The sequence below is a fragment of the Notamacropus eugenii genome, chromosome 4, assembly GCF_028372415.1.
Source record: "Notamacropus eugenii isolate mMacEug1 chromosome 4, mMacEug1.pri_v2, whole genome shotgun sequence".
Taxonomy (NCBI): Eukaryota; Metazoa; Chordata; class Mammalia; order Diprotodontia; family Macropodidae; genus Notamacropus; species Notamacropus eugenii.
The window spans coordinates 242524029-242596117 of NC_092875.1; positions in this window are offsets into that span (position 1 = coordinate 242524029).

Here is a 72089-nt window from a genome sequence, read left to right on the forward strand (position 1 = left end):
GCTATAATCTTTTTGGTAATATCTTATTTTAAATTTTTGCACATTTATTAATTAGGGAAATTGGTCTATAATTGTCCTTTTCAGTTTTGGCTCTTCCAGGTTTAGGTATCAGCATCATATTTATACCATGAAAAGAATTTAGTAGGACTCCTTCACCAGCTTTCCCAAATATTTTATATATTATTGGAATTAATTGATCTTTAAATCTTTGAAAGAATTCATTTGTAAGTACATCTGGCCATGGAGATTTTTTCCTAGGCAGTTCACAGATGTTTTGTTCAATTTCTTTTTCAGAGATGGGATTGTTTAAGTACTTTACTTTCTCTTCTATTAATCTGGACAACGCACACACACATATGTATACACACACACACACATATATATGTATATATATAAATTTAATTATTTTATTTTCTTTCAGTGTTCTACAATCACTATCATGTATCTTAGATTTTTATTCCTCCCTCCCCTTCCTTCTGTTCTCGCTCCCCACTCACTCGCTGAGATGGTATAAAATCTTACATAGGTTCTATACATACGTTCCTATTAAATACATTTTCACTTTAGTCATGTTGCATAGAAGAATTAAAATGAATAGGAGAAACCATAAAACCAAACAAAACAAAATATACAAAAGAAAATGGTCTGCTTCATTCTGTAATCCAATTCCATAGTTCTTTCTCTGGATGTGGAAGACATTTTGCTTCAAGAGTCCACTGGAAATTTTTTAAGTCCTTGCACTCTAATGTAGCACTAAGTTTACCCGAAAAATTTCTCACACAGTGTGGTTGTTGCTGTGTACAAAGTTCTCCAGCTTCTGCTAGTTTCACTGAGCAACAGTTCATATATGTCTTTCCAGGTCTCTCTAAAGTCTTCCTGTTCATCATTTCTTACAAGCACAATAGTATTCTATTACATTCATATGCCACAGCCTGTTCAGTCACTCCACAATTGATGGGCATCCCCTTAATTTCCAGTGCTTGGCCACCACAAAGAGAGCTGCTATAAATATTTTTGTACATGTGAGAACCTTTCCCATTTCTATGATCTCTTTGGAATTCAGTCCCAGAACGATATTGCTGGGTTAAAGAGGACGCATATTTTTGTACCCCTTTCAGCATAGTTCCAAACAGCTCTCCCAAATGGCTGGGTCAGCTCACAGTTCCAACAATGAATTAGTGTTCCAACTCTCCCACATCTTCTCCAACATTTATCATCTTCCTCTTTTGTCCTGTTGGCCAATCTGATAGGTGTGTCATCATAGCTCAGAGTGGTATTGATTTACATCTCTCTAATCAATAGTGATTTAGAGCATTTTTTCAGATGGTTATAGATAGCTTTAATATCTCCCTGTGAAACCTGCCTGTCCGTATCCTTTCACCCTTTATCAGTTGGGGAATCACTTGTATTATTTTACATTTGACTCAGTTCTCTGTATAGTTTAGAAGGGGCCTTTATCACAGACAGTAGATGCAAAAATTCTTTCCCAGTTTTCTGCTTCCCTCCTAATCTTGGTAGCATTGGATTTGTTTGTGTAATAACTTTTCAATTAAATGTAATCAAAATTATCCATTTTGCACTTCATAATATTCCCTATCTCTTGTTTGATCAAAAATTTCTCCATTCTCCATAAATCTGACAATTACATTATTCTTTTCTCCTCTAATTTGTTTATAGGATCAATCTTTATACTTAAATCATGCATCCATTTGGACTTTATTCTTGTGTAAAGTGTCAAGCATTGGTCTATGTCCAGTTTCTGCCACATTGTTATCCAGTTTTCCACACAAGTTTTCTTGAACAATGAGTTCTTATTCCAGAAGCTGGGAGGGGTCTTTGGGTTTATCAAACAGTAAATTGCTTTATTCATTAACTATTGTGTCTTGAGTACCTAACCTATTCCACTGGTCTACCCCTCTGTTTCTTATCCAGTACCAAGTGGTTTTGATGATTGCTGCTTTATAATAATTTGAGATCTTGTAGGGCTAGGCTACCTTTCCTAGCATTTCTTTTCATTAGTTCCCTTGATATTCTGGACCATTTGTTCTTCCAGATGAATTTTTATATACTTTTTTCTAGTTTGAGAAAATAATTATCTGGTAGTTTGATTGGTATGGCATTGAATAAATAAATTAATTTAGGTAGAATTATCATTTTTATCATATCAGCTCGGGTACCCACAAGGAACTGATGCATTTCCACTTACTTAAATCTGACTTTGTGTGAAAAGTGTTTTGTAATTGTGTTTACATAGTCCCTGAGTACGTTTTGGCAGGTAGACTCCCAGATATTTCATAGTGTCCTCCATAGCTTTAAATGGTATTTCTCTTTATGTCTCTTGCTGTTGGGCTTTGTTAGAAACAGATTGAAATGGAGATGATATACGTGGGTTTATTCTGTAAACTGCAACTTTGCCAAAGTTGTTTATTATTTCAAGTAGCTTTTTACTTGATTCTCTGGGATTCTCTAAGTATATCATCATATCATCTGCAAAGAGTGATAACTTAGTATCTTCTTTGCCTATCCTAATTCTTCCAATTTCTTTTTCTTCTCTTATTTCTACAGCTGACATTTCTAGAACCATGTTGAATAGCTATGGTGATAATGGACATCCTTGTTTCACCCCTTATCTTACTGGAAATGCATGTAGCTTATCCTCATTGCATATAAAGCTTCGTCATGGTTTTAGGTGGATACTGTTTATTATTTTATGGAAAGTTCCATTTATTCCTGTGTTTTGCAGGGTTTTCAATGGGAATGGGTATTGTAGTTTGTTAAAAGCTTTTTCTGCATCTTTTGAGATAATCATGTGTTTTCTCTTAGTTTTGTTGTTGATATGATCAATAATGCTAATAGTTTTCCTAATGCTGAATAGCCCTACATTCCTGGTATAAATCCTACCTGATCACATATTCTCTTGTATGCTTTTTGATAATATCTTATTTAAAATTTTTGCATCTACATTTATTAGAGAAATTGGTCTATAATTTTCTTTCTCGGTTTTGGTTCTTCTTGGTTTAGGTAGCAGAACCATATTTGTATCATAAAAAGAGTTTGGGAGGATTCTTTCTTCCCCAATTTTCCCAAATAGTCTATATAGTGTTGGAATTAACTGTTCTTTAAATGTTTGAAATAATTCACTTATAAATCCATCTGACACTGGATATTTTTTCCTGTGGAGTTCATTGATGAATTGTTCAATTTCTTTTTCTAAAATGGAGTTATTTAAGTATTCAATTTCCTCTTCTGTTAATGTGGACAATTTATATTTTTTTTAAAAAATCATCCATCTCATTTAGATTGTCAAATTTATGGGCACACAGTTGGGCAAAGTGATTTCTAGTTATTGTTTTAATTTTTGCCTCATTGGAGGCTAGTTTACCCTTTTAATTTTTGATGTTGGTAATTTGGTTTTCTTCTTTCTTTTTTTAATCAAATTGACCAAATGTTTATCAATTTTTTTTTCATAAAACCAACTCTTAGTTTAATTTATTAGTTCAATAGTTTTCTTAATTTCAATTTTATTAATCCTTCCTTTAATTTTCAGTATTTCTCTTTTGTTATTTAATTGAGGATTTTCAGTTTGTTCTTTTTCAAGCATTTTCAGCTGCATCGCCAATACATTGATGTCCTCTTTCTGTATTTTATTCATGTACACATTCAGAGATATAAAACTTTCCCTAAGAATTGCTCTTGCTGTATCACTGAAGTTTGGGTAGTTTATCTCATTATTGTCATTTTCTCAAATGAAATTATTGATTGTTTCTATGATTTCTTTTCTGATCCACTCATTAATTATGCTTAGATTATTTAGTTTAAAATTTATTTTTTCTGTTGCCCTTTATTACATATAATGTTTATTGCATCATGATCTGAAAAGGATGCATTGACTATCCCTCCCTTTTTTCACTAGACTGTGAGGTTTTTATGCCTGGTACATGGTAGATTTTTGTGTATGTGACATGTATCACTGAGAAAAGTATACTCCTTTCTTTCTCCTTTCAGTTTTCTCCAGAGGTCTACCATATTTACCTTTTGCAGAATTTCACCTCCTTAAGTTCCTTCTTATTTATTTTGTGCTTAGAATTATCAAGTTCAGAGAGGGGGAGGTTGAATTTCCCCACTAGCATAGTTTTGCTGTCTATTTTTTTCATGCAACTTCCTTAACTTCTCCTCTAAGAATTTCAATCCTATATCACTTGGTGCCTATATGTTTAATAATGATAGTATTTCATTTTTGTTGGTGCCTTAAAAGGCAGGATATAGTTTCCTTCCTTATCTCTTTTGATTAGATTTATTTCTATTTTTTCTTTGTCTGAAATTGGGATTACTACCCGTGCTTTTTTTTTGTATTAGCTGAAGCATAATATATTCTGCTCCTGTCTTTTACCTTTACCCTATGTATATACCCCTGTTTCAAATGTGTTTCTTGTAAAGAACATATTGTAGGGTTATGGTTTTTAATCCATTCTGCTATAGGCCTACATTTTATGGGAGAGTTCATCCCATTTACATTCAAAGTTATGATTACTATCCGCATCTTTCTCTACATCCTATTTCTCCCACCTTATTTATGCTTTTATTTTTCCTTTCCCCTCCTCAAGAGTTTACTTTTGACCACCCCATCCCTCAGGCTTCCCTCCCTTCTATCATCCCCCTCCTTTTTCCATTACTACTTCTTCCTTCCCTTCAAACTACCCCCTCCCTTTTTTCCCCTTTGCCCTCTTGATGCCTGTTAGACAAACTGGATTTCTATAGCTAAATGAGCATATTTTTTGCTCCTTCACCCAAATCAGATAAGCGTAAAGCTCAAACAATTCTCATCTCCCTCCCTTCTTTATATATATATATATATATATATATATATATATATATATATATATATATATATATATATATATGTATATATATATATATATTTATAAATATTATATGGAAAGAAACAAATAAATCAGAAACATTTGAGAGTGATAATATTAACTACTGAAATGCTTCATGAAATATTTTACTTCAGAAAAAGTAGCACCTGGGCTGAGCCTTAAAGCAAGCATAAGTTCTAAGAGGCAAGTGTGAGGAGGGCAAGAGTATATTCTAGGCATAAGGAACAACCTGTGCAAAGAGAGAGAGGTAGGAGCTAGAATACCAAGTTTGAGGAACTGCTCAAGATAATGAGAAACTATGAAAGATTCTTAAACAGGGTAGTGGAAGTAAAAGGCCCATGTTTGAATGATTGAATGAATGAAAAAAAACACATTTATTTAGGAAGTACTAGCTATATGCCAAGCACTGTGCTAAGTGCTAAGGATTAAAAATAGAAAAGCAAGGGAGTCCCTGCCCTCAAATAGCCTATAACAGTCTAAAAGTGGGAGATAACACAATTTTCACCTTCCATTTCTTAAGGAAGCATCTGTGAAATGGATAGAGTAGGGGTTCTGACCCTTTTTGTGTTATGGGCCCCTTTCACAGTCTGGTAAAGTTTATGAACTTCTCAGAATAGCATTAAAAATTCATAATCAAAAGAAATGATAAATTTCAATTAGAGGTTTATGAAAATAAAGATATATGCATTTTCCCATACAAGAACATAGAGACTTTGAAATCTAAACACATGGTCACAGGTTAAGAATTACTAGATTAGAATAAAAGATTATTTTAGCTTCTTTGAAGAGAATAAAGAGAAGAGAAAGTGAATAAAGGGTTTAGCAGACTACTGAACTAGTATGGCAAAAGTTAATGAGAGCCTGAATTAGGGTTGGCCATAAATGTGAGAGGTGCTCCATGAAGAAAGAACTGACAAGACTTGATACCTGACATTAGGTGGGGTAAATTCATAGCATAATTTGTGACTTCAGCTTTGTGCACTTGGGTTCCTGGAAGGATGATTATTCTTTCAACAGAGATAGAAAAATTGGGAGGAGGGACAGATTTTATTTTATTTTTTGATTAGGCAACATTCCAGGGGAAGATAAGAAGTTCTCCTTTGAATGTGTTGACTTTGAAATACCTGAAGAAAATGCGTGTAAATATGTCAAACAAAAAATTGATGATGTGAGCTTTGATCTCACTAGAAGGATTAGGGCTAACTATATTTTGGAATTGTCTGAATAGATATGATAATTGAGTCCACAGGAGCTGATAAAATTACCATGAGAGATTGTGTAGAGATACTAAAGATAAATTTAGAGACCTAAAACTCCATATTTTTATGCATCTCCATGTTTGTGGGTCTCTCAACAAGTACTTCTTTCATCTAGGAAAGCCAATACCTCATTAGCTTATAGTTCTTAACTCCCTGACAAAAGTCCCATCAATTGAAAATTCTTTTCAATAACAATACTTCCAATTCCCTTGGGTTATTATTCAGAGAAATTATGCATTATGGATACAATGCTCTTCAAAGTCTGTAGCTGGCCAGCTCAACAGGATACATTTTATTGCTAATAATGCCAAGATCATAGTTCCATTGACACATAAGCCAAGCTTTCCCATCTATGTCCAGTTGTCTCTAATATACCAAATCACAAAGGGGATTGAAAGTATGTGCATACACATTAGTCCAATTCTTTAAGGACTTGAAAAGTGCTAAAATTTGCTATTATGATGCTAGAAGCAAAATTAATAGAGCTTCTAGAAAAAATGAATGTAATGAGATAGTTTCATGTGCACAGGTTTTGAGGCAAATGATATGTTTAACACCAATCTGGGATTGGGAACACAACTCAAAGCACATGACTTGCTAATTGTGCATCAGTATATGTGAATTTTGACATAAATTTTGCAAATGCTAAGGAAAGGTTTTAAGAATTAAAATATGAATATTCAGGAACTTTCTATATAGTTTTAAAAAGGCAGCACAAACTTCACAGAAGAGCCAAATTTATTGCCAGTTCCCTTTGCCTGTCTACATGACATGTGAGATGAGCTGCCCTTTCTTTTATGTGTAGCTAGTCGCTTATAGCATAAAAGGCATGTAGCCCAGAATTTGTAGCTTTATCTTACACAACCACAGCTGCAGTTATATTTCAAAAAAGGAAACCTCTCTGATAGGTCCCTTGATTATTATGATATTTCACTATCTAGGTCTCAAGGTTTCATTTCTCTGTAATGACCAAGGGGCAAATGGTACCTTGGGACTATTGTTCTTTCTGATGAGAGTTCATGAAAAAAACTATAGTTCACTTCTCAAAGGAATGAGGCATCACTCTAGCTTATTTTTGCCTATATAAAATCTCAGTCTTTCAGAATTATCTGTAAAGCATAGACTGGAGAATGCAGGTATTTGACCGAAGACACAAATTAGTCAGTTACAAAAAAAAATATACAAATAAGTCCTTGCCAGAAGTCACAAGTTTAAAACTGGGGGGAATTAAGGGTCTTTGATTTTTGCTAACTGAGACTATTCTGTTTCTATACTCAATTTTTTTGTAACATAGATTTTTGCAATAATGTTAATGAAGGGAGAAGATTTTAATGACTGACAGGCATTTCTAAAATAACAGAACAGGTGAAGGTAAACTTATATGCATGAAAGAATTTAAAAAGTGGAAGAACTATAGAAAATTCAAGAGTTCCATTTTCTTGATGACATTATAAGAAGTATGGTGGTTACTGAGAATCATACTTCTTCTCTCTGTGGGAATGGGTCTGTATGAATTACTTTGCAAATCTGGCAATTAATATGTCTGGGCAAATCATTCTAGGTAATTGCACATTGTTTTCAAAAAATGTTGGATTTTTGAGGACCTAGGTTCAAATTCTGGCTTCACAACATACTATTTATGTTACCTTAGGTGAGACACTTAAGCTTTGTGGGCTTCATGCATAAAATGATGGGATATGGAGTAGATAATCAAAATATAACAGAAATTTGAATTTATAACTGTCCTATAAGTATGCTGAGGTCAACACAGACAAAAATTCATCACCTTATCACTATCTTTACCAAACTTTCCTGTTATAACACCACTACCACCAAAAACTACTACTGCTATCACTACCACTACCACAACTACTACAATTGCTACTACATCTAATATACCTTATAGCTATGTTCATTTCCAAAGAGGGTATTATTATCCCCTAAGGAGTGCTGAAACTCTTGGCGGGAGCAGGGGGGTGAGAACCTCTTGTGCAACCAGGGAGAATTGAATAAAAATACAGGAACAATAGTGGAAGCATAAGGAAAAGAAGAGAATTTTGGAAAAAAAAAACTGTTCATACATGCTTCATCTTTTGTATAACAGTTAAAATCCTAATGATTTCATTATTTTTCAATAAACACATAAAATGCAAATTATAACTGATCAGTGCTCAAGTTGACCAACAGGTCTTAAGAAGCAAGTGTCAACAGATGAGCATGTCAGGAAGTCCAGCACGCATTGGCAGGAATATGTGCATGTGATGACTTGTTTATAATGTGATACTACATGGTTACATGATACAACATTGTGTCATCAAAATTTTAATGCAGGAAAAATACAAATTTATAATAAATTATTAAATTTAGGATGAGTCATTTAAAAAATTGAAATGATTCCAATGTTTAAAAAAATTAACAGGCTAAAGAAAGTAGATTTCCAGGGGGCCACAGAGTAATTTTTTTGAAAGGGGGTAGCAGGCCAAATAAGTTTGGGAGTCTCCGCTCTAAGTAGAGCTTCAGGGTTTTATAATTCTGGCTCCTCTTTTGAAAGCCTAATTTAATTTCTTAATACCACATGTTCTTATAAAACTGTCACTACAAAATATTGGGGAATTCAGTGGTGAATCCAACATGGCAGAGAAAAAGCAGAGATTCCCGTGAGCTCTCCTAAATTCTGCAACAAACAATGTTACATAATACCTCAAAATTTATTCTGGAGTTGCAGAACCCACAAAAGAACAGATTGAAACAATTTTCCAGCCCAAGATAACTTAGGAGGTCAGCAAAAAATGTCTCTTGCAATCAGGTGAGAGTGGAGCACAGGCCAGAGCCCAGCAAATCAGCAACATGCTTTGGGGATAACTGAATTAACAGTGGTAGTAGTTTTTGGAACTTTCAGCTCATAAACAGTAAGGGCATAAGATAACTGGTCAGAAATAAAGATTATAGGAATCTCTTGTTGGCATTGGGTCCAAGATTCTTTTCCACTGCTCATACATAAATCCCCAGTTGTAGTCTTGGGTTACAGTCCCATGGAGAAAAGGAGCACTAGCACACTAGAGCTTGTGTCCACAGCAGATCAGGAACCTGGTCATAATTCCAGTATAGAGAAGAGTGCATGTGGTTACTCACAGAGCACAGACCAGAAGAGCAGTGACCACAACTTTCCTTAGAACATACCATCTTGGAAGAACTGAAAATTTACAAAGTCACACAGCTAGCTCTAATAGCAGCAGCAGGAAAGACCTGAAGCTTGTGACAGTAACTCCTTCCAATCTGGGAGCAGAGCCCCAATTACCATAGAGTCAGAAGTCAAGAAAGAGGCTCAGAGGGCAGCTACATGGTTCACTGAATAGAGAACTGGTCCTGGAGTGAGGAAGACTGGAATTCAACTCCAGCCTCTGACATTTGACCCTTACTAGCTGTGTGACCTTGGGCAAGTCACTTAACCTCATTTACCTTGCCATCCCCCTCCAACAAAAATAAAAAGAAATAGGCTCAAAAATGAGCAAACAGCAACAACCACAACAACAAGGGCTTCATCATTGGAAGTTACTAAGGTGATGAGGTCAAACTATTAACTCAGAAGAAGACAATAATGTTAAAACCATTACAGACAAAGCCTCCAAGAAAATGTGAATTGGTCTCAGGCACCAAAAGAATTCCTCAAAGAGCTCAAAAAGGATGTTAAAAAATAATAAAGGCAGAAGAAAAATTGGGAAGAGAAATGAGAGTGATGCAAAAATCCTTGAAAAAAAGAGTCAACAGCTTGACAAGAGAGGCACAAAAAATACTGAAGAAAATAACACTTAAAAAAACAGAATAGGCTAAAGGGTAAAAGAGGCACACAAAAAATCACTTGGGAGAAGAACTCCCTAAAAAACAGAATTGTCCACATGGAAAAGGAGGTAGAAAACTTCACTGAAGAAAATAATTCCTTTTCAAAGTTATTTTCTTCAGTGTACTTTTTTTCCATTTTATAAATTGCATTTTTAAAGGAATTGTTCAATTTCTCTTCTACCTCTCTTATTTGACTTTTAAAATTCTTCTTCAGCTCTTCCAAGAAGACTTTTTGGGCTTGACCAGTGTATCCCTTTGAGATTTCAGATATGGGTATACTGACCATGTTGTTCTCTCCTAAATTGATCTTTGATTTTGATCTTCCTGTCACCAAGATATTTCTCCATGGTCATTGCTTTTCTTCTTGCTCGTGTTATTTGTCTTTTTTTCTGGCTTTTAAATTTGATCTCTGTTTCTGGGACCCTGGGAGCATTGTCCCCAACTTATCATCGTGGGGGATAGGGACTTGGTCACTGGTTTTCTATGCTGGGACCTCAGCTGCTGGCAACTGAATGTAGTAGTGGTCTGGTAGTTTACTTAGTGCTGAGCTGGAGCAGATGGCGGTGGCTGATATGTGACTGGTGTTGGTGCTTTCCTGCTCCTCCACCCTGGGGCTCATGATTTCCCACTGGTTGGTGAGGTGGGGCTTCTGTTATCTTGCTGGGACACCTCCCATTCTGTACTGATCCCCTTCAGCCACAGCAAGAGGAAATTTTCCTGTTAATCACCCTAGCCTCCAGAGCTAAAAGACTGCTGAACCCCATCTTTCTGCTGGCTCCACTATTCCAGGATTTTTCCTGGGGCAATATTTTCTGGGTTTTTCAAGCCTATAAGGGAGCATGAGAGCAATTTACTGCTTACTCCACCATCTTGACTCCCAGAAGTTTAAAAGTTTGGAAATAATGCCTTAAAAATTAAAACGTAGGAAGTGGAGACTAAAGTCATTTTTAATGTTTATTTATTTATTTTTAGTTTTCAACATTCATTTCCACAAAATTTTGAGTTCCAAATTTTCTCCCCATCTCTCCTCTTCCCCCCCCCCAAACACTGTGCATTCTGATTACCTCTTTCCCCAATCTACACATCTTTCTATTATACCCCTCCCTTCCCTTATCCCTATCATCTCTCTTTTCTTGTACAGCAAGATAGATTGCTATATGCCATTACCTGTATTTTTTATTACTCAGTTGCATGCAAAAACAATTCTCAACATTTGTTCCTAAAACTTTGAGTTCCAACCTCTCCCTTCCTCCCTCCCCACCCATCCCTATAGAGGAGGCAGGGAATTCAATGTAGGCTATATACGTGTAGCTTTGCAAAAGACTTCCATAATAGTCAGGTTGTGTAAGACTAATTATATTTCCCTCCATCCTTTTCTACCCCCCATTTATTCTATTCTCTCTTTTGACCTTGTTCCACCCCAGAAGTGTTTACTTCTAATGACTCCTTCCTCCCATTTACCCTCCCTTCTATCATCCCCCCACCTCACTTATCTCCTTCACCCCGACTTTCCTGTAGTGTAAGTTGGATTTTCACACCAAATTGAGTGTGAATGTTATTCCCTCCTTAAGCCAAATGTGATGAAAGTAAGCTTCACTTTTTCCCTCTCACCTCCCCCCTTTTCTACCCCATTGAAAAAGCTTTTTCTTGCTTCTTTTATGAAAGATAATTTGCCCCATTTCATTTCTCTTTTTCCCCTCCCAATACATTCCTCTCTCACCCTTAATTTTTTTAGATGTCATTCCTTTCTATTCAACTCACCATGTGCCTTCTGTCATATGTGTGTGTATGTGTGTGTGCATGTATGTGTGTATATGTGTGTGTGTGTAATCCTTCCAACTACCCAAATACTGAGAAAAGTTTCAAGAGTTACAGATATTATCTTTCCGTGTAGGAATGTAAACAGTTCAAATTTAGTAAGTCCCTTACAACTTCTCTGAGCTGTTTACCTTTCCATTCTTTTCTTGATTCTTGTGTTTGAAAGTTAAATTTTCTATTCATCTCTGATCTTTTCATCAAGAATGCTTGAAAGACATCTATTTCATTGAATGACCATTTTCTCCTCTGAAGTATTATACTCAGTCTTGCAGGGTAGGTGATTCTTGATTTTAATCCTAGTTTCTTTGACTTCTGGAATATCATATTCCAAGGCTGTTGATCCATCAGTGTAGAAGCTGCTAGATCTTGTGTTATCCTGACTGTATTTCTATAGCACTTGAATTGTTTCTTTCTGGCTACTGGCAATATTTACTCCTTGACCTGAAAACTCTGGAATTGGGTTAAAATATTCCTAGGAGCTTTCCTTTTTAGGTTTCTTTCAGGAGGTGATCAGTGGATTCTTTCAATATTTGTTTTACCCTCTGGTTCTAGAATATCAGGGCAGTCTTCCTTGATAATTTTGTGAAAGATGATGTGTAGGTTCTTTTTTTGATCATGGCTGTGAGAGAGTCCCATAATTGTTAAATTGTCTCTCTTGGATCTATTTTCCAGATCAGTTGTTTTTCCAAGGAGATATTTTAAATTGTCTTCAATTTTTTCATTCTTTTGAATTTGTTTTATAATTTCTTGGTTTTTGATAAGGTCATTAGCTTCCATCTGCTCCATTCTATTTTTTAAAGAACTACTTTTTTCAGTTAACTTTTGAACTTCTTTTCCATTTTACTAATTCTGCTTTTTAAAGCATTCTTTTCATTGACTTTTTGGACTTCTTTTCCAATTTGAGTTAGTCTATTTTTAAAGGTATTATTTTCTTCAGCATTTTTTGGTTCTCCTTTAGCAAGCTCTTGAGTCACTTTTCATGATTTTCTTGCATCACTCTCATTTCTCTTCCCAAGTTTTCCTCCACCTCTTTTGCTTGATTTTTAAAATCCCTTTTAAGCTCTTTCATGGCCTGAGACCATTGCAAATGTTTTTGGAGGTTTTGGATGCGGAAACCTTGACTTTTAAGTCTTCATCTAACAGTATGCCTTGTTCTTCCTCATCTGAAAGGATGAGAGAAAATATCTGTTTGCTAAGAAAGTTTCCTTCTATAGTCTTATATTTTCCCCCTTTTATGCATTTTCCCAGCCAGTTACTTGACTTTTGAGTCTTTTGTCAAGAGGAGGGTATACTCTGGGGACCTGTAAGTTCTCAGTTCCTCCAAGGTGGCACAATCAAGGGAGAGGGGTTTGCTCCTGTCCTTGCCTGTGCTCTGGTCTGGGTACAACCACAAGCATTCTGTTCTGCCCAGGATCTACCAGTAGCGTTCCCTCTCCAGAGCCTCCACCAGTTCCACCATCAGCACTCCTCCTCACCCAACAGCTGCCACCCAGGACTAAAATTCATATCAGCTGCTTAATTCCCCCAGGGTCCTTAAGCTGAGGGCCCTATAAATGGACACTGTAGCTGCAGGTGCTTCTGCTGGCAGAGCAAGATCACATTCGTTTCTCACCCAGCTGAGAGAGCCTTTTCACTGGCCTTTGAAACGCTTTTTGGTGTTTGTGGGTTGACCAATCTGGGAACTGCAGCTGTTGCCAGGAATTTCACCTCCTGAGGTCTGCTCCAGTCCTGTCCCAGCCATTCCATGCAGCTAAGGCTGGGCTGCACCCTGCTCTGTGCCCAGTGTGATAGACCTTTCCTGTTGGCCTTCCAGGTTGTCTTGGGCTGTGGATCTCTTTCACTTTGTTGTTTTGTGGCTTTTGCTGCTCTAGAATTTTAAAGTAATTTTTTTCATTTATTTTATGGCCTGTTGGGGAGAGCTTCTACAGGTGTGTCCTTCTACTCTGCCATCTTGGCTTCACCCCCTCCAAGCTAAATGCTTTATTAGACATCAAGAAACAATGAAACAAAACAAAAGAATGAAAATCTAGAAGAAAATATGAAATATTTCATTGAAAAGACAACTGACCTGGAAAAAAATTAAGATTTATTGCACTACCTGAAAGTCACAATAAAAAAAAAATAAAGTATAGACATCACATTTGAAGATATTATCAAAGAAAACTGCCCGGATTTTCTGGAGCCAGAGGGTAAAGTCAAAATTGAAAGAATCTACTGATAGCCTCCTGGAAGAGATCCTAAAATGAAAACTCCCAGGACTCTTATAGCCAAATTCCAGTGTTCCCAACATAAGGAAATAATACTGCAAGCAAAAATATCTGGATAAAATCAGTTGAAAGAAAAATTCAAATGATGTGGAGCAATAAGATAACTCAGAATTATAAATTTCTACATTAAAAGTTGAAAATCTTAGAATATAATATTCTGGATGGCAAAGGAACTCAAATTACAACCAAGAATCACTGCCCCAGCAAAATGGAGTACAATCCTTCTGGGGGGAAATTGTGTATTTAATAACATAGAAGGTTTTCAACTATTTCTGATAAAAAGACCAAAGCTAAATAGAAAATGTGACTTTCAAATACAGGGATCAAGAAAAGCATAAAAAGATAAATAGTAAAGAAAAATCTTAAGGTATTCAATAAGGATAAACCATTTAAATTCCTACATGGGTTGATGTACTCATAACTCATAAGAACTTTTCAATTATTAAGGCAATTAGGAGTATACATAGACAGATGCCATAGATATGAGTTGAATTTGGTGAGATGATGTTGGAAAAAAATAAAATTAAGGGGTGAGACAAAAGAATGCATTAGGAGAAGGGGAAAGGGAGAGGTAAGATAGGGTAAATAATCTCACATAAAAATGTTCCAAAAGAGCTTTTATAGTGAAAGGGAGTAACTTGAGTCCTACTGTTGTTGGAATGGGCTCAGAAGTCATAATATACACATTGAATTGGATATAGAAATCTATATTACCTCAAAGGAAAGTAGAAGGAAAAGGAAATAAGAGAAGGAGGCAAAGGAGTTGGGACTACAATCAAAGATTAATTACCCAGCAAGGTTGAACACATTTTTTCAAGCAAAGAGATGAACATTCAATGAAATAAGGGACTTCCAGACCTTGCTGATGACAAAGTCAGAGCTCAATAGAAAATTTGATCTTCAAATGCAGGTCTCAAGAGAGGAATAAAAAGATAAACAGGGAAAAAAGTACTCGTTACACAATATGGGAAAACTGTTTACATCCCTATAAGGGATGATGATACTTGTTAATCTTGAGAATTGTGCTTATTATGAAATATAAAAGGGATACATATATAGATAGATAGATAGATAGATAGATAGATAGATAGATAGATAGATAGATAGATGATAGAGGATGTGGGTATAAATTAAAAATGTGATGATAACAAATGTGATTTAAAGGTGGGAAGGGATTGCAATGGGAGATGTGAAAAGGAGGAGGCAGAAAAAATAAATTCCATTCCAGGAAGAGGCAAAAAAATATATATTAGAATAGAGGGAAAGAGGGAAGAGAGATGAGCATTTTTTGAGAGGCGCTCTCATCTGATTGGATTCAAGGAGGGTACAACAAATTCAGTTAAGCATAGAAATATAATTATATCTATAGGCAGTAGGAGGGAAATGGGGAAAGAAAAGGGAGGGGAAGCTAAAGGAGAGGGAAGAAGTAATAAGTGAAAAGGGGATTAAAAGGAAGGGGGACTCAAAGAAGGGAGGGAAGACTGAGGGGAGGTGGTGGTCAAAAATTAAAACTCTTATGGAGGGGAAGAGAGAGCTAAAAGCATAAACAAGAGGAAAGGGGATGAAGAGAAAGACATAGATTGTACTCATAACTGTGAATGTAAATGGGATGAACTCCCTAGAAAACAGAAACAGAGAGAAGAATGAATTAAAAATTATAATCCAACAATATGTTACTTACAAAAAACATATTTGAAATGGGGAGATACACATAGGGTAAAGGTAAAACGTTGGAACAGAAAATATTGTGCTTCATCTGATGTAAAAAAAGAAGGGCTGCAATCCTAATTTCAGAAAAGCAAAAGCAGAAATAGAGCTAAACACAAGAGAAAAGGAAGGAAACAATATCCTACTAAAAAGCACCATAGACAACAAAGCAATTTCATTACTAAACATATATACCCTGAGTGGTATAGGATCCAAATTTTAGAGGAGAAGTTAAGGGAGTTTCAGGAAGAAATAGACAGCAAAACTATACTAGTGGGGTACCTGCCCCTCCCCCTCTCCAAACTTGATAAATCTATTCTCAAAATAAACAAGAAAGAAATTAAGAAGGTGAATATAACTCTGGATAAGGTAGATATGATAGATCTCTGGAGAAAATTGAATGGGGTTGGAAAGGAATATACTTTTTCTCAGTGATACATGGCACATATACAAAAATTGACCATATAGTAAGCCATAAAAATATCACAGTCCAGTGTAGAAAGAGAGATAGTCAATCCTCCTTCTTAGATTATAATGCAATAAAACTTACATGTCATCAAAGACCATGGAAGCATAAACCAAAAACTAATGGCACAATAAACAATCTAATCTTAAAGAATGAGTGGGTTACACAACAAATTATAGAAACAATCAACAAATTCATTCAAGAGAATGACAATAATGAGACAACGTACCAAAATTTATGGGATACTGCAAAAGCAATTATTAGGGGAAGTTATATATCTCTGAGTGCCTACATGAATAAAATAGAGAAAGAAGAGATCAATGAACTGGGAATGTAGCTAAAAAAGCTCAAAAAATCCTCAAATTGAAAATCCTCAAGTAAATACTAAATTAGAAATACTGAAAACCAAAAGAGAGATTAATAAAGTTGAAACTAAGAAAACTATTGAACAAAAAAATAAAACTAGGAGTTTGTTTTATGAAAAAAAAACAATAAAATTGATAAACCTCTGATCAATTTGATTTAAAAAAATGAAGAAAAACAAATTAACAATATCAAAAATGAAAAAAGGTGAAGTAACCTCCAAAGAGGAGGAAATTAAAATAATAATAAAAAATTACTTTGCCCAACTGTATGCCCATAAATTCGACAATCTAACTGAGATAGATGATTTTTTTAAAAGATATAAATTGCTCAAACTAATAGAAGAGAAAATTGTATACTTAAATAACCCCATCTCAGAAAAAGAAATTGAACAAGTCATTAATGAACTCCCTAGGTAAAACATCTTCATGGTCAGATGGATTCACAAGTGAATTCTATCAAACATTTAAAGAATAACTAATTCTAGTACTATATAGACTATTAGGGAAAATTGGAGAAGAAGGAGTCCTTCCAATTTTTTGTATGATACAAATATGGTTTTGACAACTAAACTAGGAAGAGCCAAAACAGAAAAAGAAAATTATTGACCAGTTTCTCTAGTGAATATATATGCAAAATTTTAAATAAGATTTTACAAAAAGAATGCAGAAATGTATCATAAGAGTGATACATTATGATCAGGTAGGATTTATACCAGGAATGCAGGGCTGGTTCAATATTAGGAAAACGATTAACATTATTTATCATATCAACAACAAAACTAACAGAAAACAAACAATAATCTCAATGGATCCCAAAAAAACTTTTGACAAAATGCAACACCCATTCCTATTGAAAACACTGGAGAACACAGGAATAAATGGAACTTTCCATAAAATAATAAGTAGCGTCTACCTAAAACCTTCAGCAAGCATTATATGCAATGGCCTTAAACTAGATGCTTTTCCAATAAGATCAGAGGTGAAACAAGTATGTCCATTATCACCACTGTTATCACCACCATATGGTACCAGAAATGTTAACTGTAGCAATAAGAGAAGAAAAAGAAATTGAGGGAATTAGAATAGGCGAAGAACAAACTATGTCATCACTCTTTGCATATGATATGATGATATACTGAGGGAATCCTGGAGAATCAAGCAAAAAACTACTAGAAATAATAAACAACTTTGGCAAAGTTTCAGGTTACAAAATAAACCCACACAAATCTTCCACATTTCTATATATTACTAACAAAGTCCAACAGCAAGAGATAGAAAGCGAAATCCCATTTAAAACTACAGTAGACACTATGATATATCTGGGAGTCTACATGCTAAAGTAAAGCCAGGGAATATATGAACACAATTACAAAACTCTTTTTGCACAAATAAAGTCAGACCTAAGTAAGTAGAAAACATCAGTCGCTCATGGGTAGGCCAAGCCAACATAATAAAAATGATAATTCTGCTTAAATTAATTTACTTACTTAATGCCATACCAATCAAACTATCAGATAATTATTTTGTAGAACTAGAAAAAATAACATCAAAATTCATATAAAAAAAATGGTCCAGAATATCAAGGGAATGAAAAGAAATGCCTAGCTCTGCCAGATCTCAAATTGTATTATAAACAGCAATAATCAAAACCACTCAGTACTGGTTAAGAAACAGAAGGGTAGACCAGTAGAATAGGTTAGGTACCCAAGACATAATAGTCAATGAATATAGTAAACTACTCTTTGATAAACCCAAGGACCCCAGCTTCTGGGATAAGAACTCAGTGTTCAACAAAAAATGCTGGGAAAACTGGATAGCAGTGTGGCAGAAACTATGCATAGACCAATACCTGACACCAAATACAAGAATTAAGGCTAAATGGATACATGATCTAAGTATGAAGATTATTAGTATACACAAATTAGTGGAGCAAGGAATAATGTATCAGATTTATGGAGAAGGAAAGAATTTTAGACTCAACAAGAGATAAAATATTATGAAGTACAAAATGGATAATTTTGATCACATTAAATTGAAAAGTTTTTGTACAAACAAACCCAATGCAACCAAGATTAGGAGGGAAGCAGAAAACTGGGAAAGAATTTTTTCAGCTAGTGTCTGTGATAAAGGCCTCATTTCTAAAATACATAGAGAGTCAAATGTATGAGAATACAAGTCTCTGCAATTGATAAATGGTCAAAGGATATGAACAGGCAATTTTCAGAGGAAGAAATCAAAGCTATCTATGGTCACATAAAAACTGCTCCAAATCAGTATCAATTAGAGAGATGCAAGTCAAAACAACTCTGAGACACCACATCACACGTATCAGATTGACTAACATGACAAAATAGGATGATGATAAATAGTGGAGAATATGTGGGAGAATTGGAACACTACTTCATTGTTGGTGGAGCTGTGAGCTGATCCAGCCATTCTGGAGAGCAATTTGGAACTATGCCCAAGGGCTACAAAAATGTGCATACCCTTTGACCCAGGAATACTGCTTCTAGGACTGTATCCCCAAGAGATCAGAAAAATGGGAAAGGGTCCCACACGTACAAAAATATTTATAGCAACACTCTGTGGTGGCCAAAAACTTGAAATCAAGGGGATGCCCATCAATTGGGGAATGGCTGAATAAATTGTGGTACATGAATGCAATAGGATGTTATTGTGCTATAAGAAATGATGAACAGAAACACTTCAGAGAGTCCTGGAAAGACTAAGAGGAACTGATGCTGATTGAAAGGAGCAGAAAGAGGAGAACTTTGTTCACTGTGTGCAGCAACACAGTGTGCTTGGGCTTTTTTCTGGAGACTTAGAACTTCATTGTAGTGGAAGGATTTAAAAAATTCCCAATGGTCTCTTAAGGCAAAATGTCTTCTACATCCAGAGAAAGAACTATGGCATTTGATCACAGAATGTAGCATTTATATTATGTTTTGGTTTGTTTCATGATTACTCCCATTCATTTTAATTCTTCCATGCAACATGACTAAGGTGAAAATATATTTAATAGAAAAGTATGTGTATAACCTATATAAAATTGTATACCATTTCAGGGAGGGAGGGAGGAGGGAGAGGAAAAGGGAGGGGAGGGAGGGGGAAAAATCTAAGTTATATGGAAATGATTGTGGAACACTGAAAAGAAATGAATTAAAAAAATAGAAGGAGGTGCTGATAGAAGGGATGATGAATGGGGGAGGTGGCAATCAACAGCAAATCACTGTTGAGGATGGACAGGGTGAAAGAGAGAGAGTAGGCTACAAAGAGCTGAAATGGGATGGAACGAAACACATAGTTATTAATCATGAAAAAACTTACAGCATGGTTCTCTGATAAATCCTCATTTCTCAAATATGTAGAGGATTGAGCCAAATTCAAAAAAATAAGAGGAATTCTCCAAATGACAAAGGGTCAGAAGAGATAAACGGAGATTTTGAGATGAAATAATCAAAGTTATCTGTACTCATATGAAAAAGTGCTCTAAATCACAATTCACTAGAGAAATGCAAATTAAAATAACTTTGAAGTACAACCTCATACCTTTCAGATTGGCTAATATGACAGAAAAGGAAAATGATAAATGTTGGAAGGGATATGGGAAAACTGAGACACTAATGCAGTGTAATGAAGTGGTATACTGATTCAACTACTCTGTAGTGAACAATTTGAAACTAGGCTCAAAGTTCTATAAAACCATTCATAACCTTTGTCCAGCAATAACATTTCTAGATCTGTATCCCAAAGAGATTTTTTTAAAATTTATTTTCGGTGTTCTACAATCACTACCATAGAACCTATATTTTTTTCTTTCCTTCCCTCTCCCCCACCTCCCCCGTCTCTCCCCAAGACAGCATACAATTTTATATAGGTTCTACACATTAGTCATGTTGTATAGAAGAATTAAAATGAATGGGAGAAATCATATAACAAACCAAAACGTAATACAAAAAAAAAATGATCTGCTACAATCTGTAATTGAATTCCATAGTTCTTTCTCTGGATGTGGAAGGCATTTTACCTTTTTAAAATCCTTCCACTGCAGTGAAGTTCTAAGTTTACCAGAAAAGATCCTCGCACACTGTGGTTGTTGATGTGTACAACGTTCTCCTGGTTCTGCTCCTTTTGATCAGCATCAGATCATATAAGTTGTTCCAGGCCTCTCTGAAGTCTTCCTGTTCATCATTTCCTATAGCACAATAGTATTCCATTACATTCATATACCATAATTTATTCAGCCATTCCCCAATTGATGGGCATCCCCTTAATTTCCAGTTTTGGGCCACCACAAAGAGTGCTGCTATAAATATTTTTGTACATGTGGGACCCTTCTCCATCTTTATGATCTCTTGGAAATGCAGTCCTAGAAGCAATATTGTTGAGTCAAAGGGTATGCACATTTTTGTAGCCCTTTGGGCATAATTCCAAATTGCTCTCCAGAATGGCTGGATCAGCTCACAGCTCTACCAACAATGAATTAGTGTTCCAGCTCTCCCACATCTTCTCCAGCATTTATCATCTTCCTGTTCTGTCATGTTAGCCAATGTGATAGGTATCTCAGAGTTGTTTTGATTTGCATCTCCCTAATCAATAGTGATTTAGAGCATTTTTTCATGACTATAGATATCTTTAATTTCTTTCTCTGAACAAAGAATTTTTAAAAAATAAAAGAATCTATATGTAGTTAACTATAGTAATTCTTTTAGTGGTGGCAGAGCATTGGAAATTTTGGGGATGCCCATCATTTGGGGAATGACTGGTTAACCTATGGTTATGATTTTAATAATGCTCTCAGAAAAAGTTGCAAATACTCATATGATGAGACACTAAATGAAATGAGCAGAATCAGATGAACATTGTACACAGTAATAGAAATATTTTACTATGAGCAACTATGAATGACAGCTATTCTCATCAGTTCAATGATTTGAGACAATTTTAAATGACTTTTAATGAAAAAATGTTTTCAGTCTTCTGAGAACTGATGGAAACAGAATGTTTATTGAAGCTTACTTTTAAATTTTTTCTTTATTTTCTCATCTTTTGTTTTTTATTTTATCCATGTTATGCAACATCTCTAATGGAGCAACATGTTTCTTCTTTATAGCTAATTTATTTGTTTCAGTTTTCAACTATCAATTCCCTAAGTTTTAAATTTTTCTCCCTCCTCTCTTCCCTTTCCCTCCCCAACACAGGTTGCATTTGTATATGGGTTCTACATATATATTCTTATTAAATACATGTTCACATTAGTCATGTTGCATAGAAGAATTTAAAATGAATGGGAGAAACCATGAAGAAAGAAAGACCAAAAAAAAAGAGGGAGGAAAAATAGCCTGCTGCATTCTGTATTCTGACACTATAATTTTTTCTCTGAATGTGATGGCATTTTGTGTCATGAGTCCTTTGGAAATGTTTTAGGCCTTTGAATTGCTCTGAAGGCCTAACTTTATCAGATACAGTCCTCACACACTGTGGCTTTTACTATGTGTAATGTTCTCCTGATTCTGCTCATTTCACTCAGCATCAGTTCATATAAGTCCTTCCAGGTTTTTTTGAAGTCCTCTTGCCCATCATTTCTCATAGACAATAGTATTTCATTACATTCATATACCACAATTTCTTTGACCATTCCCCAATTGATGGGCATTTCGTCAATTTCCAGTTTTTGACCACCACAAAAAGAGTTGCAATAAATACTTTTGTACATAGGAATCCTTTTCCCATTTTTATAATCTCTTTGAGATACAGCCCTAGAAACAGTATTGCTGGGTCAAAGGGAATGCACATTCTTGTAGTCCTATGGGGATACTTCCAAACTACTCTCCAGAATGGTCAGATCAGCTCACAACTCCACCCATAATGAATTAGTGTTCTGACTCTTCCACATCTCCAATATGTATCACCTTCCTGTTTTGTCATGTAAGCCAATCTGATAGGTGATGTAGTACCTCAGAGTTGTCTTGATTCTCATCTCTCTAACCAGCAATGATATACAGCATTTTTTCACATGACTATACATAGCCTTAACTTCTCTTCTGAAAGCTTCCTGTTCATCTTTTGACTATTTATCAATTGGGGAATGACTGGTATTCCTGTAAATTTGACTCAGTTCTCTATATATTTTAGAAATGAGGCCTTTATCACAGACACGAGTTATAAAGATTCTTTCCCAGTTTTCTGCTTTCCTCCTAATCTTGATTGGATTGGCTTTGTTTCTGCAAAAACTTCCTAATTTAATGTGATCAAAATTATTCATTTTGCATTTCATAATACTCTCTCTCTCTTGTTTGATCATAAATTCCTCCATTTCCCATAAATCTGACAAATATACTATTCTTTGCTCCCGTAATTTGTTTATAGTATCAGCTTTTACACCTAGATTGTGAACCCATTTGAACTTTATTCTGGTGTATATTATCACACATTGGTCTATGCCAAATTTCTACCATACTATTTTCCAGTTTTCCCAGGAGTTTTTCGAAGTGGTGAGCTTTTATCCCAGAAGCTGGGGTCCTTGAGTTTATCAAATGATAGACTGCTACAGTCCTTGACTACTGTGTCTTGTATATCTAATCTATTTCACTGATCTACCCCTCTATTTCTTAGCCACTAACAAGTGGTTTTTATGATTGCTGCTTATAATATAATTATGATCCAAACCTTTTGCTCTTCCAGATGAATTTTGATATTATTTTTTCAAACTCTAGAAAGCAATTTTATGGTGGTTTGTTTGGTATGGCACTGAATAACTAAATTAATTTAGGCAGAATTGTCATTTTCATTATTTTAGCTTGGCCTAACCATGAGCAACTGATATTTTTCCAGTTATTTAGATCTGAGTTTATTTGTGCAAAAAGTATTTGCAATTGTGTTCATATAGTCCCTGGTCTTGTTTCGGCAGGTAGACTACCAGATGTTTTATAGTGTCTACAGTAACTTTAAATAGGATTTTTCTTCTATCTCTTGCTGTTGGACTTTGTTAGTCATACATAGAAATTTGGATGATTTATGTGAGTTTATTTTGTATCCTGCAATTTTGTCAAAATTGTTTAATATTTCTAGTAGTTTTTTGACTTGATTTTCTAGGATTCTCTGAGTATATCATCATATCATCTGCAAAGAGAGATAGTTTCTTCTTTGCCTATTCTAATTCCTTCAATTTCTTTTTCCTCTCTTATTGTTAAAGCTAACATTTCTAGTACTATATTGAACGACAGTGGTGAGAGTGAACATCTTTGTTTCACCTCTGATCTTATTTGAAATGCATCTAGCTTTTCTCATTAGATTTAATGATTGCTGATTGTTTTAGGTAGATACTACTTATTATTTTGAGGAAGGCTCCATTTATTCCTATGCTGCAAGATGTTTTGCATGACTGCACATGTACAACCTATATCAAAATGCATGCCTTGGAAATGGGGAGAAAGTAGAGGAGGAAGGGAGAGAATTTGGAATTCAAAATTTTAAATAGAATGTTAAAAATTGTGTATATATGTAATTGGTTAAATGTTAAATAACTATAGTTTAAAATATTAGTGGATTAATGGCTAACTTCTGGATGAGTTTATTTTTTTCATAATTCTGACCAGTGCTGCTATTCCTTAATAACGCCTTAATTCTCTGTTATCATTGACACATACATTCTGATGATGCCTTATGAACTGAAATAAGACTGTAAAATTAAGTGCATTCTAGAAACAGGAAATGTCTTTAGATTGGTGGCTGGGGGATGAGGGTAGTGGGAAGCACTATTCAGGATCCTTTCTTTTGTACTTCTGATCTAAAATATTATAAAAAATGTATGACTGACCTTTCTGTACCAAATTGCATGGTTGTGCTTCTGCCCATGCTATTAATCAGAGCATCTCTCCTTCTTCAGGGAGCCTGTTAGAAAGAAAGAAAGGAGACCTTTGTAAGGTAAGGACTGATGAACAATGTGAAAGAAGAAATTTTTAATAGAAGCTTTATACCATATTGTCCCCATTTGTGTTCAATCTTGTTTCCCAATTTTCATTAAATTTAGGCATGGTGGAGCAGTAATGGTGATGGTGGTTGTTTTGGCATGTTTTTCAATACAGATACCAGTAAAATCATCAAGGTCAACAGAGAGGAAGACACAGAAAATGCAGTAAAAAAGAATGAACATTGAATGGATGCTTTTTGTTTTCTTTTGCAACCAGGGAAGCTTCTTAACAGCTATTCTGTTCTAATCATCCTCAGATGTTAGTGAAATATTTGAAGGAATGTTAATATACTGATTTACTATTCTTCATGAATAATAAACAGAATAACACTATTTGCACATCTTGACTTTGTAAATTGACTCAGGTAGTGAGTCAAGAAGCTTGTGACAACATCGGGTTTATTACATGAATTGAGGAAGAGAGAATAAAGGTTGCCTGTGGCTAACAAACCTATTAAATTTTGTTGATGCATGAAAGCATCGTTCAGTGTGTTCCAGCTTTTGGAACAGACACCTACAGTTGCACTCTACCTTATTTTTCTCTTTCATCTTTTTTTCCTTGTTCAAGTTATTTATATAAGTGTTCTTCATGCCATATATCACCTTTGGGCATGATTTAGCTATGCTATACTCTCTGAATTTAAATGCTGAACAATGGGACAAAGAAATAATTCACCTTGGGACTCTCCCTGTTTAGTTTTGAGATTTCATGAATCTATAATTTTAGGGAATGATTAATTTGAACACAAAGTAAAATTTGATCTGATTCATCCAGATACAGAGGTAACACGATGTAGTGAATACAGGGAGACCTGGGTTCAAGTACTGTCTCTGACACATGATAACTATCTGTCTCTAAAAGTGAGTTTTTTTAACCTTGCAGTTCCCCCAGGTAACACTTTAAGACAACTGTACAAATGAATTAATTATGACATTGTTACAGGGACTTTCTGTATTTTGAGGTAGTTCTCCATATCGATAAAACCACAGATATGGACTAGGGCCATATGTAATTAATTATATTATGCTTTGGGAGATTAAATTAGCTTGATTCTCAATTTCATCTTATTCTGTAGACAGAAGTCTGTTTTTTTTTTGTTCTGTTTTGTTTTTGTTATAAGTCTTAATGACTACACCAAAACACAAGGGAAAATCCGAGAACTGTGAAAATACTTGCTTCATGGTTTATAAAAGTTCTTTAATGAGAAAGATATTTTGATTGAAAGGGTTCTATAATTTTTTTTCCATTTTTTAGAGGAATATGTTTGTTTGTTTTCTTCCATTTGCAGGATATCTAAAGAGCAAATACAGTTGAATGTAGCAGGAAACAATAATTGACAAAGTTGTTAATTATGGTGTTGTTGGTGCTTCTATTCTCAAAGCTATTGGTTCAATAATCAGAGGCATTATTGTATGAAAATATTATTTGAGCAAAGTTGTGTTATGTTGAGGTGCAAACATAATTTTCATTGACTAATAATGTCCATTGAAATGGTCTTAGTGAAGGTAAAATATGTTATTTAAACACCAGAGAATTTATGGCTTCTGAGGTCTCTTACCAACCTGGATTTATGATCCTATAATCCTATAAGACTATGAGACTAGAGGTAAGATCTAAGCCACAGACAGATCAGTAAAAAATTGTGAATAATTTTAGATGTTTAAATCATCAGTTTCTGAAATAACCCCCAAATGTAAATGACAAAATCGTAGAACTGATCTGAAATTTTAAAAAATTATTTAGCTCAATTATTTTGTCAACTTTTTTTCATTTTATCTCCATATAGGTGCATCTGTATCAAGGGGTTGACTTTACATTATACTTAATAGTCATTTGGTATCCATTTTTACAATACAATGGCAATAATATTGAATGACATCATAATTCCAATTTTAAAGTGATGTCTGCCCATTTTGTATAATGGAACATCTATGATTCATTTATTAGCCATTAGTCTTTAGATACAAATGACAAAATATAAATTTCAATTAATGAAACAATTTACATGTTGTTACATGGTGATTTCCTTAAATTTTAGCTTTTTAAATAAAGATTAGAGGTTGGAAAAAGAGTAGTAATTATTAGTGAAATCACTAAACGTTATGTTGATTTAAAAAATGAACCAGACAAAAATGTAGATAGTGATCTATGGCCTAACATCTTCAAGGAATGAAACTGGCAAAAAATTCAGATTAGTGGATGTTAGCTCAATTACTTGAACTTACTACCTAGAAGGCTTATAATATATTAACTACTCAGCTTATTTTTTCAGAGAATATTTATGTGACAAATTTTTTTTTACTGCTTGAATTTATGTTTCTATTTTCCCTGTGTTATCTTTTCTGTCTTCTGTAATCCTACCCATCTTCCAAGACCCAGCTCCAATGTTACCTACTCCATAAAACTTTCCTTAACTTCTTTGTCCTCTCAGAACAATTTGCTACAGTTCCCTCATCATTTTCAGTTTTGATTTATAGTTTTTTGTGTACATATTTTATTCCTTCTCTTATTAGATAATTAGGTCCTCAAGGACAAGGTAAGACTTTTATTATCTTCATATCATTCTCAGATCCTTTAACTGAATTCAACAAAAATTTATTAAGTCACTATGATGTACTAGACATTACATTATGTTCTGGCATACAAAGACAAAGGAAATAGTTCCTGACTTCAAGATGCTTGCATTCTATAATCTGGATAGAGTATGTATACAAATAAGTATAGAATGTACAAATATCCAGATACTCAAGTGGTTCTGTTATCTCATTGATTTAGGAATTCTGTTTACAGATGTAAATCACATCCAATCTATGTTGGCTCATCCTCTGTAATCCTCATATATATCTTCCATGAAGTTCGTCACTGATGTTTTATTCAACAGAGTGGAGGCATTCATCTCTTTCTCCTGACATGTCATGGGTAACAGTGGATTACTCTTGTCATCCATATGTCATTTCTCACTCTTGCCACATGATGGGCTTCTTTTTCTTTCATAAAATTCTTTGATGACATCTTTTATTCCTCTCCTTCATAGTTTGTTGCAGATAATTTGTTGCAGCCTACTCACACTCAACATGATCCTTCCTAATGCTCTCTGTGTGATGTTCATCATTAATTCTGCAGAGGTAGTGTCACACCAGTTCTCACTGTTGTACAACAACACTGACAAAATGTTTCTATTGGAAAGATGGGTATTTGTTGTTATAGGAACCTTGGAGTTAGTAAAAGAACTTTGGAATTTTCTGAAAGCAATACAGCCCACATTCTTCCTTTTTCAACTCTGGGCCAAGCTCATTATCCACATTTATTGCCTATGTCAAACATATGTATCACTGGTTGAGAGTTATGAGATATCTATTAAAATGTAAATTGAAATTTATGCAAGAGATGTTCTTAATCCATTTGCTCTTTCCTGTTTAGATAGATGGACCACACTCTTTTGAGTGATTACACATTTCTTCCAGGAGGCTCTACAATATCTCGGGGCTTGAGTCAGTTGGGATCATTTCATCCATACACTAGAGCACATAAAGGACCTTACTATCCATAGGGAATGCTTTCTCATTCTGGTCTCTGGGCTAGATTTTTATCCATCACAAGGGTGAATATTTTTGATAAGTCTACTTCTCTCTGTTTTATGTCTCACTTTATATTCTCAGAAAGTCATTGAACAGGGTCATTTCCATTATTATAATATTCCAAAGAATCTTGAATGATCTTGATATTTAGATAGGAGTGACCTTATTGAAAAAGAACCTGTAAAGTAGCTTTTTTTTTTTTTTTACCAAGTCAAATGCCTTAATCAACAATAAGCAAAATGGGATTTTAAATTTTCTACATTTTCATTATGGTGTAGTCAGTACAAAGAAGACTAAAAAGGTTAAGAGCACTAACTTCTGGGGCAGGGTTTGGAGGTAAAATCAAAGAAAATTTCACAAAGATAGTGGCACCTTAGCTGAGGCTCAAAGTAAGACAAGAATTCTTGGAGGTGGAAATGACAAAGTAGTGAATTTTTGGCATGGGGAGCAGCTCATGCAAATTCAAAAAGTAAGAGATGTAGTGGTAAGTTTGAGGAACCATTAATAATATTACAGGACAGCTTGAGCTTCATTTTGGACATGCTGATTTGAGAAGTCTGTGGGACATCTCGGAGTTGTCTAGCAAGCAGTTGGTGATTCAGGGATATCATGCAGAGAACCTCTGCAGAATAGATTTGAGATCAGGAAAAAATGAGAGAGCTCATTCTTTCCTGGGAGAATCCTGTAAATAACTACAAAAATGATTTACTTGCTACTCTTGTGCTAGGTTCTACATGGACTACAAAAAGAAGAGTAACAAATATTCAAATTAGACTATTTTAGAAGCAGAAAGACATTGTAATTACCTTCATCCCTATTGCCTACTGAGTAGTATTTATGCTTCCTTACCTGGCATTCAAGGACGTGCATAATTTAATGTTATCCTAACTTTCCAGGTTTTATTTTCCTTATATTATTTCTTTCCATACAAGCTACATTTGGTTCAAACTGAACTATTTTCTGCCCTTCAGACACACTCTTCCATTCCACAATTCCATGCCTTCTCTAATATTTCCCCTCTCTCTATAATGCCTTCTGTTCACTTTTAGAATTCCTTCTAAGTCTTTAAAGCCCTACCTACATGCCCTCTCCACCCATGAAATCTATCTTGATGTACCCTGTTGGTAATTATTTTTCATACTGGACTTCAAAAAAGTTTGTTTTCAACTCTCTAATTCATCTATCATGTAGCATCATTTCATACCTCCTGAGAGATGGCAAACTCAGCAATATTTTAAAATATCACATTTTGGTACTTCAATGGCTGTGTGATCTCAGTGACATAAATGCTCCCTCTTTGGTGCATTCGGTCACCAATTCAAACCTCATTATTCTCTGTTTCTTATTAATGTCTCCCTGAAAATCCACCAGGGGGTCTTTACCTAATACTCTGGGAGTTATTGCTTTTGTTTCACTGTCTTGTTATTTTATTGATACAAAATGGAGCATGTGTGTTGTGTACTGGATCTCTCAGTCTTGCCACATGAATAGAACATCCTCTCTTCTAGTCACACATCTTTTGATTCAGATACTTTTTATTGTTTTCCTTAAATAATTCTTGTTTTCCTTAAATAATTCTTAAATAATGTGTTGCAGACTCATGGCCACCATGTGTCTCTATATGGCCATTAGGGTTTTGCATTTAGTAGACAATAAACTGTAGGCCCCTGCCCAAGCTCCACTTAAGGGCTGTTTTCTGGACCCTCCTGGCTTAAGAGTGATTATCAATAGTAACTATTGCTGATTCCCTCCCAATCTGATGTAGTTATTTTTCTTTGCCTCATTTAAGGGGCCATCCCCAACTACTTCTTAAGCAGGTCTATTCATTGAATGGGTGTCACCTCAGCCTAAATTAGTACCTGAATAGATCTTGGCCTAAAGGGACCAAGGGTTCTCATTGCATCCTGGGCCATCTCCAGTCATCCTGATGAATATCTGGTCACTGGATTCAGGTGGCTTTGGAGGAAAAGTGAGGCTGGTGACCTACTCAGTCCTCCCTCACTCAAAACAAAGTCAAGTGCAAGTCATGTCATCATTTCTCTGCAACATCTTCTTCTACAACAAAGGACAAACACAAAAAATAGTCATAGGTGAATAGTTAAAAAATGATTTCCCTACAAGATAGAAATGAACAAGCCATGGGAGGTCCAATCAATATCTGTTTATAATCTATTATTTATAATTTATTCTGCCAAGTTTCTATGTTTCAAAGAGAAGGAACAGGATGGTGCTAAACATTGTTAAAGGGCTAAATAGAAGAGGCAAATCCCTCCAACATCCACCAACTGTTGAATCCTCTATATTCTTAAATATATTGAGTTATCAAGACATATGTTTTCTTGGTTGCCTTAGACTACCTAAATAGCTAATCTCATAAAATTCCAATGCAGTTTTGCTCTGGAGAGATTTATAGATCTATCTATTGATCTGTCTATCAGATCAGTGTGCCTTTCTGTCTATCTCTCTAAATTGTAAAGAGATTAGATCTATATAAGTATATAGATGTTGATATCTCACCAGAGCCAAACCACATAGCATACACACACACACACACAAGCCAAACCACATAGCATACACACACACACACACACACACACACATTATCATCATCACAACATAGACTGGAGGAAATTTTTATATATATCATGAACATAGCAATTTTTTAATTTTTTTACATTCATTTCTAAAATTTTGAGTTCCAAATTTGTTCCCTTTTTCACACACTTCTCCAGCCCACTGAGAAGGCAAACAATATGACAAATGTGTGAAGTCATGCAAAACATTTCATATTAGCTATGTTGGAAAAAAACAAAAAAGTAAGAAAAATAAAGTGGGGAAAAAGTATGCTTCAATCTGCATTCAGAGTTCATCAGTTCTGTCTAGAAGAGGATAGCATTTTTCATCATGATTCTTTTGGAATTGTTTTGGATCAATCAACATAACAATCCAATAAAAATTAAATTACCAAAAATATGAACCCACAAGGAAATCATTAGTTCAACAATGATATCTGTCAATAATGGCATATAATAAAAATAGCAGCCTTAACAACAACCCATAATGTATAAATAATAAAATCATTCTTACAAAAAAGATGACAATGGATTATCATAGATACCCTATCTAAAGCCATCAGAGTCTGGCTAGATAATAAGGCATGTGAACTTCTTAGCTACTAGCAAAAGAGAAGCAGAAAAAAAGATAGGAAGAAGAGAGAGAACAACAGCAAGAGAGAAAAAGAGGGGAGGGGAAAAAGGGAAATCAAGGGCAAAGCCTGGCTTTTTAACTCCCTCATGGTTGCAAGTAGGGAAAGGATCCTGAGACCAACTCAAAAGCAACTATTCTTGTCCACAGCCAGAAAAGATCATAAAAAAAAAAACTTCCTTGCAAGAAGGCAGGCAAAAAGAGTCAGGAAAGAAGGTCAATACCAAAATTTTAGCAATAATAAAAATGGGTAGCATTTATCTAGTGCTTACTATATGTCAGGTACTTGTTAAGCACTTTTATGACAATTACCTGTTGGATATACACAACATTTATCTGAGGGAGTTATCTCCATTTTACAGATGAGGAAATTGAGACAAACAGAGGTTAATTAACTTGTCCAGGATCACACAACTAAGAAGTATCTGAGGCTTTGAATTCAATTTTTTTGTGACTGTAGGCCCAGTGCTCTATCCACTGCACCACATAGCTTCCCCTAGTTAGCCTTGTTCACTAAATTCTTAGTTTATCTTACCCTCTTAACGTTAATGTAATGCCTATCTACACTGAAGGATTTCCTTTGCTGAAAGGAGGGAAAGCTGACCCTCCATTTAGTGAACAGAGATACATCTTCCTCTGCAAGGTCCATAACATTGAGTCAAGCATGTCTTTCCCTACTTTTATGAAAAAAAAAAAGATATCTCTTCAATCCAGTGAGAATCTGACTGAATCCAAACTGAAGATCATTCTTGTATTGATAGGAGTTAGGTGGGAGAGAGGGAGGTTATTCAACTACTCCTTTTCAGTTCAAACAGCTAGACTGTCAAGAACTGGGTGAGTAAGGGTCAGGCTCTTCTATCTCATTCATTCCTATTCAAACAGCTTGAAGGTATCAATTGTCAACTATGATATTACAGAGGAAAATGAGGAATTGAGAACATCCTATAACAGTAGAAGGGTACACTGGTCAAATGGCAGGTTAAATTTTGTATAGATTTTTACAGCACTTGGTAGAGCATAAAGCTTATGCAAAATGTAGAATATTGTTGTTATTATTATCAGTTAAAGCTAGAAATCAAAACTCTACTATTCTATTAAAAGGTATATATATACATATACATATACATATGTGTGTTCATGTATGCACATACATATACATATGTATTCTAATGTATAAAATAATAAAATATAATATATTAAACATAGAAAAATTATACATTATATGTAATCTCTAGCTTAAGCAGATAATGACAATCATGTGTATATATATATATAATAGTCACAACAATTATTTTTTATAAAATGGAATCAGAAATTCAGAGAATTTCAGAATTAGAATGGACTTCAGGAAACATCTAGCTCATCTAATTAAATCTGCAACTGATCCTGGACATTCTTTACAATATACTTGACAAGTGGTCCTAAGGATCTGTGGTTGATGATTTCCATGAGGATTACTCACTATGTCTGTATATTCAGCCTGTTTCATTTTTGAACAGCTCTGGTTATTTGGATGGCCATTTGTTTACAGAAAGCCTAAATTTGCCTCTTTGCCACTTCTACTCAGTGATTTTCTACCTTAAGTCTTCCAAAGCAGATTGTGCTGTAGAAGGAGAATGGAGGGGGCATTTAAGCTAAATAAGGAGAAGTAAATAGAGAAGGCTTTGGACTTGTGATAAAGGACAGAGATTGAAACTGGGGATGCTAAGTTTGGGAGAACTTGAGGAAAGTTGAAAAAGAAAAAAGCTGAAGAAGAAAAACTAGAAGTGAAGGTCAAAATGGGCTTAGCTGAAAAGGGAAAAGATTTGAAGTCATTACCTGAAGAGAAGGACTTAAGAAGAATTGTACAAAATTGAAAACTCCTTTATCTCAATTTAGTCCAACAAGTATTTATTAAACACCTACTGAGATACAAGGTATTTTGGGAGGTGCTAGAAATACAAAGCCAAAAAGGAAACAGCCCATGTCCTCTTTGATATATGCCAGTAAAGGAGTAACGTAGAATGTAGAAGTCATATTTCTTTTTGCCACTTTATGTTACTGATACCAAACACAATTCTTTGCAACTAGTTAATATGTAATACATTTTTGTTCACTTGAATACAACTGAGTATCTGGGTCCTCACTACATGATGGAAGACTTCCTTAATGTGAAAGAGCTGTTTGCTTGCCTAGATTTCCCTCAATCTTTTGGATCACTTTGTCCTGCCACTGTGTGTCTAACTGACCTCTAGACCCTAGCTCTCACTTAGTCTGTTTCTCTTCAAATCAAGTACAAGTTATAACATATATGGTTCCCTAACTTCTAGTTTATAATTATTTTGGAGAATAGACTTAATATATGAAAAAGAGAACAAAAGAAGGCCTCATATAACCAAAGAACAAGTGTTGATCATGCTCAGTTTGTACAGTAGAATTTTAGAGGAGTTGATGTTTATCATTTGTTTTTGAAGAAGACAATGACATCACGGATGATGACTTGACTCCTTTGTGAATTGGATTTAAATGAGGCAGAGTTGCACAAAGCTATCAGTCTCATTCTCTCTTCCAGAGTCATCCAGTTCCAGTGGAAAGACAAATGTCAAGACAAGTGGCCATGATCCAGGATGATGTTGCCATCTTTGATGCCCGACTACACTGTAAACCCTCCACAGCAATTGCTTTATCATCTTCATGACCCATTGGAACAAACTGTTCCCATCTGCCCATTCTGTTGGGTGAAGTCTTCACATGCTTGAGAAGGACACCTCAGTAATTCACTAATAGGTTTGACATCCATTGATTACTCTCAACTCTCAACCTGATTTAGCCTATCTGCTGAGATGGTTCAGCAGGATGTGGCTGTGCTGCTTATATCATAGCTTTTTGCAGCCACAGGTGAAAGATGAGTGCCAGGGAGGCACAAAGGTAGATGGACAGCCCTGAAAAGGGCTCAGCAAACCCTTATACTAGAAGTATTAGCCCTCCTTGAACAACCCATAAGGAAGTATGGAATGGAGTAGTCTGGGAATGTTCATAGAAGTGTCAGTGCAGGAAGTGATGACAATCATATCTAATAGTACCACTTACAACATTATGTTATCCCAAGAAAGATTGTGCTAGATCCAGTATGGTATAAAAAGGGTTTCTAACTGCACACCCTAGAATAATTGGTAGTAATTGGACTTTGCCATTTATTATCAGGGGAATATGGGCTTCAATTTCTTCATTTATATAATAGAGAGGTTAAAAGAAATGATCTCTAGGATCTAATCTAGCTCTAAATCTGTCATTTTCCCTAGACATGCTCATGGAATCATTGCAAAGGCATGTACTTCCTTTGAAACAATGTTTATGATATTTTACCTACGTAGCTTTTCAGTGCAATTGAAAAAGATTGCTACTGGTAGTCAGGAGACCTACAATCTAGTCTTGGTTCTTCAGTCCTATGGTGCGAACTTGATCAAATTAATTAATCTACCTTTCTGAGTCTTTGTTTTTCTAATTGCAAAATAAGGGGGCTGAATTAGATGATTCCAATAGTACCTTCAAGCTTTGAAGTTCAACAGCTCCCTGACTTTCTTGCCCTTTTGACTATAATCTTTCTTGAACTCCTGATTAGGGTGTTTCTGCTGCAAGAGGAGTGCACCACATGGGGAGAGATTGATTCCCCCTCATTAAAAATGTTCAAGGAAAGGTCATATGACTACTTGCTGGTAATGTTGCATAGAGAAATATTTCTCAAGTGTAGGCTGGATTAAATGGTGGCCATTATTCCTTGCAATGTTGAAATTCTGTAAAATCATACTTTGACTGGAATTTCAAGTCGAAGATGTTTTATACAAAGGAGCTGGTGATACAAACAGAATAAAGAATAGATAGAGTATGTGAGGAGATAATGAGTGGTGGGGCAAGAAGCAGACTAGAAAAGAACCAGGAAGCACATATCAATCATAGCATTTAAGAAGTGAGAAGCACTTGAGTTATTTTGCTTAAACCTCATGTTTTTATAAACAAGAAAACTTGGGCTCATAAAGACTAAGTGATATATCTTCTTTCACACAGCTTATGTGTGGCTGAGGCAAGCCAGGAATCCCAGTCTCCTGACTCTTGCTACAATGTCCTTTACTTTCCATTATCCAATTCTTTTCCATAATGACTTTTGGAGATTTAATTATTCTGTGAGTAATGGTAATTGTATTAGCCTTAAAATTAGGAGAGGTACAAGAGATGACATTTCTAGTAAATATCTGGTATGTGGCATTACTTAAAACCCTATGGTATTAAGTGTTGAATATAAGCACTAGAAAGAAGAAATAAACATTGCTTTTATGTCACAATAAAAATATCCTCACTGGGAGGATTCATCTCTGCATTTATTTTTACATAGGCAGCTTTATTTCACATGCCTAGCAATACACAGGAAAACCTTTAAAAGGGACAAAAATGAATACCAATTTCTTCCTATTTAACTGGATCTTACTGGAGAGGCTATATGGTATAGTAGCACTTGATATGGAGTCAGGGGCCCTTGGATAAAATACAAATACTAATATTAGCTATCCTTGTGCCTTTGCCCAAGTCATTTTCCCTATATCGGTGAGACAGAATTTTCTTCATCTGTAGAACAAGGAAGTTTGCCTGAATAGCTTTTGAGGACTCTTCCAGCTTCAAATTTACATTCCTATGATGACTGTAGGGAGAGCAGTTTGTTTAGCTACTAAAGTGAGTGATCCCAATTGAAAATTTGCTTTTTTTCAGGTCCCTGGAATATCTCTTAATTCCCCATTAGCACTATTTTCAGAGTCACAAATTCATGATACACAGTGTGTACCGGGCACCCTGAAACACACCGTTTAATCAAATCTGTGAAAATGAAAAACTGAACATCAGATGGACACAGAACCAGAAATTTTACTTTGAATTGAGGAATGTGCTTTGGGACAAAATAAAAATGTTTCAGAGGATAACCCACATGTATTACTTTCTTAACCTTATGCACTTTTGAAAGGCTTATTAATATTCACTGGAAGCCCCAATTTGTGCTAATTCACAAAGTGTCCCTACCATATGGTTCAAATCTAAGTAGCTTCTCCCACAGCCTCTTCTACTGAGTTCTGACTTCAATTATCAAGAATCTTAAATTTGTAATACAATATGATAACCCAATGATTCTTGGATATGACTAATTATATCTCTGAAATGTCTGGGAAGGAAAAAGTTCTGGTAATAGGCTAATTAATCCCAGACCTCTGAGTTTATTGTTAAAGAAAACTAAGAAATCACTCTCTAGTAAACCCCTTCCTCCTCCCTGTCATGCAATAGAATTTTAGAATACTTTACTGGGCATGAAGTATTACAAGATTTGGTCCCAGTGCAGAATGAGTAGGTGGAGGAGAAGTCTATTGTAGGTATATCTTCTCCAAGACGTAATGGGAATAGCTAAATCTGTTGGTACACACTTGTAATCCTGGCACTGGGGAGGCTGAGACTGAGTGATAGCAAGCTAAGTCAACTGAGTATCTGCACTGAGCCTGACAGTAGTATGGTGAAGTCCTGGTAGCAGAGACCAACAGAAGTAAAGAAGTAAAAAAGATGTCAAAGTCAATTAGGATTTGGTCCACTACACCACTACACTTCCAGCCTGAACAATGCAAGAAAAAGCAGTAAAAAGAGTTACAAAACCCACTCATGAAATTGGTGGTGGTTGCAGTGATGATGATGACGATTGCTTTGGCAATTAGGCAGTGCTTTCAGGTTACCAAAGCACTTCACATATATCACCTTATTTTTCCTTCAAATTGCCCTGTCAGTAAGACAATATAAATATGATTTTTCCTATTTTCTATATGGTGAAACTGAGACCCAGAAAGATGGTTACACAGTTGGCAAGTGGTAGAAATGTGCCTTGAATGCAAGTTCACTGATTCTAATTCAAATATTTGCTCTATCAAACCAATATGCAGTTGATATGGCTATAACCTCAAATTAGGAGTTTCATATGAAGTGACATACAGAAAAGCACACAGAAAGCTTAGTATTTCACTGTCTCTTCAAATGCTTTCTGTTTTATTCTTGCCCTCCCCTGAGAAATCTGATGACTGACCAATTCTAAAACATCACAAGATTAATGTTGCTCACATTTCATGAATTCCCCAGTCTTTGTGAGAATTCACAAAGAGAAGAGTTGCTGTGTTGGCAACAATTACATATTTTCTAAATTTGCTTCAGTATCATATGCATGAGTTATCTCATCAGTTCTGTGTGTAAAAATAGGTAGATCTGTGATGATTTAAAAGTTCTTCAAGCAGAAATATACTTAACAAAGTCTGTGATGAATTATATGTTTTAGTTCAGGGCTCTATAATGAAATGTGGCAGGGATGTGTATGGTTGTACTTACAGGAGAGGCAGTGGTATGATGGAAATGATCTTGGACCCACACTCTGAAGATCTGCATTTGAGTATTAGCTCTGCCATTTGTCTTAGAAGCAGGGTCTGATAAGCTACTTTACCTCTCTAAGTCTTAGTTTCTTTATATGTAAAATGGGGATGATAAATGCTGTACCTACTTCTGAGTATTTTTTGTGAGGACAAAATAAGGTAGTGGATATGATGTATTTTGTAGCTAATTATAAAGCAATATAGAAATGTCAGCTACTAATATTATGCCAACTCATCCTGCCTTGCCTAGCAGTCTCTTGCTTACTATTTGATTCTTGCTAGGTTGCACAGCTACTTCCTGCCACCCACTTCAATCTATGTATTGCTGCCATTGACAGCCATCCCCTTGATTCCCACCCCAGCTTTCAGCTGGATAACAGGATTTGCTTCAAAATCAGGTATATAGTCTTTTGCCTGCTCCCAATCTCTTTACTAGGCATGGTGAGAAAAGAAGTTGCTACTCAACTCAAACAAAATTCTTATCTTTTCTGTGCATTGTAAGAACACATTTACCATTTAGGGCATTACTAAAATGCTAGAGAACTAGGCATTGCCTTGGATTTCTGGCCATCTGGGAGGACTTTAGGATAGTATAGCAACACCAACTGTGCCACTGCCAGTAGTTTCTTAAAGTCCTTTCATGCCCATCTCTGCCCCTTTACCTCACCCTTTGTAGTTTCACAAATTCTTTTTTGATAGTATTCTTATCATGGTGTTGATGAGGAAACTAAGGCACAGAGAAGATAAAATGTTTTGCCCAAGGTTTCACAGTAGAAGGTCATGCACCATACAACCTGATATTCAATTAATTAGTTGCTGGGAGGGCAATGATTAACCAAATTCCTATTCCATCTCACTGCAAGAATTTAGTTATTTTCATCATTTATAACTCAATGGAGAATTCCCACTGAGTTGGAGTGTCTGAGAGTCTTGCCTAGAAAAATTAATCCCAGTGTAATAATCTAGTTTGTATAACTGAATAGGTTATTTAATAGCAATTTCCCTACTAATCATTCTCTAATGACAAATGACTATGGTGCACTGTGTTTCTATAATTCATTCTCTACCTTAAGCAATGAATAATTTCTCATTCACACAAAGTAGCTCAGATCAATTACTTATCTCTCAGTTCAGAGGCTTTAAAATTCTGAATGATGGTTTCTGTTCTTTGACTTATTGACAACTCTGCACTCTAAATATTTTCTTACTAGTTATTAAGCTGTTTTAAAAGGTATTTAAATTTTGATTCCTACATAATTGTGATTCTAGCTACTAAGTATTCTAGGCAGTAGTTGTACAAAGGAGATAGAGATATTGAGAACTGTAGCCTTTGGTATCATAAAACTGATAGATTTTGATGAAGGAAAGGAGTGGAGAATGATTCAGGTTTGACGCAGACATGACTGCCAGGGAAACTAATATGACTTCTTGATTTGACCTGAAGTGTAGTTAGGCTTTGCAGAAAGAAGGAAATTTGAATTAGTCACTCATACTATGTACCCAGTACACATGAATGTAAGAGAGATTTGGGGAAAATATTAAGACAGCATTTGGCTAAGAAAATCTATCTGTCTTGCTGTCTCTGTCTCTGTCTCTGTCTGGTCTAAGAGCTACTGAAAGCAATATATAGGTCAATGAAAACTGAAGGAGGTCACTTAAATAACTGTGGGGTCTGGAGTACTTAGAACTAGTCCTGACCTCGATTCTGCTTAGTAAAAAGAAATTGGCTTGACTTGACCTGTAAATTCCCTTCCTAACGCATTAAGGAGCTAATTAATCTGTCCCTGAGTAAAGCAAGCTCTAGGAAGGCACTCCTTTCTATACCTCCTCCCCCATTCCCCTTGCTTAGTAGATTTGGGGAAGAAATTTATGGTTATTGACCTTGCTTAGTGTCAGAGGAAGGCACTGGGATAATAACCTCTGTCATCAATATATAAATTTTGACAGGTTATGAGCCCTAGGAACCCCTTCTCCCCCCAACTTTCCTTGAACTTTCCCACATGACCAAACATCAGACATTAGCCAGAAACATCAACCCCATCCCAATAATTCTTTCAACTGGCCTTTCATGGTGGTTCATGCCCAAACCTCCAATTCTCTCTTACCTCTAATCCAGCCCAGTCCTTCATTGTCTGGATGTTCCCAGGTCACTTCCTACCCTTAATTCCTTCTAGACTCCTTCTCATAGTCACCCCAGCCTACTAGCTGCTCCCATCCAAATCTTCCCACAAATCTTTTTTTTTGTAAAAGAAGTTAGTCTTGTCAAAGGGTGGATTCTTAAAATCTTGCCCACCCCAACCTGTGTTCTAATAAACCTTGTCTTTGGCTGAAAGAAGATTTGGGTTGAATTCATTTAAGACAGGACCTGTGTCATTTGCCCTTGAATTTCAGGGCCCCAGAATACCTAGACCTCAACAGAGTTACCGTTGGGAAACTGATCTTCACCACTCAGTACCCTACAATTATTAGAACTAATCAAGAATTCTACCTAGCCATGAATGAATTTAGAAAAGAAAAAGATTTTTATTGCACATGGTGACTTGGCCTCCAAGCCCTTGCAAAGGAGAGCCTGGCACAGGCACACATTAAGCGAATTACATAAGCCCCTTAATAATTCATCCAGGTTTGAATTTCACCACTTGAACCCTATTAGCCAGCATTCCAGGGTTCACTAAATCCTACCTCTTGTTTACATCTTCTCATTCCCACACTTCAATTCCCCCACCCCCTACTCATCTTCATTTATTTTATTCTTTATTTAATAAAGGAATACTCCTAGTCCCCTCCCCTTTCTGTCTGCTTCAAATTGCATGATAGACGAGTTTTTAATTGCTAAGAGAACTGACAAAAGCATAAATTTGAAGATTTGAACCCAGGATAAAAGTCACATTATGTGAGACCAGATCTGGGTTTATGGCCCTCACCCTCATCCTCTGTGAATGAGATCTGGCCTGACAATTTTTGTTGATGTACGGGAAGAGGACTTTTCAGAACAAAGAAAAGTAGTAGATATGCTGATTTTCAGGCAGCCAATCTCTCCCACTGCTCCCTCTATAAGCAGTTTTTGTCTCTGACATTAGCTATCAGTATGAATTACAATTTCTGTTTTTAATATAATTTCTATGGAAACAAAATTCAATCATACCTTTCACATTAAGTTCTGCAGCTTAATATTCCAATCAAGAATATTAAATTGGGGGCAGAGCCAAGATGGTGGACTAGAAAGACACACTAATGTAGGGTCTCCCCTCACAGCCTACAAAATACCTGTAGAGAGGTACTCTCAACAAATTCTGGAGCAGCAGAAGTGGAGAACAACACAGTGGAGGAGATTTCCAGCCCACAGTGACCTGAAAGGCCCACAGAAACATTGGTTGTGCCAGATGCAGAGCAGAGCCCAGAGCCCAGCCAGGCCTTGGCCACAAAGTGTGGCATGATGAGACTCTGGGAGGAGGACACCTTGGGGGCAGAATCTCCAGTTGCAGCAGTGGGGCTTCAGATCCCTCAACCCACAGGCGCCAAAGGTCAGTGAAGAGGTTTTATCAGTTGACCAGGAAGGGATAAGGGCCTTCCCATAGCTCCTGAAGCAGGCAGCAGCAACAGAGGGTGCACAGCAGCCCATAGAGACTGCACCTTGCTGGAGAGTAAAAACCCTTGGGGGCACTGAAGAGCTGAGTCTTACCTCAGCCCTGGGTGGAGGACCTGGCCAAGCTGGTCTTTGTCTCACACTGAATGGTGGCCCTGCCCATTCAGCATATCTGAAAATCAGCCGCCAGTGCTGACTTGGAGGAACTGGAGGATAAGTGGCTGTGGAGAGGTACTTGCTAAGATTCTGGACATAAATATCCCTCTCTGCATCCAGACCAGTACACGATTGATCATGCCACCTTGGAGGAATTGAGATCTCACAGATTCCCAGAGTATTCCCTACTCTTGACAAAGGACCCAAAAGTCAAGTTACTGGTTGGGAAAATGGCCAAAAACAGGAAAAAAATAAGACCATAGAAAGTTACTTTCTTGGTGAACAGATATCTCCTCCCATCCTTTCAGATGAGGAAGAACAATGCTTACCATCAGGGAAAGACATAGAAGTCAAGGCTTCTGTATCCCAAACATCCAAAATAAATATTCAATGGACTCAGGCCATGGAAGAGCTCAAAAAGGATTTTGAAAATCAAGTTACAGAGGTGGAGGAAAAACTGGGAAGAGAAATGAGAGTGATGCAAGAAAAGTATGAAAAACAGGTCAACACCTTGCTAAAGGAGACCCAAAAAAATGCTGAAGAAAATAACACCTTGAAAAATAGGCTAACTCAATTGGCAAAAGAGGTTCAAAAAGCCAATGAGGAGAACAATGCTTTAAAAAGTAGAATTAGTCAAATGAAAAAGGAGGTTCAAAAGCTCACTGAAGAAAATAGTTCTTTAAAAATTAGAATGGAATAGATGGAGGCTAAAGACTACATGAGAAACCAAAAAATCACAAAACCAAACCAAAAGAATGAAAAAAATGGATGATAATGTGAAATATCTCATTGGAAAAACAACTGACCTGGAAAATAGATCCAGGAGAGACAATTTAAAAATTATGGGATTACCTGAAAGCCATGATCAAAAATAGAGCCTAGGCATCATCTTGCATAAAATTATCAAGGAAAACTGCCCTGAGATTCTAGAACCAGAGGGCAAAATCAATATTGAAAGAATCTGCTGATCACCACCTGAAAGAGATCCAAAAAGAGAAACTCCTAGGAACATTGTGGCCAAATTCCAGAGTTCCCTGGTCAAGGAGAAAATATTGCAAGCAGCTAGAAAGAAACAATTCAAGTATTGTGGAAATACAATCAGGATAACCCAAGATCTAGCAGCTTCTACATTAAGGGATTGAAGGGTGTGGAATATGATACTCCAGAAGTCAAAGAAACTAGGACTAAAACCAAGAATCACCTACCCAGCAAAACTGAGTATAATACTTCAGGGGAAAAAATGGTCTACCAATGAAATTGAGGACTTTCAAGAATTCTTGATGAAAAGACCAGAGCTGAAAAGAAAATTTAACTTTCAAACACAAGAATGAAGAGAAGCATGAAAAGCTAAACAGCAAAGAGATGTCATAAGGGACTTACTAAAGTTGAACTGTTTACATTCCTACATGGAAAGACAATATTTGTAACTCTTGAAACTTTTCAGCATCTAGGTAGTTGGTGGGATTACACACACACACACACACACACACAGCACAGAGCACAGAGCACAGAGTGAATTGAATGGGATGGGATCATATCTTAAAAAAATGAAATTAAGTGGTAAGAGAGAAATATATTGGGAGGAGAAAGGGAGAAATGGAATGGGGCAAATTATCTCTCATAAAAGAGGCAAGCAAAAGACTTTTCAGTGGAGGGAAAAAGAGGGGAGGAGAGAGAAAAACATAAAGCTTACTCTCATCATATTCGACTAAAGGAAGGAATAAAATGCACACTCATTTTGGTATGAAAACCTATCTTACAACACAGGAAAGTGGGGGAGAAGGGGATAAGCAGGGTGGGGGGAATGATGGAAGGGAGGGCAGTGGGAGGAGGGAGCAATTTGAAGTCAACACTCTTGGGGAGGGACAGGATCAAAAGAGAGAACAGAAGCAATGGGGGCAGGATAGGATGGAGGGAAATATACTTACTCTTACACAACATGACTATTATGGAAGTCATTTGCAAAACTACAGAGATATGGCCTATATTGAATTGCTTGCCTTCCCAAAGGGAATGGATGGGGAGGGAGGGATGAAGAGAAGTTGGAATTCAAAGTTTTAGGAACAACTGTCAAGTACTCTTCTTGCTACTAGGAAATAAGAAATACAGGTAATGGGTATAGAAAGTTATCTGGCCCTACAGGACAAAAGAGAAGATGGGGACAAGGGAAGGGAGGGATGATAGAAGAGAGGGCACATTGGTGATAGGGGCAATTAGAATGCTTGGTGTTTTGGGGTGGGGGAGGGGAAAAATGGGGAGAAAATTTGGAACCCAAAATTTTGTGAAAATGAATGTTAAAAGTTAAATAAAGAAAAAAGAATGTTAAATTGACATCACCTACTCCCAAACAAGAGGTCAAAGTATAGAACTGTAAAAAGTGTGCTAGATTTCAAGTCAGAAAACTTGAATTCATTTCCTGATTTCAATGTTTTCTATTTCTATAATCCAGGATAAATCATTAATCATCTGTGGACTAAAAGTTCCTCATCTAAACTTCTTTATTTCTGCCTCTGTAAACAGTTTTACTAATTCTGCCTTCAGAGTATCTGTGACATCCATTCTCTCTAGTTATGTAATCAACACCTTTAATTCAAGTCTTTATCACCTCTCTGGTATTGCACACCAGCTTCTCATTGGTCTTCCTGTCTTCTATCTCCTCTTTCTAAACCATCAACTATACAGCTGTCAAAGTAATGTACTTGACACATAATAGGCACTTAATAAATGTTTATTGATTAATTGAAAAAGCACAGGTCTGCCTATATCAAACTCCTCTTTAAGAAGCACTAGTGGTTCCCAATATAATCCAAAACAGACTTCTCCATTTGGCATTAGAAATCTTCATAATTTGACTCCAAGTTATGACATGTTATTTCCCTTTTCACTCTCTGTGTTCTTGCCAAACAAACTTGGGTGATGTCTCTCACCCAAGATACTCCACCTCCCATCTCCATGCCTTTGCAGGGCTCTATCTGACAGTCACATGCTCCTTCATAACTTTTGTTTATTTAGAATATCTAATTTTCATTAGTTTAACCCATCCTTCATTTCCTAAAAGACACCTTCCCCTCATACAGTAATGGCTCCTCATCCATTACAATCTCTTGTGCTTTGTGTACATTTTGGACCCAATCATATATAGTATGTCCATGCTGTCCCCCTCTCCTTTTATTTCACTCCCAAGGGAACCTAAGCTCTTTGATATTGGGGATTGATTCATTTTTGCCTTTGTTTCCAACACATATTGGATGTTTAATAAGTACTTGCTCAGTAATCCCAGATATATATCCTCAAGGAATGTTACCTTATTTGACAACTTATACTGTATACAAGTAGTCAGTTCTTTCATGTCAAAACTGGATTTTTACAATGACTGTCTTTGACTCCATATAAGACAATGGAAAAGGATTAACTAGAGACAATGCAAGTGGTAGGAGACTGGCAGAGATCACACCCTCATTCCCTTCCCTATGCTTGCACTGATATAGTTCAGCATCAACATCTTTCTCCCTAAGCTTTTGGACAGGGTTCACACTGAGTGATGTTCAGGAAGCTCTGTTTTGAGGAGGGAAGAGGTTAGCCTTAGCTTCCAAATCCTCTGAGACATTCCCTTTTCTAACTCCAGCATGACATTGCCTTTGCTTATTTGGAAAAAGAGCCCTCTAATCTCTCTAGAGCTCATTAAATTTGCAGTGTGGCTCGAACTCCTTAAAATTGTCTGCTGTCCCTGGTTAGTTCTGTTGACAGCTCAGTCTAAACTGTTATGCAAACAAACCAAACACACAGATTGCAGCTGGGTGTACATTTGTTCTCCAGCTTCCAGTTTTCTTTGTTAAACCAGATCCATACTCCTTGTAGTGTTTGGGGTGGGAGGCACTCTTCATTCTCCCTACCACCACAGAAATTTCTTTTGTTACTTCACTAGCATTAAGGTCTGGAGCCATCTGTTAATGCCAAACCAATTCTAAAACTTTCATGATAAAATTTAATTTTAAGTCTCATGGTGGCACGAGGTTCCCTTTCTCCCCCAAATAAGGCTGCATATCAGTAGAGTTAAGTGCCAGAAATTACACTAATAGCCACCTGGTGTCTTCTCATTATGCTGAATCCCCAGCATTTATTATTAGATAAACAGTGCAAGTGAATTCTATAGATGGTCCATCACAAAGTTGAACCTTTTTAGGGCTGCAAGGCTCTTTCATCTACAGTACTTAAAATTACTTTAAAAAAGCCCCTCCCTTATTTTTCTCTACTAAACAAATAGCACTGAGAGGGGTGGTATATAAAGTCCTTAGAAGACTGGGAAGAATATTTCATTATCATACGTAAGTCTATGTTTAAAGAGAAATGCTATGGCAAAGAATTTGGAATAGAAGAAGGTAGAAATCTAATTCTCTCCCTCTCTATGTGTGTATGTATGCATGTGTGTGTGTGTGTGTGTGTGTGTGTGTGTGTGTGTGTGTGTAGGGAGAGAGAGAGTGAGAGAGAGTGAGAGACAGAGAGAGAGAGAGCACAGTGTCCCTGGATACACAGATACATCTATAAATCTATATAGATGTACATAAGATTAGACACTGCCTTAACAATGACACTTTAGAATATAAGTGATGCAAGGCAGGGAATGATGAAGAAAACAATCATGCTTACAGAAGACAGTGGAGGTATCATAGACTAGCCCTGAAATGGGAATCATATAACCTGGGCTTTAGTCAGTGCTTTATGTGACCTTGACCAGTAGCTTCACTTATATTTTTGAAACTGTGTTCTCATAATTGTTAACACAATAAAAGCTAGAATTTACACAGTGCTTTAAGATCTGTCCAGTGCTTTATATATGTTTTCTCATTTTCTCATTACTAAACTCTGTGACACAGATGCTATTATTACCTCCACTTTACAGATGAGGAAGCTGAGAATGAGAGACATTAAGTCACACAGTCAAGGTCACGTCCATAAGTATCTGAGGCAAGATTTGAACTAGTGTCTTTCAGATTCCAAGTTCAATACTCTATCCACTGTACTTCCTATTTACTATACGTAAAATGATGCAGTTAGACTAGACTAGGTCTCAAAGATATTTTCCTGTTCCAAAATTCTGTGATTCTGTAAGACTCGACTTGTTCCTGTTCCAATCCTTTCCCTGTGACACTGTGATCAGAGCTTCAGTAATGGAGACTAAAATACCACAAAGTAGCTATTAAGACCAAATGAGATAATGCACGTGAAATGCTTTGGAATCATTAAAGCACTATAGACACGGTAATCATTATTTTGCATCTATTGAAAAAAAAGTCAAACAACTTTTTTTTTAAATATAGTATTATATGGTTTCAAACATTTTTCATAAATATAACTGGTGGAATATAGTCCAAGAATGATTCATCCTTTTCTTTGTATCTCCAGTTCTTTTCATGTTACCTTAAACATAGTAAGTTTAGGTGCTTAATAAATGCTTAGAAAATTGTAAATTGACTCTTTTGATCCTCAGCCCAACCCTTAAAAGTATGTATGAAAGGAATTTTCAGCCATATTTTATAGGTGAAGGGACTGAGGGTCAGATAGATTGAGTTGCTCAGAGTCATATAACTAATGACAGTGCTTGAATTATAACCCATTTTGTAGAACTAGATTTCCTTATACAATACATATAATGCATGTGAATGTATGAATTTACAATTTAGCCAAAGGAGAATTGATAAATAGACGTGTATGTGACATTCACTGAAAAAAACAAAACAAACCAGAACAAAAACAAAAAACCTAGGACATTTGCTTTTGCATATTTCCTATGAGAGATGAGACATAAAAATAAATCATCAAGGAAGGGTTGCATGCAGTATTCAGTAAGCCTACTAATCATACACAGGAAGGGAAGAAAATATTTATTTGTCTCCTACTATATGTGAGGCATGATGCTAAGTGCTTTGCACATGTTATCTCATGTGATTCTCACAACCCAGGGAGGTAGGTGATATTATTAGCTACATTTTACAGTTAAGAAAATGAATACATACTAGGACAAAGTGACTTCTCAGGGTCATATAGAAAGAAAACATCTGAGGCCCAGTTTTAATTCAAGTTTGTCTGACTCCAAGCCTAGCACACCATTTGCTGAATCAGGTAACTGCTTCATAGTGCTATAAAAAAATAGAAGACGGCTCAGATTTTCTACTACTAATTCTATAGATATGGAAACTTGAGGTCCAGAGTACTGAAGTGGCTTACCTCAGATCACACAATTGGTTAGTGAAAGAATCAAGATTGGAGTCTAGGTATCTTACTCCCATTTCAGGTATCTATTACACTACGATGTTTCCTCAGGAGAATTATGAATGAATGTCAAGCCTAAAGTGCTTATGTATTTAAGATGATGGTTTCATGTTTGCCTCAGGTAAGGCCTGAAGACTTGTGGCATTGGAAATCATGTTAAAAAGCAGTGAAAGTGATCCTTTGCAAATAGAGATTCAAGGCATGTGTTCCTACTGAGAAATATGACAGAGATTTGTGAAAATTCTCCTGAAAATATTCAATTATTCCTTGTATGAGTTATCTTAACTGGTGTTACTTCTCAATGTCTTTAAAACATTATAGTCAAAGCCTCCATCTTATTTCATACTTCCATTCTTCAACAGATCTATGATCTTATCAATTTGAATATTCCTACCCCCATTATAGAACCACCTCCTCTCATCCTGTGCAATTATTTTCCTGCTTTCTCTTGATCTTACACATAGGGTACACATAGAGACCTAGAAGCCTTTTTATCAGTCTTTTTACATTTAACAGGTACACATGGAGTTTTTTTGTAGTCTATCCATTATCTCTCATTCTCTTCATATTTCTTCTACCTTCTCTTCAGACTATATATTTCCTCAGTGGAGTCCCTTATGCTACTTGAACATAAAGTATCATGGGAAATATGCTGTAGCCCATAAGATTCTACCTCTCTAGTGTCCTTTGGGTAAACTGGATTTTTGTTTTTTGGAGACACTTGTATACTAATATTTCCAAAAAGCCAATATAACCATGGTATGTATCTGAGTTGAAGAAGGATCCCTTTACATCAAGAAACAACTCAAGATCATTAGAGGTACTGTATAATTTCCTAAATGAAATACTGTATTCATTTTTTCTACTCAAATTCTGGGCACAATTAATCATTCATTTTCAGTGACTGTCAAATATAAATTTATTTATATAACAAGTCAATGAAGTAGCCAGCCAAATGCATGCCCTGTTCTATATCATAGACGTTTTCTATCCATTTAGCTTTTTTTGAACAGTTTTTAGGAATATCTCCTTTGAACAGTCATGAATTTCGTTAATGTGGTCATCTAATGTTTGGGACATGGATATAACTAAACATATATGCATAAACATGGGAACCTGGAAAAGGTTCTCACCATCTATAGGGAATCCTTTCATTTGCATCTGGCATAAGATATCTACTATAGAATAGTAAACAATTTTGGCCAATATCTATTTCCTTGTTTTACATTTATATTCAATTGACTTTGGAACCATAAAGCCATTTAAAAACGTTATTTTAGTGCTTGTATTTATCATAGAATCTTGTATTATAGTAACATATTCATAAGAGATTTTTTATTTGGGAGGACAATTAACAAAAAACAAGCATATAAGGGTTTTATATTTTCTGCTGTATCCTTTAGTCAAATTTGTGCCTGTAATGATGTAGTCTTCCTCAGAAGATAATTTGTAAAAACCTGCCTATTTCCTACTCATATTTTAATATAGTGAAATTAATGGAAGATATCCTTAACCTGCATATAATTCATTCTTGTTAAAATTTTACAAAAGAAATGAAGAAGGTACATGGGTGAGTAATTATTGATGTTCTCTCTACCTTTTTTCATTTATATTTATTTTTCTCAATTACATATAATCAAAAATTTTTAACATTCATTTAAAAAAAATTTTGAATTCTAAATTCTGAATTCAAAATGGTCCCTCTCCCTTCTCCCATCTTTGAGAAGGTAAGCAATTTGATATACATCATAAATGTGCAGAAATGCAAAACATTTCCGTATTAACCATGTTCCAAAAGAAAATGCAGACCAAAAATAAGAAAAATAAACTCTAAAATGTGGGAAAACATGGAAAAGACTTGCTGAAAATAATGAAATGAGCAGAACCAAGAGAATATTTTTACAGCAATGCAATATTGTTTTAAGAACAACTTTGGCCAAATAAGTCATTTGGACTATTATAAATACCCAAATTAACTGAAAAGGACAAATGAGGGAGGACATTATTTGCATCAAGAGAAAGAACTGATAAGTAAGAGTATGTATAAAATGATTATATACATAACACATATTTCTGTCTAAGGATAGTTACCTCTAGGTTGGGAGAGAGAGAAAAAGGAAAAAGAAATTTATAACGTAACTTTATTAAATATTTAAAAGGAATACCAAGTTGCACATAACAGATTTTCAGTTCCATGTACAATCATCTTTTTTATTACGCTATGTTATGAAAATGCTTATTTTGTTCCATAAATTATAATTTTAGAAAAAAATAGTATGCTTCAATCTGCATTCAGACTCCAGTTCTTTATCTGGAGGTGAATAGTAATTTTTTCATCATAAGTTCTTTGAAATAGTTTTGGATCATTGTATTGCTAAGAATAGCTAGTCATTCACATTTGATTATTTTGTAGTATATCTATTATTGTGTACAATGTTCTCCTAGTTGTGCTCACTTAACTTTACATCAGTTCATGCAAGTCTTTGAAGGTTTTCTGAAATTATCTTGCTCATCATTTCCTATAGCACAATAGTATTCTACTGAAATCATATACTATAACTTGTTCAGCTGTTTCCCAAATGATGAGCATTCCCTCAATTTCAAGTCTTTGCTACCACAAAAAGAGCTACTGTAAACATTTTTATACATATAGATCATTTACCTGTTTCTGTTATTTTGGGGGGACAGACCTAGTAATGGCATTACTGGGTAAAAGGGTATGATAAATTTATAGCCCTTTGGGTATATTGATGATATTTTGATATTAATATAGGGCATAGATTTGCTCTTTTACTGTTCATTAAATACCTTGTGAAGTAATCCCTCAATGCCTGCAAGACTGTTTTGTCTTCAGTATGGATTTCCTTGGTATGTACTTGGTGTGGTCCAGATACTTTTCCAAACTTTGACTTCCTAAGTGTCATTTCTATTTCTTTTTATAATACATTGAAGAATAGATATACCCTTGCAGGGTTTTATAGATTGATTCAAATTCTAATTTGATGTGTTCGTAGCCTTCATGTCTCTTCCCTTGGCAAAGAAATTTAGTGTTTGCTTATACAGTTTCTAGGCTCTATGAAATCACCTGGCTGCGTTATCTGTTTTTATACTAGTTAAACATTTGTAAGAAACAGCAATAGTCAGGATGAATATCTTTGTCTTTTTCATCTTCCCAATTTTCAGCAAAAATGGACCATTTGAATAAGTCAGCTTGTTGATTTTTTCAAAGAGTATCTTTAAATTTCAAAAACTCACTCTAATATCACTTCTTCATGTATCTATTTTTAATCATTGTCCCTCATGCTAATATAGTACTTTGAGATTTAATAATTTAAATTTGCACTAATATTTTGGGACATGGTAGGTTTTTCTGTGTGTATATAGACACTCAATACATATACACATGTGTGTATATATATAGATATACATATGTATGTATATGTATGTACCTGTCTGTACATATATCTATGTATACATATTAATCTTATAGAGCTTGAAAAACTGAGACTCAGCGGAATGATTTGGTCATAAAGACAGGAAGACCTGAAGTCAATATTTTGATCCCAGGATTATATATGTCCAGCTGAAAGGAAAATTAGAGACCACTTAAGTTTATGTCCTTGTTCTAGCAACCACACTAGCACACAGGGTAGGCTAGTACAGGTTCTTTGATTTGTTTTCAAAAGGAAAGAGAGCTTCAAAGGGGTCAACAATCTTACTTTAATTAAACAATGCAGGTAGATAAGTAGAAAGAAGTGGATATTCAAGAATGAATTCAATAGACAGGACTCTAACTGTCTAAACAAAGTAATAGAATAATTTATATTGGTAGACCAGGGAGCACTAATATCTAGATTCACAAAACTGAAGGGCTTGTTAACAATGGCTACTCAGAGTCACATCTGGTTAAATTATGAAGAAATATTCTTCCCATAAATGAATCCCAAAACAAAATTCCAACCGCCCAAAATATATAGCAAAGACTCAGCCCCTGATTGATTCAGAGCCAGAAGGCACAAAACCTAAGTGACTCAGCACAGCTGTGAATTATCAGGGTTCAAAGGAGATTAATCCTTCAGATGTTACAATTTAGCCTGAACCTGGGAAACTGAACTCCAAAAAGAAAATAACAAAAATTCCACCTTGCTTGTGCTTGCAGTCTTTCCTTTCATAGATGAGGAAACTGTATTCACTCTAGTTCTAAATATATGATCTTATGATGCTATGACTTATAAGAACAGCCTTCTGAGTGAAAAGGAGATAAATAAATGGAAAACAAGAACTGAAACAAAGGATAAGTAATATGATGCTAAGAAAGCATGTGACAGCATTTCCACTCAGAAGACTATTCTCATAAGTCATAGCATCATAAGATCATGTATTTGAACTGGAAGAAAGCATAGACACCATTTACTTCAACCTCTCAATTTTATTTTTGTGAAATAAATATAAACAAATTATAACTCAAGTTTTTTTTTTATTTTTTCCCCTTCATCAATCAATCAATCAACAAACTTTATTAAGAACCTATTCCATTCAAGAATTGTGTTTAATACTGAGGATACAAAACCAAAAGTGATTTGGTACCTATCCAGACAAACATACTTCCATAGGGAGACAACATGACAACACCCGCCCATACACAATGAGCATATAAAATACATATACAAGATTTTTGGGAGGAAGGAAGAAGAGATCAGGAAAAACTTCAAGTAGGTGTCATTTGAGGTGAGCTTTGAAGGAAAAGCAAGTTTCCAAGAGATGGAGGTGAGGAGGGAGTCCATTCCAGGGATGATAAAATCATAGATTAAATTCTGGATGGGACCAGAGAGGCTACTTAATGTATTACCCTCATTTTATAGATGAGGAAAATAAGAATCACAGCAGTTAAGTGACTTGTCTAATGTCACACAGGTAAGTAATAGAGGCAGTTTTTGAACTCTGATTTCCAAGTGAGTTCTCTTTTCATTGTATTAGTTTTAAGTTTCTATATTTGGGGTACAGAGATAGGAGATACCATGCCATGTGTGAGCATTAGGGGAAAGACCAGTTTGGTTAGACTGAAGAGTATATTATATAATAAGGCCTAACCAGTCTTTTGGAAACAGCCTGTAAAAGTTTTAAATTCCAAATAGAGGGATTTGTATTTGATTCTGAAGTCAGTAGAAAGTCATTGAAAGTTCATTGAGTCATGAAGTAAAATGTTCATTTCTATGCTTCAGTCATATTCATCTGTTATTATCATCTCTATGACTCAGTGAACTCCTCTAGCTCCTACTTTGGCCTTGCTCTTAAAAACATTTTTTTTAAAGTTTTTTGTTTTCTTTAACTTCTTCTGGGTTTCACAAATCAGATTATTGTTCTTCCAAAACCATGTCACTCCTTTCTATACACACTTCATTATTTCCATCTCCTGTCCAAGTTAGTCAGTTATTTCATTTATGCAAAATATAGTAGTATATTTCAATAGCTTTGCCTTTTATTTCCTCTTGCAATCTTTTTTCTTTGTGTCATCAGAACTTCTCACATCGCCCCCTTTTAAAACACATTAACCCCATATAGTTTATTCACCTTGGGGGTGGGGAGTAGTAAAGATGGGCCCAGCATGGAAAGGAGAAGGAAACTGGTGTCCCTGTCATGGTTAACAGACTATGTTAAGAGCTGCTCTCTGAAAGAACTGATGCTTAACAACTCAGAATGAGAACTCGCTGGCTGAGCTGTGGGCACAGTGGCTGCTGAAGCTAGAATTATTGCTGAGGTGCTGAAGAAGGGGATGGTGGGTTGTCAGTGGGTGGGGAGCCGGGTGGGGGATGGTGGTGGTGGCATCTCTTTGGGCCTTGCCAGCATCCCCAGCATTTTCAAGCAGTACCCTTTTACTGACCATTTATGTCAGCAAATTGACCCTTGACTTTTAGCACCAGGAGCGAGGAGATCTTGGGAACCAGCCATTGGTGTTTGTTTGTTTTTTTTGTTTTGGAAGGGAAATGGGGTGGGGGAAAAGTGTCACAAGGACAAATGCAACCCTAATCACCAACAGTTATATTTCTCTTTACCCTGGATCATGTCCTCCAACCCTTTCTCTCTTCTTTCTCACTCCTTATTCCTAGGCTTTCATAGAACTCTGTTTATAGAATAATATTTGGGGAAAGTTGGAAAGAATAGAGAAGGGAAGGGCCAGTCTAATGGTTAGCTCTCTCTAAAAGACAGGACACCTAATATTCTTCAATGCTTCAAACCTACCTTCAAATTTCATCCCTTTTACCCCTCAAACCCATCCCCTCAACCTTGCCAGAGGGAAAGGCCATACTTCAATCCAGGGAGGAACTCCTGGAAACCAGTACTCATAAATATGCTTGAGATTCTGGAAAAGAAGATGTATGGGATAAACTAGTCTCACTCTCACACTAATTGGACAGTCCTGATTTTACTAATGTGACAACTGTTAGAGCAGAAAAGGATCTCAAAAACCAACTAATCGGACTCATTCATTCACATATGCATTGATCTTCCACAGAGAAGAAACCTACTTGCTCAATGTCACCCAGCCAGTAAATTGCCAGGCTAGAACTTGAACCTGGATGACATTAAGTAACTTAGTTGCCACCAGATTGCAAATTTTGTGGTTTCTCCACACCACCTCACTAGTACTCCAGCTCCAGGGCTTGTGGGTGTACTAGTCCTATATCTTCCTAGAGTTAGACAGTTTTGAGGTCTGCCTCAAGTTTTTCTCAATTCCAGTCCATCCTGAGTCTATCGTCAGCTGCCAAAGTCATCTTCCTAAAGCACAGGGCTGACAGTGTTGCTCAACTTTCTCCTTCCCAACCCCACCTCTGCTGATAAACTTCAGTGACTCTATTACTTCTAGGATCTAGTATAAAATATAAAATCCTCCACTTGGCATGTAAAGCCTTTCACAAGATGACCCTTCCCTGTCTTTCTGCTCTCCTTACATCTTACTTTTATCCATATACTCCTTTACAATCCAGTTACACCAATATACACAGGACAGCCCATGTCCTGACTCCACCTTTTCACTGGCTGTCCCCAAATTTTGGAATACCTTTCCTCCATACCTCAATTCCCTGCCTTCTGAGACTTCTTTCAAGACTCAATTTAAGCCCCATTTTCTGCAGATGTCTTTCCCAATCTCTTTCCCCCCACCAAAATGCCCTTCTTTTAGAATTAGAATGTGAGCTCCTTGAAGGCAAACACCTTGTTTTTACTTTTCTTTGCATTCCCAATAACATAGTAAGCACTTTGTCTCATCCTGGCTTCAGAGGCTACATTGAAAGCACAATCATCTGCAAACAAAAGATCATGCACCAACACTCCCTCCACTTTGGTTTTGGCTTGTAGCCTTTTCAAATTGAAGAATTTACCATCAGTTCGGTAGCTGAATTTGATACTGCATTCATCCTCACTGAAAGCATTTGACAACATGGCTAAAAACATCTTGCCAGAAAGCGTGGGAGGAAGCACACAGCCTTGTTTCACTCCACTGGTTACTGGGAAGGCATGAGAGTATTGTCCATTATGTAGAATCTGGGCAAGTATTCTGTAATGAAATTGACGTACAATGCTGATGAACTTCTTCAGGCAACCAAATTTTGACATAATTTTTCCATAAGCCCTTATGACTAACAGTGTCAAAGGCCTTGGTCAGATCTACAAATGTTGGGTACAGACCTCAGTTCTGCTTTTGGCATTTTTCCTGGAGTTGTCAGGCAGTAAACACCATATTGACTGTACCTCAGCCTTTTCTCAGGCCACATTGGCCCTCAGATAGATGACCATCTTCCAAGTGAAGGATCAGAGTATTAAGGACTACTCTGACAAGAATCTTGCCAGCAATGACTGAGAGAGAGAGATGCCCCTGTGATTGTTGCAGGATGATCGATTTCCTTTACCTTTATAGAGATGGACAATGGAGGCATCCTTGAATTCCTGGTTTTAACTTTAATTAATCTGCCTAGCATTCAAACTGTGCTTCAGAGAGTGCAACTCTGATGGGTTGGTCACGTTGTTCGAATGCAAAATGTACACTTGCCAAAAAGGCTATTTTATGGAGAACTCAGACAGGGCAGGAGATCACATAGCAGTCCTAAGAAGTGATACAAGGACACTCTCAACATCTCTCTCAAGAATTTTGTAATTGATTGTGTGACATGGGAAACACTGGCACAGGACTGCTCAGCATGGCATGCCCACATCAGAGAAGGTTCTGTGCTTGATGAGCAAAGCAGAATTGAAACAGCTCAAAGGAAACACAGGATGTGCAAATTTAGAGTATCCACCGCAAATGCTCACATGCAGTATTTGTGCCCAGTCTATGGTAGAGCATTCAGAGCTCATATTAGTCTGATCAGCCAAAGTTGAGCACACTGAAATTTGACTTTATCACAGTCATGTCATTTTGTTCCTCTTAGAGAACAAAGGACAACAACAAACCAACCTCTTAATAAATTCTTGTTGACTGCCTGAGAGACAGTATTGGGTTTAGGGGACTCGAGGGAGGGAGGTAGGACATTCTTAAGCTTGTGGAAGAAGCTCTTCCCCACTCTGCCATGGTGAATCCATCCTCCAAGTTTCAGTGTGAAAGGATAGGAACTTGCATTGAGGAAGGAAGAAAGAAGACAGCTATCTGTGCTTCCCAGAGGGAGTCTAGGTGGAGGGACATCTCTTGCCTTAGTAGAGGAAGTGGGCTCACTCACCTGGTCCTGTTTCTGTAAGTCTGCTCTATAGTTGGCTAATATGCTATTGACACACAACCTCCTATTTCTGCCAACTCCAAATTCATCATGTTTCCTCTGGTCTCTGACTATTTTGGCTTCTCCCACTCTCCACCCTACACATTGAAGCCCCTCTTTGGAGTTGGAAGGGATGTTTCATTTTTTAGAAACTACAGAGTCCCATGGGGTTTCTGAAGGAGGGGCCTGGTTTGAGAGGAGGAGACACATAAGAGCTGGATGTTGAATTTCTCCTATAAGGTGCAGTATACTTCATCTTAAGGTCTGGGTTCATGTTCTCAGTATTTTCATCATTGGGACTCAGAGAATCCAAACTCTCTGGAGTTTCTGAGTGAATGCCACCAAGCAAATTGACTCCATAATAGAATGACTATTCCAGATTCAAAGTATACTGTAACACTCTCTACATTATTAAACTATAGCTCAGGAGGGTCCACCAATATTTTTGGCTCTGAGGATCTGTGTTCTCCTTCCATATCTGTCTCTCTTCTCAACTTGTTTCCCATAATGTTTGAGTAGATGTCACTCATGCGATTTTAATCCATAGATTCCTAGCTATCCCATCTCTGAACTTTTTGAAATCTGTTCTCACACAATCAAGGGTCTATATCAGACCATGCCTAGATTCTCACTACTTATCTTTCATAAACTTTAAGATAGACCACTTACCTCTACCCAAATTTTCCATCATTTCTTTTCTTTCTTGATACCCGTTCTCCAAATTTTTGCCCAATTTTAAAGTGAAGCAGCTACAGGTAGGCCCATTCCCCATATTGATTACCTAGAATCTTTTACCTACCTAGTTTTTCATATTTAAACCCATGCTCCCCCTCCTTAGGCATCTGAGTCGCCTTCTGCTCCTGAGGGCTAGAGTTAGTGAGGACATCAATGAGCATTGGCCCTACTGTAAATCCTCCATAGCTCTTGTACTGAAATGATCTGGGCAGCTAGGTGGTGCAGTGGATACAGCACCAGTGCAGGAGTCAGGAGGACCTGAGTTCAAACCTCAGACACTTGACACTCACTAGCTGTGTGACCTTGGGCAAGTCACTTAACCCTAATTGACTCATCCTGGGTCATCTCCAGTCATTCTGATGAATATTTGGTCACTGGATTCAGATGGCTCTGGAGGAGAAGTGAGGCTGGTGACCTGCACAGCCCTCCCTCCCTCAAAACAAAGACAAGTGCAAGTCATGTCATCATTTCTCTGATGGCATGGTCTTCTTTGGCAATGAAGGATGAACACACACTCAAATAATCCACCAGTCTCAGCCTACATAGCAGAAGGGAATTCAGGAATAGACCATTAGGTCCTGAGGTCTATTATTTCTGTTCCAATCACAAATTCCTCCTTATTGCTCAGCATCAGACCCACAGTAACAACTTCCCTTTATCACTTACTATAAGTTTTAGAGAATGAAATGATCATTAAGGAAAGTCAAAAATTTATTACCTGCTCTGTTTTTAGCAAAGAGCTCCAGCTGATGTTCAGATTGTTGAAGTCCTCCCTCAAAACTGTCCCATGCATCCAAAATGTAAATATAGCCTATTTCAAGCTGTGTTTACCTATGACTACTGGATGCAGTGTTTTGACTGAAATTATTAGTCAATTCATTTAAATTGTCAGGTCTGCCTGCCAGAAGCACCTGCTTCCTCTCCCTTTACCCAGCACTCTTCACTTCAGTCTTGTTTCGCCAGTCGACTGCTTTCAGGTGCAGTACCTAGGCTAACCGTATTGGGATTGGTCCCTGCATTGATGAAAATAATTTTTAAAAATTGACCTCTAGACAGGTCACCTGAGTTGTCTGCAAGGTCTTTTCTGGTTTCTTGATTCCTGGTGTTTCTCTTGCTCTATTCTTTAGCTCCTGGGTCTATAGACTCTTGGTTTTGCTTCCTTGATTAAAACTTGGGCCTTGTCCTGTATTTTAATATTTTTGCACTTCAAGTTTTACTTAACCTGATCTTTGAACTATTACTGGCCCTAAACCTTATTTTTCATGTATTTCCGTCTACCTGATTCTAAACTGCCATCTTACTCCAACTTTAAGCACCTGGACATCTTATCTCTGCTAGTTCCAGAACTCTGACTTCATTTTCATCACAGCTTCTGAAGGATGGCCCACATTAAGATCACTTCTGTATCTCTGCCTTATTGCATTGTCAAACTCTTCACCTGAATTAGTGGTGGGGAGCGCTTGTAATCCTAGCACTAGGACAATCATTTTGACTAATTTTTGCTTGAATTGATTGTAGGTAAGGGGAATTGTAGAGTAAATAAGGTGAATTCTAGTGTGTGTAAAGTGAATTTTTGTTATTATTTCTTAGATTTATTTCCGTTTCCTAAGATCCATAGCTATAACAATCTCTTGTTCCCAGGTATTAGATAAGAGTTCCCCCAGTTACAGTTCAAAACATCTCCACCACACTTGCACAGCATTATATAATGATAAGCAATATAAACATCCACTCTGGCTGCACAGTGAGATACAGGAATGGGGTGATGTAAATTTGTGAAGCTATTGCTGGTAATATGCCTCCTTTGTCTGCTGCCCTATAAAACAGATAGTCATTGGTCAGTAAATGGGGAAACTTAGTGGGAACCTTAGGATTGAATTTACAAATACTGTGTGTACCATGATTGGCCCCCATCTAGGCTTTGGAGGAAAACTGCGTTTGCCTCAACTGTCCCCCATTGAGGCTTGAAAGGATTTAGGGGAAGTGCAAGTTGTGCTTGTCTGGATTGAGCCCATCAAGATGTAGGGCTAGTTGCACCCCCTTTTCACTGGACCCTGCAAGAAGAGTGATTAGGGAATGTTTGTAGGAGTTACACTCCTGTTATCAGCAATCCTCTTCTGAGAAAACTAGAATAGATTAAAGATCATTAACCCCTTCTTCGTGTCTTTCTTATCTGACCAAATCAAGAGTGAAGATGTGCTAGCAGCCCTCCTGTGTACTGTGTTTATCTATCTTACACTGATGAACTCCTTTATTCAATATGCCAGTTACTTAGGTATGAAATAGTTATATCCTCAGTCTTAGAAGGTCTTAGCCTTTCTTAATATGTAAGACTTACCCATTTCTTTTAGATCTTTCTATTTCCCAAGTTAGCCTATCCTAGGCTTTTCCTTAGATTATGCCTTATTTTACCAATTTTATACTTTCTTAGTCTGACACCCATAAGGGTCAATTTGATCATCATTTGATCATCATCAATTGTTAGTTGTTTTTGAAACATATGAAGAAGGTCCTTTATATAGCCGAATTTCTTCTTATTAGTGATGCCTTAAACTCCACCATTAGAAATACATTATTTTAGTTTTCCAATCTTTTTATATCTTCTTCCCCCATCCCCACCCCCCACTCCTCTGTCTAGTGACACACTTCTTTATATTCCTCAAACTCAGCATTTCACTTCCCACCTCTGCTGTTTTGCTGGCTGTATCTCATGCCTAAAATTCTTTCTCTCTTCTCCAGCTCCTTGCTTTTCTGACATCCTTCAAGTCTCAGTTGAAATCTCAGACTCTGCAAGAAGTCTTTACTGGTCCTCTTTAATCCGAGTGCCTTCCTCCTAAGACTATCTGCAGTTTATCCTGTACATATTTGTTTATACAGAGGTGTTTGCATGTGGTCTCCCCAAATAGACTGTGAGCTCGTTGAGAACAAGGATTTTCTTTTGCATTTCTTTGCACCCATAGCTCTGAGCTCAAGGCCTGCCAAAATTTGTGTTATTTTCCTCTCTAATAGATGAGACAAGGACACTAAGAGAATGGAGGCTTTTATAGGCATAAGTGAAAGGGAGGAGTGAGATTATTTTAGAGCAGGTGCTTGTTTCTACTAACTCCCCTACCTCCTTCCAATCTGGGATTTTTCTTGCCAGCCCCTCTGGATGAAGTTAATTCTTCTGGGTTACAAACCCAAACTCACTTCCAGCCAATCAACATGACCCATAATGAGTGGCAGGTTTTTGGTGCTCTAATCAAAACTTCCCACCTAATGTCCATCTAAGTTACCATCAGGTTCTGCCCCAGGGCAGAAAATATCATATGGCCCAGGATATATTACAAAGATAAACAGTCCATAAACCCAAAGTTAAGACACTTCTATAAAGGCTACACATATCTTCTTTTTCATCATAGTGGGCAGCTTGAATCTTTCTGGAGGTAGGAACATTACCCCATAAGGATCAAAGTCTAACTTTCTCTACTCTAAAGTATAGGGACTATAAAGTCTAGGGACAATCATGGACACTGATGACACCTAACTGGAATGGGATACAAGTCTTGTTTATTTCCTTATATGCAAAGCAGTATAGCTATAGTTCTTCCTAGTCTTCATCTACAAATTTCATCTCTTTCTCAGTCAGACTTCCCCCAAATACGTAAGACTTAACACTTAATAAGAGCGCCTACTTGAACTAGTTAGCTGGTACTCCTCCTTTTATCCCACTGATCTAATTCATTGAAACAAGAAACCACTGTAAATGAGTCAAATTTCGATGCAGAAAACAATAGGTGAGATAAAATGAACATTTAAGCACAGTCAGAAAGCTGGGTATGCATGATTTTTGGGGGAAAAGACTACTTGGTAAAACTAAATTCCAACTTCACAGTGCATTGGCTTAATTTTTGTGGCATATTAAATATGTTATGATTATATCCATACATGAGGGATGTCAACCAGACCAAACCAACCTCTGACCTGTGGATGGCAGGAGCCAAACAGAGTAAGCGAGAGACAAGAGACTTAGGAATTAAACAGAAGTTTAATTTCAAAGTGAGAGAAATAACTTGCAAGCAAGGAAGGAGATTAGACGCATGCGCTTGGTCTCACCTGTAGTGGAGGGATCAACTTTTGCATGGGCAGATGCCAATACTTATACTTATGGCTATGTAGTGAGCTATAGTCCTGATAATGAGGGTTAACAGCAACAAAAAGACAGGTTTGATTCATAGAAGGACTTCAGTGACTGGAGCTATTCTGCTCATGTCCAGTGCTTGTCTGAGCTCACAGAGCAACTGGTGCTGGTCAAATCAATATAATAATTATGTGATTTTGCCAGAGGGTGAGCCCAAAGGATTGTTGTTATGCCAACCTCAAGGCAAAGCTTGCTTGCTGACCCTTAGCTCTAGAATATAGGGTTCTCCTAGTATCTTGATACAGAAAACAAACCAACAAATCCTAGAAGTCAAGGCTATTAGAAATTAGCTTGCTGGAAGGTGGTTGGAGTGTATGGTCCTTATTTACCTCCTGTGAGTCTACCTAGAGTCAAGGAATAGGTCATAATAGCAGTTTTCAAATTCAGATAGAAATGGGGGCCACTAATCTATGCATAAGGATCCATGACTTAGTTTTCAAATGTTTTCCATGTTTTATTGTGTTTTTATTTATTTTGTCAAATGTTTTCCAGCCACATTTTAATCTGTTACTTGCCCTGCTTTTGACACCTTGGGGCTAGAGGAATTTCCAAGATCCTTTCCAGACCCTTGGTTCTCCTTTTGCAGATTTCTTTTCGCTTGGTAGAAACTTTTCATTTTTGTTGTTCTTCTTCCCTCTTTGCCTGAAAGACATGACTTTAGTTTCTGTGTGTCTTCAGTCCCTAAGGCAGCTTGGGTGATTCAAAGCCCTTCCATTTGGGAGCTGAGGAAATTACAGACAACAGCTGCACTAATTGCTGTGGGATTCTTGGCTTCCTCAGGGGCTGAGCACTCTCCTCATGTGCAAAATCATGTGTCCTCTCTGCGCTTAAGAAAGTAGCTGTCCCAGGCTTTCCTTCAAGAAACTGTTGACAGCAAGACACTTCTTGCTGGGAAGAAACGTGCCAAAAGCAAGGGGGATAAAGACCCTTGAGGTCCTTAAACACCATCATCATTATTAAAAATCAAAAGATAAATGACTAATACATATTTTTTAAATTCATAATGGAGCTGCATTTCCCAATCCATGTGCAGCAAACAGCTTCAGTGATGTATAATACTCTCTTTCTTTTATCTCTTTTTCTCTATCCCTCCCTGTCCTTTATTACTTTTTCTTTTCCAACAGTGAATAAACTTCCTCTCCTGCAAATTTTTATCTAATGATGGTGATGTTTGCAACATATGGTGTAGTGGAAAGAGATATATAGTCATATAAGAATTTTAATCACAAGTAGCTCTTTCATTTACAATTTGTGTGACCTTAAGCTAGTCACTTAAATTTACAGAGGGGGCTTGACTATATCTTGTAGGCCTTTCTGACTTTCCTATGGCAGGGAGCTCATAGACACAAACATCTGCCTATGGTTCTATATCTGTTGGTTCAAAAGAACTGCACTCTAGTGAGTAGTGCTTTGGAGCCCATAGTTGGAATCTGTAAATGGGCATCTCAACTTAGCAACTGTACCTTTTGAGGGGATTCTCACACCCATTCATCCATGAGTGGTTCACATGCAGCAACATAAGCAATGATATATAACTTGCTGCTCTAATTGTCTCTGGCCACAATTTCCTTCAGTTTTATGAAACTGGATATCTATGGTTCAAGGAAGCTCTAGACAGAATTGTCTCCTTAAAAAACTAAGCTTTTTTTCTCTGTTGTGATTAAATGTGTCCTGGAAACAGTTTCAAAACTAGTATGTGTTTTATATTTTATATCCAGGATATCACACTTTCCCTGTGAAGTAGAATGATATATGGAACTAGAAGGATTTAGAGGATGATCCAAAGCTGGCCAAGATACCAGGAAACATTAGTCAGTTATAAGAATTTACACCAAGTTAGCTATCATCTAGTATGAACTTCATAATTCTTGGATCACTAGAGTGATAAAAATCATTAGAGTAAACAATTTTGAAATAAAAAAAGAACTTATCTCAATCACATTTTGTTAGTAAGTGTTAATTCGTCTAAATGATAAGTTTGAGCATTTTATTTCTGTTAGGTGACTAATCTCCTATAAATAGTCAGAACAGTCAACTCAGGAGATACAGACAGTAATGGGCTTTTGGTTTTGCTTAATAAATGCACATTTGATGCTATGGCTTTTTCTGAGCTGTATACTTTCCCCGGTAAAACATGATTTTTATTTGTACTTGTTTTGCTGTACTATTCCTGCCTTACTTCTTAGGCTGTCTCTTAGTATTCAATAATGTCTGAAATGCTACCTCCTTCAGGTAACTTGCCCTACTTAAAGGCCATACACACAATATTTCTCTTATGAGAGTTCCATAGTTAGTCATAATATTAATATTAAATGTACATTTATCTCCATCTAAAATGGAAACAACTTGTGGATTGTATTTGTGTAGATCTCTACGTTTATACAAACATATACTGGGGGAAGAGACAAAGACAGACAGAGACAGAGAGAGACACACACAGAGAGGCACACAAAGAAAGAGAGGTAAAGACAGAGAGACAAAGACAGAGACACAGAGAGACAGATGAGAGAGATATTCAAAGAGTACATTCTCAATATCTCAGTATCTCTACTTTTGACAACAAACTCCTTCAGGGAAATAGAAATATAACCTATTCAACAAACAATTCAAGAAAGATCTATTAAACACTTTTTGCAAGAGAAGAGTTAATAGCTGTAACTGAAAAGGTCTCCAAATGAACTGCTTGGTCTGACATATCAAGTGTGACTAATGAATACGGTTATAGGAAGCAGATAAAGGCTTATTCTTCTCTTCCTTCTGTGCTGTGTGAAGACAGCTTGAGATCTAATAAAACTGGCATAAATAGTAGATTTACTTTTGCTAAGCCCCTATTCAATATGGATGATTAAATGAGTGCTAATGAAAGTCTAGGCATGATGTCATTTGTTGTTGTTTTTTGTCCTTTGTTATTGAAGAGGACCACAGCCATGCCATGACTGGCAAGTGAGTTGGATTTAAGTGAGGGAGGACTGTGTGAAGTTACCAGTCTCACTTTCTTCTCCAGAGCCATTTGGGTCCAGTGGCAAGATATAAATGGATGACTGGAGATGGCTCCAGATGCAGTGTGAGGCATTGGCCTTTTTAAGCTCAGGTCTTTCCCAGATCTCAGTTTGATTGAGACAACACCCAGTCAATGATTCAGGCTAGGTAAGAATTGAAACAAAGAATGGCCTCTTTTACCTACTTCAAAAAAATTCAGTCTGGGAGGGGAAGACTGTCAGGGTTTCTGACCAAAACAGAAACAATTGCCAGTTACATTCACTCTGAACCAATCAAGACCCAAATAATGTTCACTAAGTGGGCTTGGTCTGGGATTTATTGTTGATCAAAGAATGAGAGGCAGACTGAATTGGGTTCAAGGTATGGTCTTTAAAGAAAATATCTAGCTCATAAACCTTGAGATATCTTGCTAGGTTTCAGCCATCAAAACTTATATTGTTTTGGGTAGATCACCCACAGATGAGGGTATGATAAGCTATATGGACAGAGGGACAGGAAGGAGAAAAAGAAAAGGAAAAGGAAAGAAGAAGAGGAGGAGGAGGAAGAGGAGAATGAGGGGGTAGAGGAGGGAGAAAGGAAACGAAAGAAGGAGCTGCATCACCCAGCTGAAACTGACCAATTGGGTTCTCCATTGGAGTAGCCCATACTACTCACAGGTTGTTGTTTGTCCTTCATTCTCAAAGAGTATCATGACATCACCTTTACTTGCAAGTGAATTGGATTTAAATGAGGGAGGGCTGTGCAAAGTTGCCAGCCTCATTTTCTCCTCTAGAGTCATCTGCATCCAGTGGCAAAATATTAATCAAGACAACTGGAAATTTTCCCCAAAGTCATTTATGGAATCAATGGCAGGGTCAAATAGATTTAGAGTTCAACCTTAGAGATCATCTTGTCCAAGATCCCCACTTGACAGATAAGGAAAATGCAATTTAGGGAGAGGAGGGACTTGACCCAAAATTTAGAGATTGTAAATAGCAGAGATGAAATTCAAATGCAGGACTTCTGACTTCAATTCTAGTGCACTTTTTTTTCACTATCTTTCACTAGAGCTGTGGGAGATTTGTTTGTATCATTGAGTTTATGTTGTGCTCCATAATCATTCTGGGTTTCCCTTATGGCAATGTATCAGTTGTGGAGGAGTTAAAAGACTGTCCCTATTTTTTAATTGGTTTTCATTTTTCCTTAACCAGATTTGGTCTGTTTATTGAGACTGATTGATTTGAATTGATGAGTTTTACTGATTTTTGTCATGCCCAATTTAATTCAATCAAACTGCCTTGTTTCAAGCTGGTCAAATGAGATTGTATTCTCTAACCCAATTAAAAGGAGCCTATTGGATATAGCTCATGTTCAGAAAGTGAGAATGAGCAATTTGCTTGGGAGCAGGAAACATCAAAATATAGAGAAACATTATAGAAAAATCTCAAGTGGTTCACATATCCCAACAATCTTGGAAATAATTGTTAATTGGGCAGGACATATCAAGAAAATCACCCTAAACCTTATACTTTAGGGGACTTTTCCTGAACAAAGAGGTGACATGCAAGGTGGTACAGTGCAAAGAGCAGAGGTTTTAGAGTCAGAAGGCATGGATTTAAACACTAGTCCTGCTATCTATTACCTATATCATAGGCATGTCATTTTGCTCCTCGAGGCCTCAGTTTCCTCATATGTACAATGAGATAAGGATAGATGATGTCTGAGTTCCCTCTCTTTCTGTGACAGTTTGAGTGCTGCAATGTGGTATAGTGAAAATAACTCCTGTCTGAGACTTAGGAGACCTAGTTTTTGTGAAGAATTATTTATCCAATCTGCCACTGTTAAGAGATTTTATATGTAATTCTAAGTCAAATTTATCCCTACATCTCACAAGCTACTTTTTAAAAGCATTAGTTGCATTTAAAAAGGTCAAATAATTGAATTCTGCTTTTCATCAGCAACTGTAGTATTTTCTTATTAGTTAGTGAAATCACGAAAGCTATGTTCAGTTTAAGTTAATGTAGAAAGAATAAAAAGTGTGACAAGAGAAAAAATGTATTCCTGACAATTTTGTATGAGTCACTTAAAGTTAAATATATAAGGTTGCATTACTTTCCGATTTAGATATTACATTAAATAGAAAAATTTATAAGCCTACACTAGAGTTAAGATACAGCTAAATCAGAGTTCAAAAGCATTACATAGCTCTGTACTAGCTAAACTTCTTGGAAAACATAGAAATGGAATGTCTGTTTCTTTCAGCATAAAATTTTAAAATATATTTTTTTTGATATTTTTACGTCCTCTATATTTTCCACTGAATCCACTTTCCCTGACTGAAACATTCAAAGTAATAAGTAATTTAAAAGGAAAAAAAAAAGTTCAGCAAAACTAACTAACTTATTTTTAAGAAACCCACCAAGAACACTGATTTTATATGCAATGTCCTGCTGACATGGATGCACACGTCTTCAAGAGAATATGAGGAAGAATTTTTTTCATATCTCTTCTTTGGGGCCAAATCAATCAATATAATTTCATGGTATTCATGAAATTGTTGTTTTTTCCATGTACTATGCTGTCATCATCAATTTACATATGTATGCATATTGTATTCCTGGTACTACTTATTTAACCTTGTATCTATTAATATGCCATTTCATGCTCTTTATTTATCATATCCATCTTTTTTTTTTACAACACTTTAATATTGCCACAATCCATTGAGTCATTCCTCAATCAATGGAAATCTACACTGTCTTCAGTTTTTCTACCCCCCCCAACAAATGCAACTATATTCTGGTATATATAGCATATACATATATGGATGTATATGCATATGTTGTCTATGTGTCATAGACACACGTATACACACCTATTAGAAGTGGTTGACTATATCAGGTAAGGGTTCCATATCCATGATACGTAAACAATTCTTTCTCTCTATATAAACAACTCACGATATATAAACAGCTCTCTATCACAGATATGAGACTATATATTGATAGAGACAACTATATCATGGATGCAAGACCCTTTCCTAAGATATTTTCTATGAAATTTTCCTCAGTCAGCCACCTCCTTTTTATTCTAACTACTTAACATAACTTCAATTTCACATAATTGAAGTTATCTATTTTATCTTTGCAGTTTCCTCTCTCTCTTATTTGGTTAAAGATTTTCCTTCTAGCCATATCTGTGAAAGGTATATGATCTCCTTCTCTTCTAATAGTATACATTGATATAATACTAATAATAATAATAGACATATAAATTATAATATAATATTAATTATATTAATGTAACATATATTATATGTATATATCTTATCTCTATTGAATTTAGTATGTGGTATAGCATATTGTTCTAAATCTAATTTCTGCCAGGCTACTTTCCGATTTTCTTAGCAATTCTTGTGAAATCATAATCTCTTTCCTAAGTAATTTATGTTTGGGGATTTATTGAATGATAGTCTTTTGGAGTTCAATTATCTCTGATTTTTTTCTTGTTTAGTTTGTACTTTAATCTACTCTTCTAGTTTTTATACCAATACTAAATGATTTTGATTATTTCTGCTTTAAAAAACAGTTTGAAGTATAAAAATATTCTACCTTTTTCAGTCTTTTTTTTTACTGTGTCTCTTGATATTGCATGTGTTTTTTTACTATAAATAAATTTTGTTCTTATTTTGTCTAGCTCTATAAATTATTCCCTTGGTAGTTTGACTGGTATAACAATTCAGTGATATGCTGGTAGGCATTTAACAACCAGCTCTCAACCCCCCCCCCCCATCAGTTATAAGTTTAATCTACATTATTTACATTTTCTCTATCATTGTCTTAAGTTGAAGGATCCTTGAGAAACTATCTAATCCATTCTCCTGCCTTTGCTCTGGTTTGTTTTTAGTTAGTCATTTTAGTCATATCCAACTCTTTCTGACCCCATTCTGGGTTTTCTTGGCAGAGATAATGGAGTGGTTTGCCATTTCCTTCTCCACTTTATTTTACAGATGAGGAAACTGATGCAAACAGGGCTAAGTGATTTGGCCAGGGCAAACCATCCAGTAAGTGTCTAAGACCAGATTTGAACTCAGGAAGATAATTCTGTCTGACTTTAGCCCTCCACACTCACTGCATCACCTTGCTGCCCTTTGCCCTGCTACCACACCCCCAAAAAACTGGGTTGTCTGCTTTCCTTGCAGCTGAATGTTAGAATATATGCTATATCTCTTCATTAGAATTTGAGCCTCTTGAGAGCAAGCACAGTTTTGACTTTCTATTTAATTGCCTAGAATTTAGCACAGTTCTTGACACATAGTATACACTTACAAATATTTTTCCAGTCTTTGAAGGACCCTATGTAAGTCATTTAGGATAGATAAGTATATATTTGTAAAAATCATTGGAAGCCTTTTTTAGTTGCCCAAGCCATTATTTCCAAATGTTTGCCAAACCACATTTTTTAAAAGGAGTAAGACATGAAAATAAGTCATAAGACTTCTTATAGCCTGCTGGTGGATCTGTCTGCCTCAAGTTTCTCCCCACTCCGATCCATCTCAATTCAACTGCCAAAGTGACTTTTCTTAAGTACAAGTTCTACAATTTCATTCCACATCTCTACTTAGTACACTCTAATGGCTCCCTATCATCTTTGGGATCAAATACAAAATCCTTGGTTTGGCATTCAAAGCCCTTCATAACTTGCCCCCAACCCCACCTTTGCAGTTGTCTTACAACTTATACCGTATGTCTCACCATATATTTTTCCTTCTAATAATGCTGTCCCCTTGGCTGTTCTACAAGCAAGACACTCCAACTCTTGGCTCCAGGTATTTTCTCTTGCTGTCCCCTCATTCTTGGAATTTTCTTCCCCCACATTTTGCCTGTTGGATTGTCTTGCTTCCATTAAGTCCCAATTAAATCCTTTCTTCTACAAGAATCCTTTCCCAACCCTTACTAATTTGAGTGCCATTCCTTTTAATTATTTTTTATTTATGCAGTATATTTCTTATTTGCATTTTTTTGTTTACTTATTTTCTCTTTTTTTAGATTGTGATATCCTCAAAGGCAAGATTTGTCTTTTGTCTCTTTTTGCAGCTTAGAACTTAGCATAATGCCTGGAACTTAGTAATCACTTAAGAAAAGTTTATTTACTGACTGAGAATAGAAAAAATGAAAGTGCTTTAGGGAGTCTAAAGAAAGAAATTCTATTTACATTAAAGGGAAGGCTTTAAGCTAACTTTTGAGTTAAGCCTAAAAGATGGGAAGAATTCTGTGATGTCTTTGAATTGGTCTGTGAGCTTAAGTAAAAACTTAGAAGATAGGAAAATGCAGAGTGAATATAAGGGACATTTACAATTAGAACGAAAGCTTCAGATGGCTTTTGTACCAAATGACAAGGTCAATTCCTTTTCTCAGAGAAGGCTACCTTCCTAACTCACTAATTATAGTAAGATGGATTCTTCCAAAATACAAGAACCAAAGAAATAGCTTCATTTTTACTGAACCCTAGTAATAGCTTTGCCTATCTCTACAAAGAAAGAAACTTTCTATAGGAATTGGAGTCCATACCAACTAAGGGCAAAAGTATTGTGAAGTAAAGGGCCTTAAATCAATCAAAGTTTCCAAGGTTAACTTTTTCCATGTTAGCTCAGTTGAAGGAGAACATTCTAGCAGTTAATATACAAAGTGATTTGGACAATCAACAGGGAGAGGAACAATGAGTTCTTGGAAACTGAATGTCTTTAAATAGATATTGAATAAATCTACTTATAGCATGGAGAAGATTATTGTTGTAGAGAAGATTTACCCTTCAGGGAGGAATAGGAATTAATTCTGAAGTACCTTTCAAGTAAACAATTTTGTATTTCATTGTGTTCCAGTTTTCCCTTCTTTGATGTAAATGGTGCACATGATAGAGAATCAACTATTAAGTAAAAAAGTAAGCCCTGAGAAGTAGAAAGATACAAGTTTTATTTGTTATTGTTCAGTTGTTTCAGAATCTTTATGACCCCATTTGGGTTTTTCTTCGCAAAGAATCTGGAATTGCTTTCCATTTCCTTCTCCAGATGACTTTAGAGATGAGGAAACTAAGGCAAACAGGGTTAAGTGGCTTGCTCAGGGTCACACAGCTAGTAAGTGTCTGAGGCCAGAATTGAACTCAGGAAGATGAGTTTTTCTGACTCTCGGTCTGACACTATCCACTGCATTACTGAGCTGCACAGGTTTTATAGGTCAAATCAAAATCTGGCTCTTTCACTCACATGTCTGTTTCCAACTTGAAGAGGGGTGAACTTCTGTTACCTCTCCCAATCCCTGTCCCATTTTAGACCCAAATGGGAAATATTCTATAACTGGGAAGCTAAAAGAACACAAGCCAATAATACAATTACTAACTGCAAATTAACAAAATTATGGGGAAAAGGGTTTGATATGATAGACAGGACATAGGGACTTGAAATGCGGTTTAATTGATTATAGGGAGATCCCAGGTGATAGGACTATCTTGATCAGTGTAGAACAATAAATTCTTTGCAATTTATAAACTCAATGAGTTGACTTAAAGAAATATCAATTAAATGACTTGCCCAGAGTCACATAGCCAGTAGGAATCAGGAGCAGGATTTGATTTTAGGTCCTCTTGGCTTTGAACTTTGTTCTTTATTCACTTCACCATGATTCCTCTCAAGCAAGATTTCAGAACTAGCAACTGCTACCATTTCAAGTCTTTCCTTATATTGCAATTAGAAGAGCACTAACTGGCAGCTAGAGAACCAGGGTTCCAATTTCACCTCTATGTCTTGTGTGATTTTGAGCCCCTATTTTTCTTAGTGTTTTCTATTTCCTTATCTATAACATGAGAGAATTGGAGTAGATGGTTTCTAAGGTCGCTCACAGCTGTCAAAATGGAGGCAGTATAATGGACAGAGTGATGGGCCTGGATTCAGGAAGACCTGAATTCAAATCCAACTTCAACCAATTACAAATTATGTGACCCTGGAAAAGTCACTAAATCTCTTTGCCTCAGTTTCTTCAGCTGTAAAATAGGGGTAACAGCAGCACCTACTTTGTAGCATTGTTGTGAGGATCAAATGACATATTTGTAAAGTTCTTAGCACAGTGCCTGACACATAAAGGATGCTATATAAATGCTTATTCCTTTCACTTCCCCTATAATGCTATGTATTTAAGTTTATACTAATAGCACAACAGCTCATTATTTGTTCATGTCAATGAATGATCTTTCAAATAAGCTGTTTAAAACAAAGTTTTTACTTTTAACATTTTGAAAGTTGTCTTTCTTTCCTCTCACTATGCTTGAGGTAAGAACAGAGAAATAGTTAGTAGGATAAGAACATTTCAATTATCCACATGTTCTGTGCTGGGTACTAGGTACACACAGATAAAACTAAAACACTCCCTGTCTTCAAAGAGCTTACATTGTATGGAGGAAACAAGATGCAAACATACAAGTATATACAAAAATATTTGAAATAAATCCAAGGAACTTGGGGAGACCTTCTTAGCTGGGGATGGGAGGCAGTTCAGGATAGTTCTCATACAGGAAGATACATATGAAGTCAACTCCATAATTGAAAGTATGACTTGTAGTTGTTCCACAATTGATAAATGGTCAAAGGATATGAATAGGCAGTTTA